This window comes from Scophthalmus maximus, chromosome 18 (assembly GCF_022379125.1).
Source record: "Scophthalmus maximus strain ysfricsl-2021 chromosome 18, ASM2237912v1, whole genome shotgun sequence".
Taxonomy (NCBI): domain Eukaryota; kingdom Metazoa; phylum Chordata; class Actinopteri; order Pleuronectiformes; family Scophthalmidae; genus Scophthalmus; species Scophthalmus maximus.
In genome coordinates, this window is record NC_061532.1 from 8,056,431 (window position 1) to 8,127,352 (window position 70,922).

The 70,922-nt window shown below is 42.4% G+C and overlaps 5 protein-coding genes across 22 annotated transcripts; 2 read left to right on the forward strand and 3 right to left on the reverse strand.

Moving 5' to 3' along the window:
- Positions 1-1,030: 1,030 nt before the first annotated feature.
- Positions 1,031-27,883, reverse strand: LOC118290207 (E3 ubiquitin-protein ligase pellino homolog 2). 15 transcript variants are annotated; one of them, XR_007030038.1, is made up of 14 exons: positions 26,858-27,883; positions 22,474-22,603; positions 22,050-22,151; positions 21,390-21,587; positions 21,066-21,251; positions 20,752-20,957; positions 20,155-20,616; positions 15,641-15,714; positions 15,378-15,552; positions 12,684-14,112; positions 12,453-12,526; positions 11,842-12,004; positions 7,256-7,434; positions 1,031-4,195 (listed from the first exon to the last, which is right to left on the reverse strand). XR_007030038.1 is itself a non-coding variant. In XM_047328401.1 (7 exons), the coding sequence occupies exons 1-7, from the start codon at positions 26,935-26,937 to the stop codon at positions 20,232-20,234; spliced, it is 1,287 nt and encodes a 428-aa protein (XP_047184357.1). In that variant the 5' UTR covers positions 26,938-27,883; the 3' UTR covers positions 16,521-20,231. The 15 variants fall into 15 exon arrangements, 1 of the variants encoding a protein (XP_047184357.1); XR_007030040.1 differs by having other exon boundaries at positions 14,010-14,112; positions 15,641-15,809; XR_007030034.1 differs by having other exon boundaries at positions 15,641-15,809.
- An 8,066-nt stretch (positions 27,884-35,949) lies between these two features.
- arf6a (ADP-ribosylation factor 6a) lies at positions 35,950-38,764 on the reverse strand. Of its 2 annotated transcripts, none has more exons than XM_035617727.2 (2): positions 38,605-38,764; positions 35,950-38,467 (listed from the first exon to the last, which is right to left on the reverse strand). In XM_035617727.2, exon 2 carries the CDS (start codon positions 37,792-37,794, stop codon positions 37,267-37,269), a length of 528 nt encoding a protein of 175 aa, XP_035473620.1. In that variant the 5' UTR covers positions 37,795-38,467; positions 38,605-38,764; the 3' UTR covers positions 35,950-37,266. The 2 variants fall into 2 exon arrangements, with proteins under 2 accessions (XP_035473620.1, XP_035473618.1); XM_035617725.2 differs by having other exon boundaries at positions 38,601-38,760.
- Positions 38,765-40,296: 1,532 nt separating this feature from the next.
- prpf39 (PRP39 pre-mRNA processing factor 39 homolog (yeast)) lies at positions 40,297-47,423 on the forward strand. Of its 3 annotated transcripts, none has more exons than XM_035617703.2 (15): positions 40,297-40,454; positions 41,476-41,904; positions 42,203-42,399; positions 42,534-42,659; positions 42,911-43,029; positions 43,218-43,385; positions 43,670-43,850; positions 44,273-44,380; positions 44,482-44,646; positions 45,090-45,216; positions 45,372-45,640; positions 45,871-46,055; positions 46,135-46,218; positions 46,420-46,537; positions 46,774-47,423. In XM_035617703.2, exons 1-15 carry the CDS (start codon positions 40,442-40,444, stop codon positions 46,858-46,860), a joined length of 2,376 nt encoding a protein of 791 aa, XP_035473596.1. In that variant the 5' UTR covers positions 40,297-40,441; the 3' UTR covers positions 46,861-47,423. The 3 variants fall into 3 exon arrangements, with proteins under 3 accessions (XP_035473596.1, XP_035473597.1, XP_035473598.1); XM_035617704.2 differs by having other exon boundaries at positions 46,135-46,209; XM_035617705.2 differs by lacking the exon at positions 40,297-40,454 and adding an exon at positions 41,121-41,346.
- A 515-nt stretch (positions 47,424-47,938) lies between these two features.
- Positions 47,939-49,566, forward strand: faua (FAU ubiquitin like and ribosomal protein S30 fusion a). Its single transcript, XM_035617728.2, has 5 exons — positions 47,939-48,030; positions 48,500-48,581; positions 48,718-48,862; positions 49,084-49,139; positions 49,345-49,566. Exons 2-5 carry the CDS (start codon positions 48,507-48,509, stop codon positions 49,468-49,470), a joined length of 402 nt encoding a protein of 133 aa, XP_035473621.1. The 5' UTR covers positions 47,939-48,030; positions 48,500-48,506; the 3' UTR covers positions 49,471-49,566.
- Positions 49,567-50,754: 1,188 nt separating this feature from the next.
- On the reverse strand, positions 50,755-52,720 carry fkbp3 (FKBP prolyl isomerase 3). The gene is made up of 7 exons (XM_035617724.2): positions 52,560-52,720; positions 52,134-52,235; positions 51,903-52,004; positions 51,658-51,793; positions 51,484-51,551; positions 51,282-51,379; positions 50,755-51,082 (listed from the first exon to the last, which is right to left on the reverse strand). The coding sequence occupies exons 1-7, from the start codon at positions 52,662-52,664 to the stop codon at positions 51,028-51,030; spliced, it is 666 nt and encodes a 221-aa protein (XP_035473617.1). The 5' UTR covers positions 52,665-52,720; the 3' UTR covers positions 50,755-51,027.
- Between the last annotated feature and the right edge of the window lie 18,202 nt (positions 52,721-70,922).

The following is a 70,922-nucleotide window of genomic DNA, read 5'->3' on the forward strand; positions in this document are numbered from 1 at the left end:
CGCCACTTCACGGCGCGGCCAGGGCTTTGCAGGTGCCCGCCGCCGGCGGAGAGGGAACCGACCCACGCCGGAGGGGCGTCTCGGTCCTGCTCCGCAGCGATAACCCGGACACTCGCGACCCGCAGTATAAGCGGTAGAGTTACAGTAGAATGATGCAGAGAGCTGGTAGAAGTTAAAAAGGTTTGCAAATGAAATGCGTCTCTGATGGGGAATATATTTTTTTGTCATATAAATATAAACCAGCCACATAAGTGTTTAACTGACTGGGCTCAAAATTCAAACAGGTCAAACTGGCTTTACACACATTATAGCGTTCCTATATTTTTTCAAGCTTCTTGTAGCCTAATATGATTATATTGATATAATATTATCTATCTATTCAGATACAGCCTTAATGAGCTTTATGAAGTAATAGTCCATATTTTATTTTATCATTTACTGCAAATATCACAGGGACCGTGAATTTAACCCCCATAGTAACTGTGATTTTTAATTTTAAATAGTATCAGATAGCAATTCACATTTTTGAAACCTGTCACAATACCTGAATCCAACAAAAATATTCCTTACATTGGCTCTTTTCTATGTGGAAATATTTCAAATTGGCTTGGTTATCAACTGAGGAAAAAACATATCCTGCATCCTATGCAACTCCTCTTGAACATTAATGAAAAGTGTTTCTTTTTTTATTTCTTTTTTTAAAGTCAGCCCAATACAAAAGGCCTAATGGGAACAGACCAATATGTCAATTGTTGTCTGGAAAGACGAAAAGCATGAACACATCAACAGATGTTAGTGATGAAGACTTCAGGATCTAAACAAGCCTATCAGGGTTAAATATGGACTATGCTTTTATCAGCTGCAACATGTCACAAACAGGCATATGACTATTTGTTAAGAATGGAGAATTAGTGAAGGTATATGGGCGACAAGGCAACAATCCCTCCGCATTTGAATACAGTGCAACCGTCATTTGGTAAACTGGGATATGGACCACGGCAGCTGCATAAAAGATAATCACAAGATAAACTGTAGAGACTTTCTTTTATGGAGAAGAGAACACGGGAGATATTCGACCAATTTGTCGGTGAGAACATAACCGAAGACCATTGTTATGCATAAGTATGTGTCCTACATTCCCAGAGAGACCTTGTCCATCACATATCAACACATACATAATTCATCTCCAACAACAAGTCATGGAATCTCATTTAAATGGATGAAACAATAGTGTTTCTGTACTCCCGTCAGACTGGCGGTTGAGGGACAACGTTCCACGACCCTCTCTGATGTCATCTCTTGGATTATACAGTTTGATGGGTTTAAACTCAGACGACTGAATGTTGACGTCGTGACGTTTTAATGGGAATTAAAGCAAATTTATCTTTTAATTGCTCCAAATGCGCAACTAGATCGGTCAACATTCAAGTAGATGCACCAGAACTCGGTTTTGAATTTGTTGTCATTTACGCCATATTCTGGTGTACATGCTTTGTTAAATTTTTTTATTGTATTTTAGTGTACTTTAGTAAAAGTTGCTATTGTTTTGATTGAAAAAGCTCCACATGGTGGAAGAAGAAGAAGACTAAGACCGCGCTTAAAGTACAATAAAAAAGTCCAGCATCTAAAATGTTAAGTGACAATGTATTATAAGTAAAAAGTACTTGTTCATATTTTTTGGGGGGTTGATATATTAGGTTGCATTCATGCATAAACAGCATTTAATGATATTAACTTGTCGACATGGAGCTCTGGTTTGACAGCCATATATATTTGTGTGAAACATAATAAGTGTGTTTACTACAAGGTCTATTGGTCTACTGCTACTGAAACTAACTGGACCAGCTGAGTGCTGCTTCAGTAATAGAAGCCGCTTTTACCTTCTGCTGATGCATTTTGTGTTTTGAAAACATGGATCTTTGCCTGTGTTTCTTTTCCCAGAGTCACGTGACTTAATGTGCTCTTTACAGTGTATCAACATAAAAACGGTCGGATTTCTTTGTCATCTTTTTCAATCCTGCAGGCAAAGAAAACCCTCTAAAGATTCCACGATGAGTACAGGCCTCCTTCGAAATCATAGACTTATATCTGATTTAAATCGTTATCCGTGTATTAATCTCATCTATTGTGGTAACTCCCTTTTGGTAGGATTAAATGGTTTTCCAAACTTGAGCCTGTTAGGAATGTAAGCAAACCTCTTATACACTAGGGAAATATTTAACTAAATGAAATGTTCGAGGATTTGAGCCGTGTGTCTCCACCATATGGCCGGAGGTACAGATTTTAGTCAAAATACTAATAATGCTGATATATTGTAATTTGTTGAAATACACTGTTTAAATGCACTCACAGAGACATTAAGCAGAAAGCTGATTACAAGTTTGAAGTAAATCCAGCATATGTAAAAATATGAATTGCCATTAGAGCATTACTGTTTCACATAAATGTAATGCCTAGTTAAGATTTTTTTTCATCAATTTAGCATCAGGACCTTACAACCCTGGATTATGTCAACAGTGGACATTCAGCCAACAAAGCACTCCTGCCCTTATGAGAACAGACCATTAGCAGGAAGAAAAAAAATAATCAGAAATCTCCTTATGAGTGGAAAAGGGAGATGTTGTAATAACAGATTACATGCATTTAATGGCCAAATTTATATCTATAAGCTGAAGCTAAAAGCATTCGACACAAACAGATAACCGAAGGCAGCTTTGTCGAGGAAGCCCCCATATGGAGCGTGTTCATGTCAGTTAGGAATCAGGCCACACGGAGGCTGTAAAATCGCTTTAAAATCCCACCTGCACAGTGGATTCTTACCAGTTTGTTCAACAACGTTTGATTTAAAATAATCAATCTGGTCTGATTGGTTCTAGAATAAAACTATACATCTTCTATCAAAATAACTACTGTACTTTTTGCTGCCTAATAGTCTTCTCCAACACTGGACCACAGTGTAACATGAGCCTGTTGCTGAAATGCAAAAGCAGAAGAATCTAATGCAATATTGTTGCCTCACTTCACTTAAACCCATGAACTTGAACACAGACTGTCTCTGATTCAACACAGCATCTCAAACATGAAAAGTCTGTTCACATCAGAAATGTGTGCTTACTAATCCATAAAAGCATGTTTATAATTTATATAATATACAGCTTAACTCACACCAACAGATTAATACCATATTTTGGCAGGAATATCAGCCTGTTGGACATTAGAGATGTGTATCACGCAGCATTATCTATCTGAGATGTGTGTATGGATCTATGGATAAATCCACTGCAAGAAACAAAACGTGTCAGCAACGGAATTTGTTACTTTTGACATAAATGCTGAATGAGGTTGCTGTTCCCTGTGGAGGATGGAGAAGGATCAACTTTTACTGAAGGAGAGTATTCGATACTAGAATGACACCGTATGTTGGATTTAAAAAAATACACGCTCACAGTCCTAACCCGAACCCCCCAAAACCCAGGCAGATTAAAACAGCAGAAATGTGGTTTTCTGATCAAATTAGAAAGCATTGGGTTATATATAAGGTTTCTTGTTTATATCATACGAGCAAATTATGAGAAGAGCTCTAAATAAGGTCACATCAGTGCCAACAGCTCGCTAAGTGGACAACTTGTTAGACACGCAGAGACCTCAACTGTCAAACCTCCTCCTCCTGTACAGCTGTTACAATGCAGAGATCAAAGGTCACGGGGCCTCCCGTTGCTCGTCAGTCAACTGTACAGTGGAGGAAATCTTATTAAAACCACACACGGGTTCATCTCTGCCACAATTAGAGATAAGTGGGACACGAGTCACGGAGCAGAATGAAGTCGGTGGGCGTCAGGAGAGGCCTCGGGATAAGTCTCCTGATGTCCACTGTTTTACTGACCTTCCTCCTCACTCTGTCTCTCTGGGGCAGATGGAAACGTAGTGCAGGAGAGAGGGATGAATGCAGAGTTTGTTGACAGATGCCTCTCGCCCTGCCCTGCCCCGCCCCGCCCCGCCGCGCCGTGCCCCGGCCCACCTGTTAAGGGCAGCAGTGAGCTCTCTGCTGTGGACGCACACTGGGGGGTGGTGGCCAGGGAGGGTGGACTGGAAAACGCTGGCCTGGGCTTCCCTGTGGAGATCTTTCTCTGGTGACAAGGTCCCAAGACGCGGGAGAATGAGTGCAGGTGTGTGCCTCTGTGTTTCGTCACCCTCTCTGTAACACACAAAATAGCGTTCATAAGTCTGTGGATCAATCATATATGTGAGTGTGTGAGCGCGTTTAAGGGGAGCAGGAGGAGTGTGCCCTCGCTGCACCCCCACAGTCGCCACACGCCTGACCACCTGCTCTGGGATTAGAGAGCATGTGGATTACACGCGTCACAATGGAGATACACAAACACAAATATGCCCTTGGCCAACAAAGGACACACACACACACACACGCACACACGCACACGCATGCATGCACACACACACACACACACACACACACACACACACACACACACACACACACACACACACACACACACACACACACACACACACACGCACGCTGGACAGCCTCATCGCTAATCACTTTTAGCATCTTCAATATTTTCATAGTTTGTGAAATGACGGCCTCAGACGCCATGCGCGATATGGCAGATGACATTTATATTCATGTTGACTGATGATTTAAGGTGCAGGTGGTACAGTTGCAATATTGATGACTGTAGGGCAGTTTTATATTAATCCTTATATTTATCATAGAAGGCTTATCACACCATAGAGGGCACTTGTTGTTTCAGTGGACTTTAATGTGTGTGTGTGTGTGTGTGTGTGTGTGTGCTGGGGAGGTGTTTTGCCTGCTCCACTGTGACCCACAACAGATACGCTGTCCTACTTTTCAGCCATAAAAAACACAGCGACGTCAGCAAGGAGAAACCAACAGACGATCCTGATCAAGGAAGGGCCACAAAACAGAACATCACCATAAGCAACAACAGCATGTATAGACAAAACACACAAACAACTACTGGCAGCTCTTGTGTTGTATTCAAAGGCCACATTTTAAATTATCACAAAGATGTGCCACTAACAGGCAACTCAAAAGACATTATCACGTTTTATAAGACAACTGCATCATTCACTACATGTCAGTGTCAATTTACTACTGACGGGGAGACGTACACCTCTTCAACACCTTTTGTAGCATATAGAGAAGGAATTCAGCATTAACTTGAACATATCTTTTTAAATCTTGATTTACAAATTTATTAAGTAATCAATAATGCCAGTGGAAGTTAATAGAAAAAAATATGCATAATGCAAATACATATAATCAGAGCAGCAACAACAGAATTCAGAGTTGAGTTGAATGCAATAAAAAAAGTACAAATAGTTTTTTGTCCTATTCGGGGATGTGAATTATGTGTGTAATCACAGCTTTTTAAATCTGGTGAGAAGTTTTCTCACAAATGAGACAAGGACATGAATGACAAGTAAAGGGAAACAAATATTGGTTTCTTGCATGTACATTTTGCAGTCATCCCTTTACCGCTGTTTGTTTTTGTGTATCATGTAACTTACTGCCTCAATGTCATCTAAACACATTACAGTGTAAAGTGACGCCAAGATCCTAATGTACAAAGTTCTGAGTGTTCGAAGCAACAAGGGCATTTTAACCGTAAGTTTAACCGTCTCACTACTTGTTCAACTGAAGAGTGGATGAAGACATGGTGAGATGAAGGGCGATGAAGAGAATAAGCAGGGCTAAGAAAGTGTCTGGTGCCTGAGTGTAAATTCATGGTGGGATGTTTGGAGGGAGACCTTCTGGAGGAGGTCCCCGTCTTCCTCGCCTCCTTTTGCCCCACTGGGTCGGTGGGTTTGTTTTGCTAATGACCCCATCCCGTTATGACCTCATTCAGTTTGCGCTCAGTAATTGGTGGCACACAGACACACTGTGGTGTCGGGGGAGGGGCTCACACGCCGAGGGTGGTGTTTCGGGGGGGTCCCATTGTAAAGATTCCTCCCTGACAAATAAGGTATTGTTATTGATGATTAACGGCAATGAGTGGTACTCTGTGCGTGTGTGCGTGTATGTGTGTGTGTGCGCGTGTGAGTGCGTGTGTGGGCAGAGAAAAGGATAATGAGGTTGACGTAGGTGAAAGATGAGGCTGCCTGTCTGAAGATGATGAGAAGTGTTGCCAAAGATTAACCTCAGCTTGGATGGAGAGTTATATATCTGCAAAAGTTTGTGGTCATGCTCTGGCAATGATGATGATGGTGATGGTAATGGTGATGGTGATGATGACGATGATGATGATGATGATGATGATAATAATTCTCTTCCCATCTTTTGATGTGCAAGGAATCCTAAGCAGCTAGGAACATGGATCAGTTTTTTCAGTACACTCCTCGTTTTAATGTTTAATAAGTTTAAGTTTTGAATAGAATCCGGATTAATGTGCTAAAGAGATTATGATTATTATTGGTATTATTATAATAATTATTACTATAAAGTCACTAGAAATATTAGAAACACTTGTTCTTGGCTTGAATCAATTTTTCTGCTCCTTGTTAAACTTTAATTATACTCCACTACATTTCAGTAATGTAGCATTTTTTCCCCTCCGGTTATTTCTGGCGCCTCTAGGTTCTGTTACTTTGAAGATTTATATATTCATCATAAAAATATTTGATCATTTTAGATCAAACCACCTCACAGTTTTGAAAAGTAGTTAACACTAGTTACACCTTCGTGAGGAGTCTTTTTGTGAATCTTGAAATGAATAAATAGGTCAGCCTGTGTTACATGAGGATGAATGCATGGTCCTCTGGGTGCAGAGTCTCTATTTTGTCTTTCTATCTTTATCTTTTGCACCCTGTCACCAATGCTCTTCACAAATTGAAGCTCCTGCCCGAACTCTGTCTCTCCATATTGTGCTGTTTTGAGCTGTGTCCTCACAGTGGGGGACAATTTTTGCAGAGGATCGTGTTGTTATATCCTTATAAATGGTGAATGAACGGTATTTACATTGATCTTTTCTAGTCTTTTTAGCAATTTAGGGTTAAGTGTCTTGACCAAGGACACATCGACATGCGGACTTGGGGAAGCCCAGATGGAACCGCCGGCCTTCTGGTTAGTCGACAACCTTTTTTTTTAATCTCCCCAAAGCCACAGCCGACCTGACATTGTATGTCTTTTCCTGACTTCCAGGTGCTCGCTGGCCTGCTTGTAGTTTGGAGCAGAGGAAGAAAGTCCAATATTCCTACTTACGTACTTACTTACTTCATTGCCAGTCCATCCAAGTCACTGTTAAATGATGGTGGTGGTGGTGGTTGTGGGAGTGAAATCACAGCGGTTTCCAAGCTGGGGTCAGGCATCACAGGGGATTGATGGCAAACTTGCGTCATCCATTATGTCCGGGGCCACTCCATGAAAGCTTGAGCAAAGGCATCACAGGTCCTCTGAAGGTGAAAAAATGGCATTATCATGAGCATAGGAAGGTTCAAGACATATAACAATGTAATAGAATATTTGTTCTCCCAACAATGCACAAAGGGAATGTTTTAAAATGCTGCACTAATGTGGTGATTATAGTTATTATCTATGATAGATGGGAATAAGTACCTCTCTCATCCTCCACCTCTTCCACCAAAACTTTTCATTTGACTCGCAGATGTATGCTTCTCCCGCATGAACGGAAGGCAGTGGTGCACTATTAAACGTGTAATATGGCACAAAATGATACCCTCAAGCTCTCTGTGTGTGTGGGTGTGCGTGCGTGTGTGTGCGTGTGCGCTTAACCGTGAAGTGGTTGCATGTCTTCTGTGAGAAATGCCTGGGGTCATTCATGGTTTTCTAATGTGTGTGTCTACATGCCATTATTCAAATGAATTCAAGGGGAAGCAAGTGTGTGTGTGTGTGTGTGTGTGTGTGTGTGTGTGTGTGTGTGTGTGTGTGTGCGTGTGTAAACATTCCACCGAAGAAATGCAGCATCACATTGCACATCAAAAAGGTCCCATGATAGCTATCAGCATCATCCATGTGTAATGTGTAATTACACGTGACATTATTCCCATTAATTACAGAGCCTTAATAAATTAATTAGCATGTATTTTGTCTTCTGTTGGTGTGTATGTTGCATGTCCTCTTTGCCTGTGGTTTTGTCAAGTTAGCACGTCAACACTGTGTGCGACGTGCAGGTGAGGACCAAAGGCAACAACTACTCCCCAAACAACAAAATAAATTAAATTAGTTATCTTGCTTATGTGTGGTTTTAAAAATAAACAAACATGAACCACATGTACGTGCACCCAAAAATAGACACAAACACTTTCTTGCTCTTTCAGGTTTCCTGTGGGGGGGGGGCACCCCTCCTCCTCACCTCTCCTCATCCCACTATCACATCGGACAGGGTCTGCTTATAGTACCACGCCAGGGAGGAGAGAATGGGAAGAGAAAGGGTATTATGACAGTGAGGAGAGGGAAAAAAGAGAGAGGGAGCGATAGAAAAGAGGGGCAGACAGGGTATTATGGGAGAGAGGGATGAGAGCAGTGAAGGCATTTGGAGTCTTTATTCGCCTTCCTAAGCCACGGGCTCCGCTCCCAATCCGATTGGTCGATATGGCCAGCCATGTAAATGAAATGCAAAGCAGAGAGAGACCCTGATTTCCCTTTGCCAATTTGTGGGGCCCTTTCTCTCCTCCTCTGCCGATGGCTCTGTTTCCTTTATCAGTCTGTCTTCCTCGCAACGTGACGCCTTTCTTCCTCAGTATCACAGTCTGCCGCTTTCAACCTCTGATTCTTGCCCCCCCCCCTCTCTGCCTCTTTCTCTCTGGAAGATAATGATTTGCCTTTTTTCCTGTAAGAGCTGAACTCTGCACTTCTCTAATGTTCAGCTCGAAGGATTTAATCCACCGCTGCTTTTTTTATTTCCTGGGAAACTCCAGTGGTGATTAAGCATATGCTCTTTTGAAAGTGTGTCTGTGTCTCTGTGTGTGTGTGTGTGTGTGTGTGTGTCTGCAGAGGCCTATATGTCCCCTCACTTAGGACGAATTATGTTGGATTGGAGTCCATTAAAGGTTGTTTGCTCTTCACTCGCAGGTCTGACCCTTAATGAACTTCTCTGCACATTATTTGTTTGTGTCAAACTGCTCTAACCCACTCCCTGAGGTGGTATGGACATTCATCTACTGTCAGTGATGGACGCCCTCCTCCGCCCCCCTCCCCAGCAGAAAGGAGGGTCTGTTGGTGCTCAAGTCCTCCCAGGGGGTAGAGTAGCAGTAATGGGGGCTCAGGCTGCGTAAAGCCCTGGCTGTGAGATTTAGGTTGCCGTTTATTTATTTTATTTATTTTAAAGGGTCTAATCAGCTCCAGCAGTGTTTCATGTTTTTTTTTTACAGGATGGGACAGGGTGACAAGCCGAGAGACTGGGGTAGGACTGTTTGATGACAGTAAAACGATGATGACAGTTTTAAGTGCAGACAAATGACACAGTCTGTCCCAGATTAAAGATGGCCCACCACTGCTGTAATCCCTCCAACGCTGCCAAATTGGTATTTCATTCCCTTCCCTGTCCTGAACTGAGCAGCAGTGAATGAGAAGAGATTGGGACAGAAAGGGAAAGAGCATCACATATAAGTGACCTGACTGAACTCTCTGGACCTTCCTCTGCAAAAAAAAACCTCTGCTGTTTATGCCAACAATTATAACCAGAAATTAGATCCAGGAATTTGTTGAGTTGGTGCTGACAAAAGGGAAGATACATGATGTTTAATACCTCTGAGCAGAGATGTGTGAAGAGAAGCTGTGGACGGAAGGATAGGTAAGGTAAAGGTAAGGGGACAGAACATAGTGGATGGTCAGGTAGAAGGAAGTCCAGGCAGGAGAGCAGTGGTCACCAGACTGTTCATCATGCGAACACTGCCACCTGCAGGTGACTGCTAACAGCACAACGGCTTCATAAACCAAATCACAGTTTCATTTTGTTTTCTACTTTCCCTAATATTATGAAATAAGTGATGCTCTATTTTGTAAAATGAAAAAATATATTGATACGTAACGATGTAATGATAAAGATTGAGTTGTGATGACACATGGAACATATACAATTGCCAGCTATCCAGGAACATGCTGGGAGAAAAAGATCCTTATTAAGTCATATTATAGATATATAATATTTTCTGTATGTGAATTTTATCGTTTTGATTTGTCTTTCATATTTTGGAGTGTTTGTCTTCTTCACGTTTTTTTATGTAATACCGGAAGAATATGTACATGTTTGTAAATTAGGGGTGTCTCAAAAAGTATATGTATGTATGTACACAGACATAAAATCTGCATGTCGCTCATTGTCAGGACTCACTAGGACATTTGTTGATATTAATATTAATAGTAAAGCCTGCGCTTCTTCTGCCATGGCAAAATAAAATATCAGTCATGAAAAGGCCTGTTTATGGTAATAAACCCGCAGTGAGGAATCTTTTTTATTATTATGATCCATCTAAATCTCAAGACCTAACTATTCTTGTCAGGATTGTAATTGAATTTTATTTATCTTATTTATTCGTACATATTGTGTTTAGAGAGGTGCTATATAAAAAAGGTAATTATTATTATTGTTGTTGTTAAAATAATTAATACTGTATATTGTGACAACCAATATATTGCCAGTCCAAAGCGTTTCTATCCATCTTTATCCACCATGAAGGCCAAAAAAATGTGTGTTAATGTTTGAAAGAAAGAGTTATTTCATCTTTTGATAAGAATTGTTCTTCAGACTGCAATTTCCAATGTGTGGGATAAACCGTCAAGATTAAGTTCATCGTGAATACAGAAGCTCATCCCATCTTTAATTTTAAGGGTCAGTTGAAAAATAACAGCGCACCTTCATACTTACCTCATGAGAAATTGTTTCTTCTGATGCAATAGTTCCAAAAAGGTTTGGTAAATGTTAAACCTGGAACACTTTAGACTTTAAACCATCTTCAAAGAAAAGATAGACAAAGTGAGAGTATATGTCTTTGTGTGTGTTTGTGTGTAGACATGAACATGCTGTGTGTGCAAATGAGTGGGGCACGACTCTACAGCTTCTTGATAATAAGGAGGAGGCCTACTGAAACACACGTCACACACACACACACACACACACACACCTCCTCATCCTCTCCTTCCTCGTCCTCTCATCAACCCTCTCTTCGTTGGCTCTCTCCCCTCTGCAGTCCTGCCAAGCTGACAGCTCCAAGCTCCATGGAAAATGAGTCTCACTTGCATTACAATCGCGCAGGACAGATTCCATTAACACTATCTGAAATTGAGCACGAGGAGCAGAGAGCGGGAGGCAGCAGCGCGTGCCCTTATCAGAGGGACAGGGTGAGCTCCACCGACGTCACTAATCCACCGAGTGGAATGAGCAGAGACACACGCACGAGCAGACGCATGCGCACACACACGCACGCACACACACACTGAAAGACAACTTGTTGGGGAAGACACAGGATGCACACAGGAATTTTTTTATAGGCCTACTGATGACTACATACACAAATAGTTAGAAACACACACACACACACACACACACACACACACACACACACACACACACACACACACACACACACACACACACACACACACACACACACACACACACACACACACACACACACACACACACACACACACACACACAGTTATATGGATATGGATAAACAAAATATACAAAAAAGCCAACATGTGCAATGCACTGAAAATGACCAAAATTTGCATTTAGCTAAAGGACATGATGAAACTGGTGGAAAACAGGCAACAGATCAACTCTCACAGACTCCCTGCATATCTCTCTCTTTGTGTGTGTGTGTGTCAGTGTTTACCTGACGAGTGCTGGCAGGTTTGTTCAGTGCTGCTGCTGCTGCTGCTGGTGGGATTTGTAACACGTCAGTCGGTTGGTTTGAGATGAAACGGAGCCTCTTGCTGTGTGATCTCTACCTGCCTGCCCGTGTAGTCAGCCCCCCTCTACTCATACACACGCGTATCCTAACAGAAACAAACAAACATAAGCACATTCCTACATTTTGAAGTGAACAGGAAAACTGGTCTCAGACCTTTGGACCTCCCTGTGCATGTACGCACACATTCATGTGCAGGAGCCCCCCCAGTATTGTCATCCTTATAGTTATTAGACCGTGACACATTAATTCAAGGGTATGTGTGTGGGTGTGATATCAGCTGTATGTGTTGGGGGTGTGTGCGTGTGTGTGTGTGTGTGTGTGTGTGGGGGGGTAATCTTTATGTAGTGGGGATCTTTCACACAAGATCACTCAATTTAAGTGGGAACACTTTGATGTTCTCCAGTCCTCCCTCCGTCATTCGCTCTCCGACTCTCATTCACCCCTTCTAATTTGCCTCATGTTGCCCCCCGCCCCCCTCTGTGCCCCGGTGATAAGGTGTAATGAGAAATGTTTTCAAAACGGCTCTCACCTACCATGCAGGGATAATTGAGTGTGTGCCTTGATGCAGCCATAAGAGGAGAGTGCTCATCCCTGACCACTGAAGGTGCTGAGGAGAGGAGAAAAAGAGAAGGGGAGCTCTTCACTTCCTTTTCCAACCGTGAACACATAGCAGAGAGGAACATAAATGTGACACATGCTTGCATCAAACAAGCCCCACTGACGGCCCTGCCCCCTAACAGACACAAAGTAATGAGGGGAAATACCATCTTCATTAGTTGTCATTTACGGGGAATTATGGCAATGCCTCCTCAGGGCTGTTTTTGGTCACGCCGACTGTGAACAGAGAGAGCAACACCAGCGAGGAAAAGAAGGCAATTGGGGAACAGAAGAGTGGCCTACATTCATTCAGCAGCAGAGGGACGTCATTGCAGGAGCACCACCATCATCAACATGAGGATTGTGAAAAGACAAATAGGAAAAGGAAAGTACATGTTCGGTATCAACTTGAAAATTTAACCATAAGGCTCAGGAAAGGTCACTTGATTCCAAAGGGATAAAAAAAAAAATCATTTCAAGCCACATGAGAAAGGATCCTGCCTATAGGATGACAAACCTAGCAACACGATCCCCTCGTAGCAACATTAGTGAGGAATTTCAAATGCACGAGCCATACAGGCTCACATGCATTAAGAATCTGATATTTTAAACACAAAACTCATGGAGGTATATGGACATTAACTCTATGACGATATCCTAAATATTGTTTCCACTCCACTGTCCCTCCAATCGAAAAAAAATCAACCAATCTATCATTATAACTGGAGACTTTATGTATACAGAAGAATTTTTGTTGTAAATTGCAAGTGCGACTGGAAAAAATAGTAGTAGTAGTATTGATGCTGTTTTAGTAGGTAAACTTTCATTTATAGTAAATCACTTTTGACAAAAGCGTCAGTTAAATCATGTAACGTAAAGTAATGTTTTACTATATCCTGATTTCCAAATGAATGATGCCATAACATGATATCAATATAAATAAAAATGACATTTTTATCAAAGGATCAGCTCACCAACATAAAAAAAACTAATATTTTTCTGTATGTCTAGTGATATCTGGCTTTGCAGATATTTTTTTCTATATATATATTCTAATCATTTTTACCATTTAAGTGATCATTGTCTTAAAACTGAATTCTTTACATAAGTGTCTAAATTATGCATTCACCTCTTTACCGATAGTACAATTCTGGCGGAGCAGTACTTTCCTTACTGACCTGTAAGTAGCCAAATTTAAAATCACTGAGCTTAAAAATTATTGGAATGAGTCCACAAAATACCAGATATGTGCAGTTGGGATGTAAAGTCCCATCAGGTTGCGAATTACAAAAACAATTTGCAGACCATGTGACCTCAGTGTCACTCAGCATTACCGCTGCTGCATATGATATCAAATGTTCATTTGCTGAAATAGTGTCCTGTATATATAAAAGTGTTGGGGATTACTGCTTTGATGGGAGACAGAGTGGGTGTATAAACTGACGCCACATCACCAGCAGGCGTCATATGACTTCGACAGGGATGGAAGGTACCGTAGTGTTTTCCTGAAGACTTGAGGGAGTCGTCTATGGCAGATTTCCTCCTCAATCGTATTCCTCGCCAAGTCGCATCCAGGTTGGACCCCCCCTTCGAAAACTGTGGCATGTGACGAAAGCAGAGCGGCGGTAGACGACTTTGTGAAACACAAGACGGTCTGGATTACCAACTCGCTGCCACGACATCACCTCCCTAACAGGATAACACAGTATAATAAACTCCATAAAACAATCAAACTTATTACAACTCTTAACCCCCGTTTAATACATTCTGCTCGGCTTACGTGTGCTGGCATCCGCTGCTCGTGGAGCCACAAAAGAGAATAATGTCATAAGAGCGGAGAACACAGGACAGCAGCTTGAGGTGCTTCAATATTGGCTTTAATTGGATTTGTAAATGATGTGGCTAAATTAACACTTTCTATGGCTCAGTGACTAAAGTCGAATGTGTGTGAGGAAAGAAAAAAAGAAGCGAAAGTCTTGAAGTTAATTAATCGTCTGTGGCCCCCAGCTTAATTAAAGTTTCCCAGTGTTTGTAGTTAATGGCTGGATTGATGGAACAATGGCGGGGAGGCCCCCTGCCACCTTCAGAGGGAGTCCTCAGAGAGGGAAGATTTCAGAGCCATTGATTAACACACACACACATCAACTCAGATGCCTTCACATGGTCCTCACACGCACGCGCACACACGCGCGCGCACACACACGCACGCACACACACACACACACACACACACACACACACACACACACACACACACACACACACACACACACACACACACACACACACACACACACACACACACACACACACACACACACACACACACACACACACACACACACACACACACACACACACACACACACACACACACACACACACACACAGGAGATTCCCCTTCAAACTTCCCAGTCACAGATACCCATTACTCCCATTGAGGGTTTCACATTAATTAGCTGGGATCAAAACCTACAAATCCCTCCAGTGAGAATTCAGCTGCATTGCTGAAACCCTGCCTCCAGCATCTATGCTACGTCCCTTGACACACACACACACACACACACACACAGAGCATGGCCGGATAAAACTACACAGGAGCCTCAGGGCAAGAAAGAGCAGCGTGGCCCCCAATTACATCCCGTTTCTGTCCTCTCTGTTCAAGTGTGTATATTATTCCTAGACTTGGAATATTGCACTGTCCTGACTGAACCTCTGTGCTAATCTGATTTAAGACAAATTAATTTAGCATGCACCATTCAAATACCATATCACCTGAAATGATTAAGTCTTATGACTTGGATTTTTGACAAAAGAGAAGGCCCCACACGTCGCGTTTATCTTTAAATGTGTCGACTCACCAGGACATATCAGCGTCCTATATTTCCCAGCCTCTACAGGTGTGAACCCTTCAGAAACGCTTACGTTTTCATCACACCCCCACCAGCTTATCAGTTACAGCACCATGACTCTTCTGTCTGCGTGTGCTTTGGTGAATGTCGGGGGGAGCGGCTCTGCAACGCAGCCGTTGTGTTGCTGCATGCAAAGTATTGTCATGTCAGCTGATATGTTTTTTTAAAGTTACAACTTATCATATTACCATAAACCAACTGCTTCAGTGAACCTGAGGCTCTTCGGACCAGGCGGGCGGTTTCGGGGGGGCCCGAGGGGTATTCCAGCACCGACATCCTCAATGATCTACACCAGAAATTCATTCCAGTGTTTCTGGGTTCAACCATCCAGTCTCGCTTGCATCAGCTGTCGCCATTTTCTAAACTTTAAACCACTCTTATCTGAAATTAGAAGTTTGTCAAGTGTTACTGAGAGAAAACCAGGTTACAACAACAAGGGCATTACATTTTCAACATTTTTTTACCATAAGCAGTCAACATTCAGGGAAACTGCATCTCCTCAGGGAAAAAATACATGTTTCATCTTAACATTTACCGCAGTTCACCTTGTTTAAAGCCTCCTCTATAGTTACAGCTTTAGTGTGTGCTGTTGTGATGCCCCTGAAATTGGCTTCATAAATGTTGAAAGAGAAAAATCCCTCTCCTAACAAACTTCTGAAAAACACCGCTTTCAGCAGGTCTTTCAGCCAACATCCTGAATTGTTTTGCAAAGGGACAAACTCAAGTCTTTTTAAATTGCTATTTTAAATCGTGCGTTCTGTAATTTCACAGACATTCGCAGCTCCTTATCACATGTGCGTGGTGACGAATGAGACTGCCAAAAGTGCTCATTACAAACGGTTGATTATGTTAAAGAGGTGATGCAACTCTAAGTAACCTCATCCTGGTGTAGAAGGCGCCTGCAGTCACGTCTCGGCGCTGGTAGACAGCGCCATCTGCTGGAACCAGCACATGTACAGGCACTTGGCTTTTTGTTTCATCTAAATACAATGAACTGTATAATATAATAGGTACATAAGTAAGCTCTGTGTAATGAGTATATTCTTGACCTCATGCCACAGAGACGAGGTACAAAAACAGCCGCAGAGCCGATTCAACTTTTTAACAGGTTTATTGACATGTGTATAGCGATTGTCTGTGCACCGGACAATTACAGAAGAATATGATATAAAATAATACAAAATAGCTGTACAAAACACAGATGTATTTAAAGGAATGCATTGTTAATTGTGAGGTTTTATGCTGTAGAATAAGTGTCAGCTACTCAGTTGAAGAGGTTGAGGTTTTGCCATCTGGAATGGAGGTCAATTGACAGATATACTGTATGTATATTAAAAAAAATAAAAGTTAGGGAGGAGCTGATGATGTTACTGGTGGTATTAAATATCCTGATGCCACGCTAATGTGTCTGAGTTTTTCACCAGGACTAAATTCTAAAAATAAACTATAAAATATAAAAAAGGAAATTGCATATGAACGTCTGTGACCCGAAAAGAATAAAGCAAAGGAGAAGTTAAGAAAAGTGATCTAAAAAAAAAGTCAGGTCACAAACAAGAAGCCGGTGAGGGTGCTGCAACGCTTCTTCCATCCACATGCCAATGTTACATTAATTTTTGTATATATTTTTCTTCAAGAGGAGGCTTCACTGGATTTGGCGTGTTTAGTAAAAGGCCAGCTGACCTTAAACTGTAGTAAGACCCGTATGTGACTGAACCTTGACCTGTGGTGATCTTCTCTTACCTGTTCTCTTTTTCTACTCCGCCAAGGAGGTTACGTTTTGTTTTGTTGGTTGGATTTTTTTTGTTAGCAGGATTACGCAAAAAAAACAGAATGTATTTCCATTAAATTTTCCTTTGTTTTACATTGCAAGATTTCTTGACATTTCACCGATTTCCCACAGAATAATGCATGGGTCTTATTGAAGCATATTTCGTTATGTCTATTGGTATGGGACTGTCGGGCCTTGGCGGAGGTATGCACTGACATTCTTGATTATTTTTTATGTATTTTGAAGTTCTAAAACATTTTGACTCAAAGTGTCTTCTACCAGGCTTCCTTTAGGCCTCGCCAGCTGTGAATCGGAAATCACTGATCCTGAGCTACAGTTATTATCAACACCGCGTCAACCGTCCACCGCATTGTATGGAGTTTAAATCTTGTATTCACACTTCAAGTGGAAAATACAGTATCCTGAAAACAGCAGGCCGACTTTAGTTAGCCTGTGTTGTACCACGATCGGTCAAAATACAAAATGCAAACAGGCGATGTGGACATCCTTCTGCAGTGAATTGGTTTGGTGGAAAGTGTTAGCATAGTACAAAGTGGGATTTGATGATTTTCATTCACAAATGTCACACGTTTATCAAGTATGAGGAATTTTCACCCCCGTCTCTTTCTGTCTTCCTTATTTCTTTTGGAGACGTCTTCCAAAAAAACAGAAACTAAATCCTGCAGTTTTGGGAGCAGGGTACTTGGAAGACATATTGGTCTGCAACAAACCCTCTGAGCGTGAATAACAGGTTGGCAATCCACCGTGCAAAGTTTTGGAGTCAAGTGTCTGTGTAGTGTACATACTGTATGTGTACGTTCAGCACATGCAAGCGAGACACGATTTCCACATGAGTGTGTATTATCATTTATACGTCTTCCATACTTGAGGCTATTATTGAGTTCATCCAACTCGTTTGAGCTAGTTCACCGAGCTACACCATAATATTTAGTTACAAAAATAGTATCACAATATAGACCATTCAATATGAGCACCAGGGAAGGCTTAACATAGCCTGAGTATTTGGCTACATTCATTGTCTGGGCAATGTTTTTATGGTAGCAGTGTGTTAAGTGTGTTTGTTGGACACAGTGTTGGCAACGTTTTCTCACTCACAAGCTCTCCTACATCTACCACACGATTATATTCAGAAACATACTGAACTTGCTTACACTGAGTAACAACAATAAACTAAAACCAATTATCTGTTAGAAAAATAGTTTTGTCTTTTAACACTGAACATCTAAAAGAATCCATCCCGCTCCCCCAAATAACCCCACCCCCCCATTCCTAACAAAATAGTTTTCTTTTAAACAAAAAAAAGGAAAGGTCTTCTTTTGAGGTTATGCAAGGTCCAACCATTACGACGCTCTGTCACACCAACGTAGACCCTGCTTAGCATACTTCAGTAACCAGAGGTGTGTTTAAACTAACTGTTGGTTTGTGATGACTCCTGTGTTGTTCTGCAGCCTGAACATGCTGATTTATTGTCAGCATGCGGTGGCTACATGAATTTGAAATGTATTTTTATTCATCCACATATTTAATTTGGCATACTTTTTTTTTTTCTCAAGCCAGACAACCCAACCTGGGTTCTGGAAGAGCCGGGGAAAAAACCTCCAACTCGTAATGCATTTGAAATGAGAATTAAAATAAATGTCAGGTACTGATTCAGTCGTTCCTCTTTTAAATTCTCTGCCTTTGGTTACATCACACTTTCATTCCTGGTCTAAGACCAAATGTGGAAATGATCGTGGAATTGAACACACCTCTGGTTGAGCCCTTAACCCGGAGACCACTTCAGCCTTGTTCTACGTGACCGGCGCTGACACAACACTTGGCTACACATAGTACAACACGTAGCTTATCTATGGGAGTGCTATTATTGCTTGAGGGAGTAATGAAATGGCTGTTGGCCAGTTTTATTCCCAGCCTTTGTTTATCCTTTGTCTGCTTGATAATCTGGATTAGATGTGGCCTTATGTAGTATGTAATGTTCCGTCTGGTGCTAATCAAAGAGTCTGCGGGTTTTAATTCCAAGCTATTAGTACACAGGGGGACTTGTTTATGCTTGTGCAGAGATTTCACAGATTTTCAAAGATATTGGAATACAAAAATAACACAAAGACAACTGTCCCGGGAAAGTCAGAAAGCAAACGAGTGCAAATGTGGTTGGATATCAAATCTAAAACTGGAGAATTCCATGTCAGAATAGATGTTTCACTGAGGAACACACAGACCCACAACCACATAAAAACAACAGTTCTTTCTGCGTTGATTAACACAAAACCCGGCATCTTTGCACCGTCCTGTTAACATGTTCTAATGCACACTATTGGTAACCAATTGATGTATAATATAACACAGTAATATGTACAGTCTTAATATTTTTTAGTTTTTATATTTTCATATATATCTTATATCTTTTCTATGGCGTGTTGTGTGCCTGATACCTCGCTGCTGTATCACAGGACTTTACAAGTTTGGGATCAATAAAGGACATCCATCCTCCCATCTATCTATTATCTATTCTTTCTTATGTGCAAAAAAGCTACTTGTCATTTCAAGTGTTAGAGTCAGAATGTGAAGTGTATAATTACTGGCAGTAAAAATAAATGTTTGAGATGGGACATGGAATAAGCTTTTGTGTAAATCCAGTGTTGCTTCTGAAGACCTTCTCTTGATGGAGATTTGGTAAATCAGCTGATGTAGCAATGGTTTGGAATGAAAACCAGCAGACTCTTGAATGACAGAGAAGTGAAATCCATGTCGCTTAGAGTAAATACTATTCACCAATCCTCCACATCTTATACCAATTAACAAGGACTGAAGGATAAACAAAACTAAGGATTCTTCAGCTCCGAGTTGTGTTCACTGACAATGTAGAATATTGACTGCAGAACACATACGCATTAATAACGTGTAAGCACTCCTACGTAATTACCTTTCCATACTGACCAATGTTTGCAACGTGAATGAAACTTGGGCGTCTATCTGTTGCTGTTGCTGTGATAGTGGTTGCTGTGTCGTAGCGTCTAGTCGATGGGGCCCTGGAAGATGAGCCGCGTCCAGCCGGGGGTGCTGAGGGCAGAGGAGCAGAAGGGGCAGACGGGTCTGAAGGCGTGGGTCCCGTGCGGCAGTGGGGTCTCTGCCCAGTACCTGGCTGTCTTCTCTGAGCAGACGTGACCGCATGGCACAAAACCGTGCGTCGGAGCGCCGGCGTCCACATACACAGCAGGTTCACAGCCCAGCCACAGGGGCACGTAGGGACCAACACTCCTGCATAGGGGACATTCTCGACGGGCCGTGGAGCCATCTCCGTCTCTTGGCTCCTCCTCTCCCTCTGATCTCTGGCCCCAGTCATGGCGTCCATGGACATGGCCGCACGTGAGGTAGACCCAGGGCTGACGTTCTTCAAGGCTGGAGTAACACATCCACATGTTTAACACTGTTTTTAAGAAATTGAGCAGCTTTGATATGAAGTATAAAACACTGAAGAATATAAATATATTTTTGTCAACTGTATGACCAAGCACTTTAGATTGTGGCCCCCACCTGTGGCTGCGTGGCAGGCTGGGGAAGGCCAGCGTGCTGAGGCCTACAGGACACTGGGGCCGTGACGCATTTAACTCCTGGCGAAGTGCCTCCAGGTGGCGTAGGGTGGGGGCACGCATGAGCCCCTCGCCTGTACGCCACAGCAGGGTGGCACCGCACAGGTCAACCAGGGAGCCGTCTCGTAGTGCACTGCTCTCTCCCTCGGCCTGGAAAGTTGACACACACTTTACATTCAAACCAAAAATAAACCTCACAATCTTGATGGGGGTCAAGAGGCAAAATGGACGGGGCAAGCAAAAACAGTGGTGACTCACCAGTTTGCCCCGGCTGGGTCCAGACCGTGTCTCCCGCAGGGCGTAGACATCGCCACAGACAGAAATCTCCCTCCACAGCCCCTGCTTGGGCTCTTCAGGGAACCCCTCTGGGTGCATCACTAGCACCCCATTGGTGGTCAGGCCATCCATGTGCCCATCGGGGTTTTTCCATTTGGTAGCTTTTTCCTGAGGGACCACAGACACAAGGATGTATAAATCCATCCATGATCACATCAGACAATTTTTAAAACTGCTTCAATAATGATTCCAAAAATAGACCTCTTACGAGACACCTTTTATTAGTTGGATTATCAGTGTACTCACTCCGAGGAAGATATTTTTGGAGGAGTCAAAGCCTGCGGCATAAATGCGTGCAGTGTAGGGTGGGTTGCGTTCACACACAACTCTGCAGGCAAAACGTGAGATCGTGCTGGGAGCGATGGAGGGGTCCTCGCCCTCCTTCCCCCCTCCGGAGGTGTCCGTCACCACAAAGTCAATGGGACTTTCTGTGGAGCGTCCGATCTGCAGGGGACACCACAGAGAAACGCTGTTTAGATACCATCTATCAAGATAAATTTAGAATTGATATTGATACACACTGTATCGCCATACTGTTATAATTTTAAACACGATTGTGGCTTTTAATGCTGTAAGTGATTTGAGTAAAAGATACCTAATTATTTTCCTCTGTAAATAAATTGAATATGTGATACTATACTAAGAACAAAACTTGGTGTATAAAAATAGACTTTCTTGGAGATTTTCCACAGCTTTTATTTTTTTTACTAATTTATGGTTCTGAACCAAAATAATCCACTGACAGCAGAAACTACTTTGATGAGATGACATAACTGTGTATTTTGGGAGGAAAAGAGCTTGTGATAACAAATCTGGGAGTAATTCTGCTGTGAAACCATCAACCGTTATTTAAGGAGGTTTTACAGAAAAAAATGTGACCCTGTTTTGATTGCCTTCGTGTGTTACCTGGAACATGTCTGTGTTGTTGTCATGGCAGTACTCCACCACCACTGTCTGGTTGCGGGACAGGGTGAACGAAATGCTGTGCTGCCCCCTGCTGTGTACAGCCTGCAACAACAGGAACAAGAGCAAGAAAAGTTGATGTGCTCATCTCCTGGAACATTCGATTGTCTTTCTTCACATCCGTACTCTTGACTACAAACAAGATATTTCTGAAGGGCAATAAAATGTATCTACATTCAACTCATAACTGTCAAATAATATTGTAGCATGTCACAATGACCACACTGCACGCACACATGCACACACTTAGTCATGCTTAGTCATCCTTCCTCTGGCCCGTTTGGGACAGACAATGGAGGCACAGGAAGGAAACTAATACAACACACTGATAAAACACACACACACACACACACACACACACACGTACCTTGCTGTCCTGTGGGTTGTTGAGGATGTGCACAGCGCTGGGTTTGACACCGTTGGCCTTGGCCCTTCGGTACAGAGCGAAGCGACTTTTTCTGCGCCCCCGGTCTCCACTTGGAAGAGAGCCATTGTACCTGTGGAAATACAAACAAAAAAACAGAACACAGGACAGAAATAAAAACACAGAGCAGTGACATCACACCCAACTTATCTAGAGTTGACAAGAATACAACTCAGAGACAACATGTACACAAGTTCGAACATCCCTTCCTGTTCATATCCCTTTATTGAGAATGCCTCATGATGGGAAAGAAACTGCGATCTTGTTTGCATGCCAAGGGTTCAGGAGCTTGTTCGTAGTCTAACCTCTCTTTATAGTAAATAATTTCAGGACAGGACGGAATTATTTATAATCAATTCCATAGCACATTACATTCACACAAAACCATTAACCGTGCAGCTTTGAGCAAGGAATCTGAAAACTAGTTTTAAGGTTTGTGTTAATTAAGAGGAGAAAGCACGAAAGAGTGGTTTTCTTAAGAGAGGGGTAAAAAATGTATTCTAGACTGAGCCTTTTACACTTTAACATAAAGATGATCTTTCTTTTCAGGTTTAATGACAATAAGTGTAATGTTATGACGTTAACTCCTTTCTGGGTGAAATCCGGATGTTTCCTCATTTTCTCCCACCAAGTCATGCTGATCATAATTTTCAGTTTGGGTTGACACAGAAGGCATATTCCGGATTTCTGGCTTTTCACTAATCAGCAGGGCATGTTCCCTGTTAAAACTATTCAACTATTCAGCGGATACCCCTCGGGCAAGAAGACTTCGGTCTGGACAATAACTGCTTTTACTGGCCTTCAAACTGCACCAGATCAGAGGGCGTCTGGTTTGGCTCTGTTCTCTGACAAAGTCTTTCAGCGTGGGCTGAACACGCCACTGGCTGCTCTGACTCTATTGGACGTAGCTCTGAAACTGTGTTTGATTCATCAAAAAAGTTTTTTGCTGCTGGTCAGATTATATCAGTAGTTTCAAGACGTCACTCTTGGCTCTGGTGTTCATTAAGGACACAAGTATCTGATCTGTGACAACAGAATAAACAGATTCAGTCCTTAGTTCCAGATGAAAAATGGTGTACAAAGAGCATTATTACTCTGAACTAAAACTGAAATGATTCATTAATTTGTGGTTTGACAGAAGATAAATGAGTAAACATTCTCATAATCAGTTGTAATATTTTGGTCAAATTATTAGATCCTGCTTATTAAAGGTATTTATTATTATTATTATTATTCTATGACAGTTAACTGAATGTCTTTGGGTTTGGGGCTGCTGCTCAGACAAAAAACATACACAAATTAAACAGACAGATACTTTTCACACTGACATAACTATGTGTGCCTGAATGTCAAAATCCCCTACATATCAACAAAACATTGAAATCGTGCAAACAATCAATATAAGGAGTTAAGAAGAACATTTATGGATGAGTACAATATGGGGCCATTGACAACAGATAGCGGCTTCACCAACTGCAGTAAACATCCGGTCACAAATCTTTTCTTTTTTCTTTGTTTTCTATTATAAACCTGGAATGAAGCACAAGATGCCGCTTGTGATCTGTTGTTACTTCGGAATTTTCAAGAGCTGCAATGAATAGTTATTTGTTCAATAGTACATTAAAGCAACAAATATTCTGATTATCGTGTAATTGTCGTTTCCAACTTCTAAGTTTTTCTTGTCTTGTTTTATAGTACCAGAAATATAAAAGGCAGATTAACTGACAGTAAAAAATAATCGTCGGTTGTAGTTTAAGTTGTAGCAGCTGGAGCAAAACCAAAGGGACAAAATTTTAGCCTAGATCAAGCTTCCGTACAATAACGTGACACACATTTTATTAATTTCAGTGATAGCAGTTAATTTTGTTAGTAAAAACCTGTAAATTGTTTTGGGTGGTTAAATCTACCAGTGTGTAAGAGAAGTTTATTGACATTATGCATTTGTAATGAGCTAAACTTCCATGAATCGCATGGCCAAAATTCATCGACCGTGGCCAGAGCAGGGCAGGCAGTCAGCAGGATTCTGGTGAGAGCCTCCAATCAAAGAGGGTGACTCAGTGCTACCTGCTCCCTCCATGGCCCTGCCTGTTAATTCAGACTGATGGCCGCCTGACAGGTAGAGGAGCGGGTCAGTAAAAGAAGACATATGAGGACAGAGCTCTGAGGGCTCTGGTTAAAAAGATAGATATGAAAGGGAGCAGGGGATAAGAGGGCACAGGGGAGACAGAGAAAGAAAAGCAGTCAGAAGGCGTCTTGAGTATTAGCAACAAAAAACTTAAGCTAGATGAATGAACTGAAGCTAAGGGCAGGGAAAGGAGAGAAAGGGTAGAGATACAACGCGAAGCAGAGGGTCGAGGGAAAGGGCCACAGGAAGAGCGGCTTCAAAAAGTAATGATTTGCTGGGCAGCCATGGCCTGCATCATGCATGTGTGCACATCATAAAGCACAATATGAAATATTCACTCCTTCTGCCCCCCGACACAGGGTTTATTTTCGTTGAGGGCCAGGCGCTGACGCGGGCTGCTGCTGTGAAAGTCAGCACTCAGCAAAACACTGAGGCTGGCAGGGAGAGGACTGGGTGTAAGGCAGATAATGCGACAGAGACAGCGTTAAGAGGGGTTACAGCTGAGATAAACTGGTGTGGGGCAGATAAACAGAGAAGACGAGAGGGTGTTTGCATGGCGACAAGAGCGGGTCATGGGTTAGAGGTGAATTGAGCGACGCTGGGCCGCTGGGACAGTGCAGCGCAGCGCTATTACATGGTGTCCAGGCTAACTAAGGTAATGAGCGATGGCAGACAGCCACTGCGAAGATCACACGGGCCGCAGTGAAGCGGCAGTCGACCACACGGGGCAATGCCATCATCAAGGCTGACAGTTGCAGAGTCAGACCTCACTTTGCACAAAACATTACCAGGAAAATGTGATATCTGACAGGAAGCACATGAAGAACAGCCTGTACTGATGCTGGGTCCGCTGTCAAAGGTACCTGACCTGCTGTGAGTATAGCGGACAGATTATGGATGTGGGTCTGAATCATAATAAATCCTACATATACACATATATGATAAGTTATGGAACAATATTAATATTGTCACCAACACTGTATCGTCTACAACTGTAATAAGATTGTGACAGTCTTTCTGGTCCAAACCCACACAGAGGACACCTAACAGTGGCCATAACTCCTGCAGGGCAAGACCAAATGGAAACATTTAAAAAAGAGAGCTTATACAAACGCATTTCCTCCCCTCAAAGAGGCAAATGAAGTGTTGTGCCGCTTCTCTGTAAAGATGAAAAAAAACAACCCAATTTGCATGAAACCATCATTTCCTCAGTCTCCTCGGAGGATGCAAAGGACGGCTCTGTTCTAAGAGTCAAATGACGAGGAGGGCGACTAATCAGTATTCTCATGCAGGCGGCCCACAGCCTCCGAACTCCACGTCCAGCCGGAGGGGAAGGCAATAGGCCATCGGGTCAGTTATCTTTGGCATACACAGGAAGCGCTGCGTGACTGTGTGTGTGTGTGTGTGTGTGTGTGTGTGTGTGTGTGTGTGTGTGTGTGTGTGTTGTGTGGCATTTCTGCTCCCTGCAGACCATGCACATTGTGGAGTGGAGCTGTAGGGGTGGAAATGCTGTGGTGTGTGTGTGTGTGTGTGTGTGTGTGTGTGTGAGTGCTGGTGATGTAGAGGGGCTTTATTCCTCCTCCTCACTCATCCTTCCTCCTTGGCATGGGTGGTCATCTGGATGCAACGTGCCATCAATTGATAGTACCAGACTATGCAGGCTTTTGAGACGTCATGATATTCGCAGGGATGCACGTTCCTTCAGAAATCGTCAATCCTCAGCCTCACTTTTTTTTTTTTTTAAAGCAATCGCAGATCCAGCATAGTATGACATCATTGGGATTTTCAGCCAGAGCCATCCAGCCCCCCCCCCCCCCCTTTCATCCCCCCACAACCATTGATGAAAAAAAGAAAAGGAAAAGCGGCTACATCCGTGTAGCCTCGTGTACTATGAGCCACATGAGATGTGTAAAACCCTTCACACGGACACGGGAGAGGATGAGCGCTGCCCTGGAGTATAAAGTTACTCTGTCGCGTTACTACGCACCCGTGCGCCGCGGGTCAGACGAGCTAAACCATGACGTTCACTTCAAAGGAAACACTGGACGTGTGTGTGTGTGTGTGTGTGTGTGTGTGACAAGAGCAGTGGGCTCCGCCGGAACGAACACGTCGTCCGCGGGTGTGTTGTGCGGCTACACGTTCCAGCTCCATTCGCCCGGAGGGGCTCTTTTTACCACCGCCTTCAGCTTTCGAAAGACTCACCCCAGAATGACCAGCTCGCCATATTTCACCGGGTCTTTGACGGGCACATCATCGTCTGCGTCTCTTTTCGGTGAATTCATCAGAACCGGACTGCTCCAGGAGAAGACGACGAAGAAGAAGGAGGCGGAGGAGGAGGAGACGAAGAAGAAGAAGAAACCCCCGCGTCCAGCGGCGATAGTGGCGAGATAAAACAATGCTCCCACTCGACAACTGCAGGAGAAGTGGCTCGGCTCGTGTTCTATCGAAGTTTGGGCACAGTTCGGTAAAGTTTCGCCGGACTTCCTGTCGCGTGTTTCGTCGTTTTAATCCGGTGCGGGCGCATCTTTTCGCGGCTTTTGTGCCCAGAGTGTTGCTAGTTCGTATCGCGACAGATCCGTTGGGTGGCGGTGGATCCAACGACGGCTAGCGGCAGGGAGTGGACCGTACCATGTTTCCGCAGGGGTGGCCGTGGGAACGACGCCGCAAAATAGTTTACAAAATGAACCTCGCGAGGATTAATGCGTGCCCGTCGGGCTTATAATAATGGATAAATACTGCACTAATTGTTGGGAAAGAACCAGATATTAAAAAGAAAAAATCCATATGCAAATGAACGTCAGCGCGCGCACCCCTACGGAACAAGAAATGGACGCGTCCTTGACGGGACGCTGGCTTCCACTACTCCAGTAAAACGAAGCATTTCGAAATCCAGAGGAAGTGTCCACATCCTCTGTGTCCCACAGGCGTCTGTGGGACATTCAGACAAAGGCACGTTTGGTTTTAATGTATGGAAACCGTACAGCTCTGATCTCGTGGGTGCTTATGGAGTCTGACGTAAAGAGATGCTTCGGGGGGTGTGGTGTAGCCAGGATGTGGGTCACCATCGCGCCCCAGACGAGACACCTTCTCTCTTCTTCCTGTCTGCATTTCATGTGGGAGATTTGGGAGACAGATATAGGCCACACACACACACACACACACACACACACACACACACACACACACACACACACTAACTGATAGTGCTGTGACCACATGAGGGCAGTGCACTTCAGCTACAAAGTACAACTTTCCAGTTTTAGGATGAAGTTAGTCGGGTGTAGCTATTGACACTAATTTGTGTCTAAATGTCAGCTCCACCTGCACATTGGACTATTACACACAGCCCAGTTACAGTCAACAGTTTGCTTCAGATACAGTTATCTAGTTGACACATTTTCCTCCTTCATCCTTGTGGCTGTTCATTGTTATTTGATGAGACAGAGAGCAAAGCCTTCACTGCAGGCTTTTTGGACAGGACCCAGATCTGCGGTGTCAGTTACAGATTCTGTTACTCCACTGTGGCACGGCTGCATTCATCTGGAATAGTAGTCTATTTTGTTTTGTTCTGGGGTGGTGGTGGTGGTGGTGTAACATGTAGTGACTTGTGTGCAGGCTAAGGCACAGAGACACCATGCAGTAATCTGCATGACTGCAGTGTGTGGCAATGGTGGGCCTTGCTTACAAGTGTGCCAGTTGTCATTGCAAAATTTGCCTGTGCAAATTCACATACTGATATGATGACAACTTCAAAATGGAAATGACCATGCCCTCACTCGCACATTAGCTAAAGTGCTGCGACTGCTGTACAAGACTGTTGATGACCCTGAAAGACGTGATGACTCATCAATGGGCTTCAGTATGAACCAAACCAAACAACCACACCCGTATTCTGTGAATGAAAGCCCACTGCAGTCACAGAGAAACGAATCAACCAACTACAGCGCTGACTCAGAAGTTTCGCTGAATGTATCACAAGTTTAACCTCCAGCATACATTCCATTTCTTCTAAGATACAAAGTAGGAACTGGATGAACCAGATGTGCGTGCGCGCGCACGCATGTGTATGCTTGTTTCTTTCTCACTGCGGGATTAAGGTCACACCCTCCTCATTCTCTCTTCCTCCATCCCTCCCGTTCTTTTCTTCCTATCCTGCTCTGTTTTTTCTTTCTGGCTGTCCCTGTCCTTGTTCGGCTGAATTTCAGCATTAATAGAAAATATGTTTGGCCTGCATCTTGTGGTATGAATCCTCAGCGCTCCCCTTAATTTACATCATTATGGCCCTAATCAATCAGCAGGGTAATGGTCCAGTTTGGACTGTTGGGGTTATTTACTTGTGTCAGCTAACCAGGAATTCAAAGAATGATCTGAATGAAGAAAAAGAAAGAAAAAGAAAAGCCAATCCATGTCATTAATCCCCAAAAGAGAACTTCTCTTTTAGCTTTTCACTGAGGTCATAGCACTGCAGTTTCAGCTGTAGAACAGTAGGAGGGTTTCATCAACCTTCCTACAGATACTTAGCAGAACATATTCTTGTTGTCATAGAGCTGAAGTTAATAAACTGTCTTGCCCATCACATCACCCCACTGGCACAAATAGACAAGGAAGCCTATTCATATACATGTCTTTCTATTGTGTCATCTACATCATCTCACAGTTAAAGCAAGAAAGACGAACTGATGTGATTAATTTAAAAAAAGATTGGACGTGGCATTTTTGATTGACAGACAATTTGTTCCACAATGGCCTCATCAGCCGGTTATGTTTGCTTTTACAATTCACAAAACATACAACAGTAAATTATTTCCCATTAGTTCAACCCAGTACGTTGGCAGTATAGAATCACTCTGTATGTTTTGACATTTACTATATGTCACTGGCATGAATAAAAGCCACCTTAGCAGCCAAACTGCAAAGGAATGTGCACCCTGTCTGTCTGTAGTTCAGTGTGTAATAGTGGTGGATGACCTTGATGCGTCACACAAGTTGTCTGAAAACCATATTTGGTGAGCACACCACAGATCAGATTGTGTGCCTAATTGTGTACATGCGGAAAACATTACCACTGCTATAATTATGCAGCCTTTCTCAGGCTGTTGTTCAAGTCAAGCAAAACCTTGGAGAAGTGGAGAGGTGCATGTTCGTGGAGAATATACACATATATGGGCCATTTTGGAGTCATTATTCTCTTGCATGTTTGAAATATCAGTGCATAATCTGTATATTCTCAAATGATAAGTATATATATATATATATATATATATATATATAAATAAAATAACGATATGCAGAAAAGGGTTAGAGCACAAGAATAAATCACATTATTAAAAGCAGAGGCGAATGGATTTGATAAACTCTTATATTGCATGGTACTGTTAACACTCAGGTGCTCTGTCTTAGGATCCGTTTCCCTACTATACACCATTAGACACATGTCATGATGAATGTGTATTTTTCCACAATTTATTTGCAAAAACAGCCTGTGACGTTAAGTTGCCTCTGAGCCCACCTCCGTCGTGATTATTCAAAAGATGAAACCTGATATTTGGTAGAGGAATGGTAAGCAAGAGGCAGGAGTCAAGATAGTCAATCTAGAACACTTAGATGTGCTACAGCCATCTGCTGCTGCGTCTTTGTCAGCGTTGCCGTGGAGATATGAGCAAACAAAGACAAGGTTTTTCTGTCATTTAGAAACTCCATCTCCTCTGTTTTGAAGTTAAGGCTCAGATAAACTGCTGAAGCAGAAGCTTTTGGATATGATGCACAACAAAGAGGGTAACAGCAATTATTAAACCACTATGAAAGAAAGAATAGTCATGATGTGATGTGTTCCCATCGTTGTATTCAAGCATTACATGTGCAAGAACATGTGGCCATGCTTGTAACAAAAAAACCCCTACCTGTCCCACCAGTCATACATGAGTGCAAACATGCCTGCTGGATGTAGGTCCGTGTGTGTGTGTGTGTGTGTGTGTGTGTGTGTGTACGGGACCCCACACTGTCGACTTGATGAGGACGCCGTCTCCTGCATGGAAGCAGACATGATGCTGCAGATGGCTCAGCATATTACAATCCTCTGTGGGCACACGGACAGGCTCCACCAGTGATTTTTTTTTGGCGTCCTACAGGGAGGGCTAATTGCATACACAAGCAGGTTTGTTGCAAAACACTGAAAATGAATGGACCATAAACAGTGGCAATTGATTGTATGTACTGTACATAGTATCGTTAACACACTGGTGCATACAGTCACATATGTGTAGCTGGTTTTGAAATATGTGCACATTTTGTGAGATCACACGAGAAGCAGAAGATAAGGCTGTCGTGATGACCTCACAGAAACAACGGACCAAATGACCTGATGCACGTGTGACTGACATGATTAACCTTTGTCGTCTTTTGGTAAGGAAATGCACAATGTATTGCAGTATTTCAGTTTTTGTTAATTGTTGATTGTGTTCCAACACAATCTGCTGCAAGAACTGAGTAGAGCACTGTGGGACATTCATAAAGCTCGATCTTCAAGGAAACAGGAGACATTGTCCCAGAGTGAAATATGAAGCAGTGTTTATAGATCATGAGGCCTTTTAGTAGGACCACTGCAGCTCAGCTTGAACAATGACTAGTGATCTGAGACAATTGCTTCAAGCACACTGAGTCCTTTCACAAATCACTGAGCTCCGAGGAGCACCTGCCAGCAACCTGCCATACATGTACATGACCAGAGCGTGCACACACTGCTGAGCTATGCCGACAAGAAAGCAGATGGCTCCTCAGACGGGTCATTAATAAGAGCCTGTGGGGAGGTTGTGTGTGGTGGGTTATTTTTGGATTGAGTGTAATTGTGTGTTATTTATGGATGAAAGTTGTTGTATCGATGACTGCTTCTTGCATTTGCGTAAGTGGGAGGTTGCCAACAGGCAAGAAAGAGAGCGGCATTTAGAATAATTGGCTCCCTGTTCGGTCTGACAGAATTCCACATCAGACCTATTAATAATTACTCTAATGTGTGAGCAGCGACCTTTAACCTGGGTTCAATAAGGTTTATTACAACAGGGCGAGCTGAGGCACTGTCGCACCTGTTAACTCTTTTATCAATGCTCAAATTGAGTGAGCAGCAGGGAATTTACTGAGAAACAAAGTGAGATGTTAATTGTTGATTTCACTCTTCACGCTCTCAAGATCCTTTCTTTTTCTCTCTTTCACTTTCACAGCAGAAAATCAGTCTGTAATTACAGAGCTGTTTAACAGACATATAATTTGTTTCAGAATAACAATACTTAAACCCCGTCATAACTGTTTTATTTCAGGCCCAGGGAGCCAGTATTTGTACTTTTCTCCATTACATTATTCTGTTAATCACATTTTTCTTTTATCTCATTTTGTCCATCTGTTGCTGTGGTTTGTCATGTGTCATGTGTCAGTGTCACACAGGAAGGTTGCAGCATATGTCACTTCCTGTCACAAATGAAAGCACAGCTCAACCAGTTTAGGTCTTTATCTGTAAAAGAAAAAAGGCGTTTTGTCAAAGAAAAACATCATTTAGCTTCAGGTTATCTGCTGAAGCAACAAGGCTAATTTTTCACTATCAGTGTACCCACGATTCTTCTGCTAAATCTCTATGTATAGTTTACTGTATCAAACATCCGATTACAGATATTTTAGCCCACACAAGCACATCAACGAAATGACATTGGCTTTGAATTCAAGCAAGACATCACGAACAGGGAATTTTATAATCTGTGCCTTTGGTAAACAGTATATCCAGCATTTCATCTGTTTTTCATGCAAGTATAATGTTTATTTACCTGCTCTGATTTACATATTTCATGGCAAAGGTACAGTTGTTGTTTTTTTCCGATGTACGTGAAAATGCACCACTTTCCATGTGCACCCTCAATTAATTACATCTCTGAGCCTGAATTATTGCTGCAGCACACATCCCTCCCACTGCACAACTTCCCCGCCAAATGCAAACACAGGCCTCGGGCTCACTATAATTATTAGCACATTGTCCGAGGCGGAGGGAAATGCAAAGTGCGACAGATTCTGAGGAGCTCACAACTGCCTGGAAGCTGAATGTCACTGTGCATGCTGCTTTTACAACACTGTTTAAACAGCCCCATGACAACCAAGACTTTCTGAGCCCCTCCACCCAGTCCTTAAGTCCCTTTGTGTGTCTCAATAGTGGATGTTGCTGACAGGAAACGCCTGTAAGGACAACGGTGGATAGTACAAGACAGACGTTTTGAAAAACATTATACAAAGAACAGAAGAAGGGGGTGAATCTTATTATGGTGAACTGAACAATAATTGGTTGATAAAGATTAGGCAGCAAGGTGTGTCAGATAATTTTATGATCCTGTTGCCCATGGCAATTAGAGGATGTACTGTCCTGGGTTTCCATACTCATACTGAAAATCAGGTTTCTATGTGATGAGGAGCAGCTTGTTTGATATAACTATTTCTATTTGAAAGAGACATATCATGGGTGTGGACTTTAATTACAAACCACAGTTAACGATAACCATTAAGAGCTTTCAAAGACTAGAGATCAGGCTTTTCCCCCCCTAATTAATCCTGTTTAGTCTCGACTTATTAAAAATTAAATGTCTTTTGCTGTACAAATGACAATACTTGGACTTTGACAACAGCCATCACTGCAGTGTAGTACTTAGATCGCTCACTTAAGTACAAGTAGCAACACCATGATGTAAACACCGTCTATTACAAGTAAAAGTAATGCATTTCAAAAAAGTTAGTTCATGCTAAATTTACATGACTGAGTACACGTGTGTCATAAACACTGTCAGTGCTCTGGACTGCATTTAGTAAGATTTACACTGACATGGCAGACTCATCATCAACAGCTGGTTTTCCCAGGAAGCACATGTTGGAGGTTTTTACTGATCAAATATGAGTTCATGTGCTGTAGACTCATCTCTGTTGAAATGTACATTGCCTGTACTTGACTGTTTGCTCAACTAATGTGAGATTAAAGTCAAAGAGGAACGCCCGAGCAAACAAAGGACAGAGGAACTGCCAATGAGCTCTGTTTAAAAGTATTGTTTGAAATCACCCCGTTCAAAAGGCGTACAATGGTCCAGTTCACCCCCACCCGGTCAAAACACAATGGCAACGCTCTGGGCTAAAACTGAACGCGAAAAGAAAACGAACGCCGCTCTGCTTCGGAGCTTTCATTCGAATCCAGCACCTATGGGGGCGGCTTTCACTTGGCGAGTGGTCACAGGAAACACAAGTGAATTACATCTGAAGTCCTGATGTGACTGCTGATGATGGTGATGATGCAGAGGAAGGAACTGAACGAAGCTGCATCAATGAAGGTTTCAGGGTCATTGTGTAGGATTGGACCAGTATTGCACCTCAGGAACAGATGAGTTTTCTCTGTAGCTACTGTACTCACTCAGGAACATGTTTCTTGGGGGGAGGGGGGGCAGTCTAATTCAAAGATTCTACCTGGTTAAGTATGAGAAACTATGCAAACTGTTAACCCCTTTAAGTGAGGGCCACAGGTGAGCCTTGCAGTATTTGACACCAGCCAATGTGTGCAGTGCATCTGCTGCTGAGTGCAGTGACAGCTATACAAGGGGCCTGTGACGTGTGCAGCATGATTCAGTGGCTCAGTGCTGATGTAACACCAGGAGCCATTTCAAAGTGCCCCCCCCCCCTTTCCATGTTTACCCTCGATTTTTTTGAGAAAGGCGCTTATAGATTTCACTTTTACAATGGAAAACCATAAGTAAACAAGATCACACTACCGAGGCCCTGCCCTAAACTGTTCAAATAAGAGTGGTTTCAGTACAATAGGAGACTCTGAAAATGCAGGAAATTCCAGTAACTGGCGCCCTGGACTCCAAAGAAATTGAGTTGAAAGTGACAGCCAGGTTCGAAAGAGATAATAGGCTGTTGAATATGTGTGTCTGAGTTTATCTGCCTTTACCCGTCCTTCATGCCGGACGCAGCTTTCAGCGCAGCAACAGGTCAAACTTCAAATCAACAGCCACTGAACAAACACCACATGGGCAAACGGAGCAAATACAGAGATAGAACATTCCTGCACAGGCATTCCTGGACTGAGACTCTCCTGAAAAAATCAGCAGTCGGGAAAATGTCATACGACTAAAATGTAAGCTTTTCATGGAATTGAGAGGATAATTATTACAGGACTTCTTAGCGCATAAAGACAGATTATGGAATTTGGGTTTCACCTGTGTGTATCTGTTTATCTGTGGTTAGGACACAACCTGACACTTACTGATACTTACTGTGCTCATGCACCAAGAGGCGAGTCACTCCTAAACCGCTAACTTCCATGACATCTACAGTCTTTCAAGCGTTTCCTGACTACACAGTGATGTCACTACCTACAGTTCACACCCTCCTCTTTCGATGTGTGACCTCACACACACACACACACTCACAGAGCGCTTCTGCTTTTTCTAATGGCTCGAAAACACTTTTATACCAGTACTACAGTGAAGCAAGCAAAGAAAAAAAATGAAATGAAAAGTTGGCCTGATCTCAGACCTGCGCCTCAGGGTGACTCGCATACCCAGGGCAAATTGCCAGGCTGTCACCCCTAAGCTCAGTGGTTACACAAGCATGAAGCAAGACACTGGTCTTGTCGGGTTCTCAGTTAACCAACATTTAGTTTGCTCCTGAACAAATTCAAAAACCAGAATGTACAATTTTTATCAGCAAGTTAAACGATGACAATATAAGTCTCGTGTGTGGAAAATGTGTCATTTCCTGCTTCTGAAAGTTAACTTTTACTACTTCACTTTTGACAGCACACTTGTTAAAACAGAAATGAGACGTTACCCCCCTCCCCTCCCGAAATGAAGAGATTTGTTGCGTTTTCACCCTTCACGTCACAAGAACTGTGGGCCAACTCCCGCCTGTCACCTTTTAATTTGCCTCCTGTTTCAAAATGTCAGAGTCCACGCTTGAGCCAGTGCCCTGACGTACAAAGTGATACTTTAAGATAGCACGGGTTACCTGACAATCACTACCCTGAAACCAGAGATCTCATCATTTATTCAGAGCCCTGTCACTTACACATACACACAAACATACAAGTGCAGAGGAAATGGGCCCAGGATCACTTCACTTCACAGCTCGCTTCGACTAGACCTTGTTTTAACCATCATAACGCCCTGAACTCTCACTTCCTCTTTCATCAGCTCAACTGTCTTTTTTGAAAACGTAAAATATGACTTCTGTTATTCCTCCAATGGTTGCAGCTGCTCATTGAAAAGGCGTCACTTCTGTTCTGATCTGGATATATTTTTTTATTATTTCAATAGCAGAGAAAAAAAAAAGCGAACAACAACAACAAACAAAGCAGCATCTATGAACAATCAACAGAAGGCTGGTGTGTGTCTGCAGGACCTTACGTGTACAGGCAGGTGATGATGGGTGTTTTTAGTTGTTTTTTTTTAAGAAGAGGAAGAGGAGGAGGGTAGCAGTCACTGAGGCACCTACATTGGAGGTGGTGGGGGAGTTGGGAATGTCGTAAACACTCGCCGGGGTCCAAAAGTCAGTCGCAGAAAATGAAAATGTGCACAGCCAGCTAGTCCGTACACCCCCCCCCACACACACACATACACCCACCCCCTCCAAAAGTGCAAGCTCGGCGTTTGAGAACACCTTCTGCTGTAGTAACTGTCTTGATTTTGGGGCATCTGTAACGCGTCCGAAGGCAGCTGAATCTACAAATACTCAAGAGTAATGGAAGCTCTGCGAGGGAAAATAAGAGGCAATAAGAATAAGAATAATGATAAGACTGGTGGTAACAGGTTCAGGTTCCCTGAAACAACAAAAATATATATCCATATCACAGTGTGTGTGTGAATATCCAGCGTCCACATAGTGTCTTTCAAACAAACTGCCACGGTAGACATTATGGATGCAATCACTGCACAGTACGAACACATTTCCTCATTCATCCCAGTACAATCAATTATGAAAATTGTTTTTTTTGAGGTCCTAACATATCCGTAATACACATTCTTACACATTGCGGAGGCAGTTTGAGCCACGTAAAGTGATATGCTGATGCTATAGGCGATGGTTTCTGGACTTTTCCCATCCTTTGGATATGTAGCTGGGTCATGAGAAGACTGAATGAGAGCCAAGCAAGGGGCCAAACTATAAGTGTGTGTGTGTGTGTGTGTGTGTGTGTGTCTGTGTGTGTGTGTCCCAAAAGTCCCATAAACGCAATAATACGAGAGGAGGAAAACAAAAGAATTTGCAGTAAGAGCTCAAAGTAAAGCATGTTGTATATTTAAACAGTATTGATTATACAGAATGTGAACCAAAGCAAACTAAAAAGGAAAAACAAAAAGAAAGCCAGGCATAAAACAATTGTCATTTGTTTAAGTGAAATCTGGGGTTATAGTGAAGTCATCAAAAAAAAAAGGAAAAGAAAAGAAAATATAATTGCTACTCTCTTTGAAATATACTCAGCAGAGAGGTTGTGGTATTAATTGCTTCAGATTGCATTTTTTTTTACTCATGTTTTCATTCTCAGCTACTTTTTTTTTTTTTTTTTACCTCCAAGTGTCCAGGCTGGTGTTCGGGGAAAAACATTAAGATTTATAATTTGAGGTAAGCCAGGTCAGGCCCTCGTATAGTCCATCCCCTGTTGTCGCACACGCGGGCTGAACGTACCAATTCCTATCTCTGATCCGGGTCAGGCCCAGCTTCTCCTGGATCTCGTGGGGCTTCATGGCATCTGGGAGGTCCTGTTTGTTGGCGAAGATCAGGATGATGGCGTCCCTCATCTCCCGGTCGTTGATGATCCGGTGGAGCTCCTGCCTCGCCTCGTCGATCCTGTCCCTGTCGGCACAGTCCACCACGAAAATGAGGCCCTGGGTGCCAGTGTAGTAATGTCTCCAAAGTGGCCTGATCTTGTCCTGCCCCCCCACGTCCCACACGTTGAACTTCACATTCTTATAGGTGACAGTCTCCACGTTGAACCCGACCGTGGGGATGGTGGTGACCGACTGTCCCAGCTTCAGCTTGTACAAGATGGTCGTTTTACCAGCAGCATCAAGTCCAAGCATCAATATTCTCATCTCCTTGTTGCCAAAGATCTTTGACAGCACTTTCCCCATTGTGTTTGCTGTGCATAAATACTTTGTTAGAAGATTATTTTAAAAATACTTCTCTGACGAGGGAGAGAAAGGAGTTGTTTTCAATAGAACCGTGAGAGGTCACAGCTCCTTCCACGTGACGGCAGCTGACACAAGTGTCAATGTTCAAAAAAGGCGGTGACTTTCAAGTCTGGACAGTTGAATAACGGAGTGGTACAATTCTCTGGGATCCGACCTGAGATGGTGCCCGGGAGCGCTCAGTGGGAGCAGTGTGTGTGGAGCCCTCGCAGAATTGGGCGGGGATGTGTTTTCATGATCCGCTGCCCTCCAATGTAAGGAGAAAAAATGACATCCCCCTCGATTCAGAGCAGCCGTCGAGCACAGGCGTGATTCAAACGCCACATTTCAAGTCGTAATTTCTGCTTTGGAATCCAGCCGCCCTCCGCCGGGCCGGTGGTGTAGCTGCCTACAAACAGCCGTCTGTGCGAATCGGGCCCAGTCCGAGCCCCGGGTTCCCACTTCCTCCTTCGGCAGCCGGCGCTCCACACTTGCCCGTAGCCAGCTCCGGTCGGCGAATTTCACAGCGCGGTGCTTTTGTTATTGCGAAGCAGCAGCACACACGAGCTCTGCGCCGGGACATCCAGAGCAGGAGCGCTCAAAAGGTCATTGATTCATCCGACTTTCTTCTCTTCCCCTGTGTGACACAAGAGCGGTCCGGAGAAGGGAGGGGTGTTAGTACAGAGAGCAACTTTGGATCGGAAAAAATAGCCGCCGTGCGCACAGAAAAGCCCAAGGAAAGCGGCGAACACAGAGGGCGGGTTGACTACCTACGTCTGCGGCGATCTCCCCCCAGTCCCCGGGCCGTTTCTCCCCGCTCTTGCCGCTCTCCGTCTCGCTTCCTCCCTCTCTCTCTCTGCGGCCGTTCAGTCGAGCTGTGGCGGTGCTGTGTTACCGGAAAAGGTGCGGACCCAGATCAGCCGCCACTTCCTCTACACTGCTCACACACACTCCGGTGCTGCGTTCAGGGGCTCGTTATGAGCTCCGATATTTGATGACATGAAAGCGTCCAACTGAAACAACACGTCTTTCAAAAAACAGGAACTTCTTATATTACAATGAGTTCACAAAGATATACTTTCAAAAAGCTTTATAAATATTAATTTAGTTTTTTCAACGTTACGCATTCTTCCCTGGCAAAGTTAGAACTTAGTCTACCGCTAACACCAAGTCGAAGCAGTCAACCTGTGCTCTCTGAAAATTTCAAGTCTGTTGCACCTGAGACTACACCCAGACTACACCAAGCAGGATTGGCCAGGGTTAGGGTTGTACTGGTAATGGTAGTTGCTAATGCAGCGAAGTGAAAAGTCCTATTAGATGCTATATAAAGATGTTATACTCCCTAAAATGACCTACACATCAATTCACAGAGCTTCAGCAAGATCACTGTCTGGCCCGACCCCAGAAATGACAGCTGGCTCATAGGTAAATTATGAATTTGTTATGTAGGCCATTTTATACTTTTAGAAATATATCATTTGTTATTAAAAATATAACATTCAACGTTAACATTATTGAACCAATCCAAAGCAGGTGAACGTACTTCACCCAAGTCAATGCACGAACAAATGCACTCTTCACTGAAATTATAAGAATTCCCATTGTACACAAAGGCACCATACGCCATTTCGCATGCGCGCTGCAGAAAAGGCGAAGTGGGGACCGGCCCCATTAGCTGCCGTTGACGCCATTTGAGCTTCAAGCGTGTATTTAATCACCTCTGGCATTACGTGTGGCACAGGTATTACACTCAAATCTGTTCACATGAAACAATCGTAAGGGTTTGGCGAGACCAGTGACCTCAGGAGGGGTTTACCGTCGGTCTTGCCGCCATGTCCTATCACTCATTCATAACGGTTCCCGTATGAATTAGTCTATGACGTGGAGGCTGTGTATGAGTAGGGCGGTGGGGTGAGGGAAGCTCTCCTGCTTGTTAACAGGGAATACACACCACTAACATAACACAGGGCTCACCACCCTTTTTAAAATTGGGTTTCTTATAAATTATCTACTGAATATATTTAGAACATATATATTTAGACCTTATGTATTTTGGGGGATTTTCTGTATAAAAGTAACAGCATGGTGTATAAATACATTATGACAAAGATGTGTGACAATTAACTCGTTATTGTTTTATGAACAAATGGGAAACTACAAGCAATAACAAAAAAAATATTGAATAGATTACCTTTGGTTAGGGAGGAATAACATTTCTTTCTTTGCATCAATAACCTTTCAGCTATGTGGACAATGTTAAATGTTGCTATCCACTGCAGTCTTCGGTCTGTATAAAGTAGAATGTATATATATATATATATATATATATATATATATATATATATATATATATATATATATATATATATATATATATATATATATATATTTATAGAAAATAAATATACCTGAAATTTAAACTTGTGCAGTCTACACACGCACACGCACACAGGTTGGCGGGCGGCGTGCGGCGCTCGGCGCATGCGTAGACTCTACCTCAGCGCTTCCTTCAAGTGGACGAGAATGGTAGCCGAAGCGTGCCTGGTCGTTGTAGGTTAGATAAAGTGACTTCGGAAGCCGCTCTTAAGTTTTCAAGGTTGGACAAAAATTCATGGAAGATACTGGTAAGATCCCAAAACGCATCTTTATTTTCCTCGTGAAGTCGTCGTAGCGTGATTACAAAATGTGGTGATTCGACAGAATTACCAACGGTTAGCCGGCTAGCGAACGTGGAGGAGCCGTTGGTGCCGTCTATTAACTGGATATGTAGGCAAATGCCGAGCACGTTGTTCCACTTATGTTAGGTTAGTGAAACTTTGGGTTGACTTGGCTTTGTTAATATCACATCTTTTAGCCAAAGCAAGTTGGAAATAGTAGTAAACTCAATTAAATGCCCGCGATTTTCTTTATATTCGACCGTTACTAAACGAAGGCTAGTGTGCGGCTAATGTCTGGTCACTGAAGTGCTGCGCGAGGTATCAGGAAATAGATAGGACAGGAGTTGAGGCCCAACTTCTGATCGGACTTTGATCACGAAAACAACCTCCCGGGTGAAACATGGTCTCAAGCTAACGCTAAAGCTAACACCGGTAGACGGAAAGCGCAGTGAGCCTTTGCTTCTAAGTTTAGGAGTTACGCACAGTGTTATTTAAGTAAACCGACCACGCGGGTGCACTACTTTTAGTAGCTAAATCGGGATTTAAGCTAAAGCTGGCTTCCGTTTTAATTTTGAACAAGGAAGTATCGTGTTGCACCGACAGCTGCTCTGCTACCGGGGTGACCTCTTTTGGTGCGTAGCTTGTAAACTTAAAGTCGATGCTCGATGTTGATAATACGGGCGTCTGCAACTAACATATGTCACCTGTCGTAATATACACGTACAGCTGAACGGACAAATATGAAGTGACAAACTGGAAACTGAAATCGGATGGCAGTTTTTTTTCTTCGAGGAATTTAAACACGTTGCTTTCACACACAAGTTCTGGGAAATTCTAGAGTGCAGTCGCTGGATACTCGGTAAATGAATGCCTTTGTCGTCTTATTTGTCTGATAAGAAAATCAAAAAAAGGAATATGCGCATTTGCAATGAGACAATTCTTGACTTTCATTCTGCTAAACCTGTCGTGATAATCTTCTTTTCAACAGGCCTGCACCTCTCAAAAGACACCATTACTGGAATGCTGGACACTGAGTCCAGTGCCATGGAGAGCAACGGCGATGCTTTTCTTCCTGAATTTCCTGTTCTAGGCCAAACCGCTGACTGGTCCCTGGACCAGGTTGCTCCAGAGCCTCTCACCAACATCTTGCCCGAGGACTCTGATGCGTCCCAGGACAGTGAGGGGCAACAGCAGCAACCACCTCATGAGATGAATTCCACAGAGCTGGGATCTGTGGAGAAGGCTGTTGAGCAGTTTCAGATTGCCAGCGCTCAGCTTTTCCAAGAGGAGCAGCCACCACAGCCCACAGAAGAAGCAGAACAGCCATCAGAAGACAAAGGACAGTCTGCGAACTCTGAGGAACCCAGCCAGGACATGAGTGTAGAGCCAAGTGCTACAGAACAAGATGGCAGTCAAGGTAATACAAATATTTGGTGTTTAGTTTTTTAACAAAGTTGACTTTTTTGACCTTAAAACATTAAAACCCAGTAGCCTATCTTCGGTTGATAAGTCCAGTAGTTCCTCAAAATCCCAGCCTTACAACTCTCAATGATGCCACTGGTTATATGACATAAGCATACACATGATACAACATTTATTCACATTTAGTCTTAAAACATTAATTGACAGTTCTTAAAAAAAGCAGAGCATCAAAATGAAATTGTTGCAGCACCTCAACTAAAATTAACTGTTTGATTGCTTGTTAATTTCTCCAGATGGGACTGAAGCACCACAGGTTACAGAGGATGGCATGGAGCTGGAGGAACCATCCAAAGAGGCAACAGAAGAATTGACTACAGAGCCCACCGAGTCAGAGCTGCCCAATGAGTTTGACAAACTCTTCAAAGGCTGTGAGGAGAACCCAGAAGACTTCAATGGTTGGGTCTACCTGCTGCAGTATGTGGAGCAAGAGGTAAGAGAAAACTTGCAGATTATTAGGTTATGTTCATTTAGAATGGTTCTAAAACTGAACAGAAGGAATTTTAATTCATATTTTTTACATTCTATAATTCATTGAATCTGTTTACTGTTCCCTCCTTGTTGCAGAATGTCCTTGCAGCTGTGCAAAAGGCATTTGATGTCTTCTTCCTTCGCTATCCATACTGCTACGGCTACTGGAAGAAGTATGCTGATATAGAGAAAAAGCACGGCAACGTACAGGTTGCAGAAGAGGTAAATGTATTTATCATTTGGACATGCACTAATGTATTGCTGTTTTCTACCATTACGACTATTTTGATCTTACCTAAATACTTTTTTCTGTTCTGGCATTATCCTGTTATATATTTACAGTAGTTGGTCAGTGATAAAAAAAATCTCAACAATTGTTCCAGGCATTAAGGTAGAGGGGAAGAGAGAGATTTGAAGTTAAGCAAAATTTTCCCAGTCATTGACAGTTTTTTTTGTGTTTCATCCCTCCCAAGGTGTACAGAAGAGGTTTGCAGGCCATCCCTCTCAGTGTGGACCTGTGGCTGCACTACCTGACCTACATCAAAGAGAACTCAGACCCTAGTGACCCAGACACTGAGGGGCACATTAGAGCGTGAGTCAAAGACTTTTCTGACTCTTCTGATCATCATGTTATGGGGCAAGAAACTGTCTACAGCTAAAATCAAAGCAAAAAAACTATTGAACATAACCACATATTAGTGGCCTTTGAGCAGGTTTTGGGTTGGTAAAACAGCATATTTGCATAAGATTAACAATCTTTCCTTTATTTTCTACCATTAGAGCTTATGAACAGTCGGTTCTTGCGGCAGGCACAGACTTTCGCTCAGACCGTCTGTGGGAGTCTTTCATCAACTGGGAGACTGAGCAGCAGCAGCTGGCAAACGTCACCGCCATCTATGATCGCGTCTTGGGCATCCCAACCCAGCTATACTCTCAGCACTTTCAGAGGTAAGGGGAAAGAACAAAATAAGACATGTTGCAGTCATGTGTCTGATTTTTATGAGCAATTCAGTTATACTCCAGTGTCACAGGATCTGTGTAGTTGAAGGATATTTTGTTTTTAAATGTGTCATTGACCAGGGTAGGGCACTCTTTGGAGCACTCTGCTCCATACAACACAAACCTGTGTTGTTTTTTCTTAAACCCGTTTAGACTAAAATAAGACCTACATGTAACACTATTTAAAATGTTTCTTTAAGTTGAATCTTATTTACACTTGATAAACTTTCCAGGTTCAGAGATCATGTGCAGAACAACAACCCCAAACACTTCCTGTCAGAGAAGGAGTTCGTGGAGCTGAGGCTCGAGCTCTCTAAAGCAAGCCTTCTAGCGATGATCAGCAACGATGGAGATACACCTGCTGCTGACGAGGAGATTCCACCTGGGGTAGAGGATCTTACGGATCCTGCCAAGGTAGAAATCCAACTTCCAATCCATCTGGGATGAGGCATTTATTACAATTACTGCTTGCAGGGACTAGCAGGAGCTTGCCTGTTCTCCATGATGAAATGGAAAGAAAACAATGTTCAGGTTTGAAGGGTGTTTTTATGTCAGCAGCCAAGCCAATGAATGCCAGGGGGGGATTCAAGTTGGCTTCCAGTCAGGGACTCGTCTTAAAACTAAATGGATCACCTGAGGCCCATTGACCCCAGCACCTGCACCCAGAGGCTGATATGCAGGGTGCATACATACTCTCCCCTCTGCAGGCTTCTTGTCTCTGGCAAGCTCATGGTGATGTAAATCCTTGGCTGCAGGACTAGCAGTTTCTACATCAAGTGGAGAATCTGAAGCACACATGACTGTGTTGACCTTTTTCTTTTTGTGTTTTTATGTAGAGAGTGACGGAGATCGAGAATATGCGCCACAAAGTGATCGAGGTTCGGCAGGAAGTATTCAACCACAATGAACACGAAGTCAGCAAGCGCTGGGCCTTTGAGGAAGGGGTACGTGTCTTGTTTTCTCCAAATCAGTGTTAATTGTTGCAAGTATGTTTTCTTTTTATTCCTTGACTCTGTATAACAAGCTTTTTCTTGTGTCCTTATAGATTAAGAGACCATACTTCCATGTCAAAGCCTTAGAGAAGACCCAGCTGAACAACTGGAAGGAGTACCTGGACTTTGAGATTGAAAATGGGACTCCAGAGCGCGTGGTCGTTCTGTTTGAACGATGCCTCATTGCCTGTGCTCTCTACGAAGAGTTCTGGACCAAGGTAATGTCACCACTAACCTCTCCTTCACTCCCGCTACCTCCCTGCACTTCCCCCATCAACGATGATAATCACATCGACACAGTAAATCGTCCTGCACTCTCTTTGCGTGTAACGTTGATATGTGACTGTATCTGTTGTATTAGGGGATGGCCAGCTTGCCACACAAGAATTGACTGCCGCATTTGCCAACTACTACGTTGCATCTTCTTCGTCTCCCACTACCTTACAGAAACTTATCTAATTGGTTCCATGAAGGTGCTGATGGGTTTACACAGAAAATTTCTAAAAACGATCTTGTCAATGAAGAAATTCAGTGTTTCTGTCCACCAAAAATGTAGGTTTAAAATGTCTTGTCTCTTTTGCCTCCCTCTTTCTCCTCTGCTCTTTTTTCTATGTCCCCTCCTGCATTTCTTCCAACTCGCTTTCTCTTTTTCACTCTGAAGTATGCAAAATATCTAGAGAGCTACAGCAGTGAATGTGTGCGACATGTCTACAAGAAGGCGTGTACCATCCATCTGCCCAAGAAACCAGCCTTCCACCTGCTGTGGGCCGCCTTTGAGGAGCAGCAAGGTGAGTGACACATTCAAACCAGCATGCAAATTGGACACAATAGTCAAATTGACCAAGGAGTCAATGAGGAACTAAACAAGTGCATAGTGACATGTGGTCCAAAAGACAAAGTGGCTGTAATTTGACACAAGGTCGGCCATGTTCACTTTTCCCAGGCAACGTAGAGGAGGCTCGTGACATCCTGAAGTCCCTGGAGTTGGCAGTCCCAGGTCTGGCAATGGTGCGCCTTCGGAGGGTCAGTCTGGAGCGTCGCCATGGTAATTTGGATGAAGCAGAGGTGCTGTTAAGGGAAGCCATGGATTCTGCGGTGAATGTTACGGAGACATCCTTCTATGCTGTGAAGCTGGCGAGGCAGCTGATGAAGGTGCAGAGAAGTCAGAGCAAAGCCAGGAAGGTGCTGCTGGATGCTATTGAAAAAGACCAGGTGAGGAACTAGTTGGTCAACTTCGCATACTTAACAAGAAAAACAAAAGACAGCCATGTTGACTTGATGGGGTTTGCTTTGCCTCTTGGTGGATTTTGTGATTTTTCAATAAAAATCCACATGATTTTTTTTTTAGATGATACACTGCCTGACCTGAATAAAAGGGGATTCCCCGGCTGCTGCACTGCAGGTGTCGAGAAATGGATGCTAACATTTTGTTTGCTTTACAGACGAGTCCAAAGCTGTATCTAAACCTGCTTGAGCTGGAATACAGTGGGGATGTGACGCAGAACGAGGCGGAGATCTTGGCTTGTTTTGACAGAGCCCTGAATAGCCAGATGCCCCTTGAATCCCGCCTCCTCTTCTCCCAGCGCAAGGTCGAGTTCCTTGAGGACTTTGGCAGCGACATCAATGTGTGAGTTTTTTGTTACATTTTTTGTTACAGAGTTGTTGCATATTTGAACACTTCTCACTCTTTTTTTAAAATCTTTTAGGCTTGTTGCTGCATATGATGAACAGCAGAAACTTCAGAAAGAAAGCGAACCAACAAAGAGGAAAGCTGAGAACGGGTATGACAGGTGGATAATGGAACAGGGCGTGGGTCACATCAACATTTTACACAAGTTTAGCAAGTCACTAGATATGGATACGATTTGTTGCAGTTTGACCAATTTTTTCTGTAGTTAACGGTTGTGTCAGAGTATCTGAAATACGTAAGGACATTTTGTAGTGAACGTCTTTACATGTGAACTCACCAGGGTGAACCTATTTGTCTACAGTTCTCAAGAACCTGATGCCAAGAGACAGCGAGTGGATGACAGTTCCGCGGGTGACGCAAACGCAGCGACAGACATGCAGGCAAACAATTCTGCATATAACTACAACAACTGGTATCAGGTATGTTTCACACCTGAGTCATTAGTGAGATTGATACAGTTTCCTTACTTTCAGTTCTTCTTACACTGAGCATATGTGGTGTTTTACATTATTTGTTATGTGTATTATCTTGGAAGATCTTATAGACCGACAAAACCACAGACAAGCTAATGTTATAGCAAAATTTGTTGAAAAAATAATGCCAGTGTTCAAGGTTACTTTCTAAACTCTTCACTTTTTCTTTTACCTTTCGCCAGCAATACCCGGGTTGGGGACAAAACTCCTGGGGGCAGTATAACCAATATGCCCAGTATAACCAATACTACCCTCCTCCTCCTACATGATGGATAAAAGCTGACGTGAAAATGGAGACTCAGAGGAAATCATCCTTTTTGACCTGCCTACATCTCTGAACAGGGCTTCTTTAACTGGATGTCATGGATGTTTCAATCAACCACAGACTACAGAAGCTAATTTGATCCTTCTTTCTGGTTTAGTGTGTGCTTATCAGTTAAATTACACTGTGTAGCTATTGTTTGGAGTATAATAGACTTGGCCCTCCATGACCGTCATGTTGACCAGAAATAATATTAATTACTACTTTCATCACCTCCAACACTGGCTTTTTTGGGTTCCTAATGCATGTTATTTGTGGCAGAAATATTTTCCCATGTCAAAGGCTTTTTAATTTTTTTAGATTGGGATGACGTAGCTTGGTCTCTTTGTGTTGACGATTTAAACCTGTAAAGCAGGCATTCTTGGATGTACCTCTGAGTCGTGTTCCTCTTTCCCAAAGTGAAAGATTTTTAATATTTCATGGTTAAGTTTCCATAAAAAGAAATGAAGAGTTCCTTGTTTTGTTTTTTATTTTGACTTGATTTCCTAATAAAGAGAACAATATCCTAAAGTGTCTCTTGTTGATTCAATTTGTCTTGTGATTAATAAGTAGGGCAAATAATTGCTGAAGAGTTATTGAGGAGACTGTACACAATACTATGAAATATTTTTAAAGAATAATAAGAAGAATACATTTGATTTATAGAGCACTTTTCTTTGCTAAAAGAAAAGTACTACTTAGATCCAAGCCATGTGCAAATTAGCAGAACGAAGAGTAGTTAAAGTTAAAGAGAAAATTTGCCTGCATGAGGCAGTTTTATTGATTGAAAGTGACAGTGCAGAGTCACAGGAAGGAATTGCCCCATGGTTTTTAAATGAAAATGTCCATCTAGACCTGATCAAACGTATTACTCTTGCAGTAAATTAGACTGCAACCCGCTGTTTAACATCTCTGTATACTTACTGATTGTGTGATAACCTTTTATGCACAGTATCAATGCAATATAATTAATTAATGCCGGTTTTTACAGTGCAAAATCAAATTATTTATCCACATAACCCTCCAAAGTTCGATGGGCGTGGCTACAGAGGCGGATGTACGTAAGTCCGCACATGCGCGGTGTCGGCCCTTACACTTCCTTTTTATGCCTAGCGTTGAGCGACTAGCATCAAGCGAGGTACGGCCTGTGAAATTTTAGTGAAAAGTCGCGATAATATGAAATTTCGAAGTGTTCTGCTAAACGAGTATAGCACGTATGTAATTAATTATCACGCCACACATCAATTTGAATAGTTACGTGATATTTAGCGTGTTTTTATGCGACTTGATGAAACGCGTGCCCCATGTGGCTAGTCAAGCTAACATAGCATTAGCAAGAGACCGAGAGAGGCGAGTGTGTCTGAGCTCCCCGCACGTTGCTCTGCTTATCTTACATCTTGTAGCTGCAAGTCTTTTGATTGCGAGTATTTTGTGGTTGTAGTTCCACTCTGAAGTGACTTATTTCTATACACAAAGAAAATCTGTCGAGTTTGGTAGCCTGTGTGTTTGCCGTCACACATGACGTCAATGCCACAGGATGACTTGTGCGTTTATAATATTGACGATGTCTTGTCGTGGCCCTTTGGCCCTTTCTTGTTTTCTCCCAGCATCAAGATGCAGCTGTTTTTGCGTGCCCAGAACACTCACACCCTTGAGGTGACCGGAGAGGAAACAGTCGGACAGATCAAGGTAAAGTTGTAAAAAGTTCGATAGTGTATGTCAGTCTTTTAGATCTCCTCTTTTTAAGAAGAAGGCCTACTTGCATCCTAATAAAATGTCAATGTGGAAAATCTAATGAATATGTCTGTCCTCTGGTGTCTCTCAGGCCCATGTCCAGGCTCTGGAGGGTCTCCTGGTCGAGGATCAGGTGCTGTTGCTTGCTGGGTGCCCACTGGAGAACGATGCCTGCCTGGCATCCTGTGGAGTCCTCGAGCACTGCACCCTGGAGGTAGCTGGCAGGCTGCTGGGAGGTGAGTGTACAGATACATCACACAGCACTGCAAGTTCGTGCACAGGATACAGTTCAAAAGCTGGCCTGCATAGACTGTCAGATGCCAGTGCTTCTAATTGCTCTTAAAATCTTTGTATAATAATTAAACTATTACCACTGTAGCAGAAGCCAGAACAACTAGTCATTAATGTGACTTGGAAGTGCCCTGATTATAATCATCCACGTTTCCCCTTTCTACAGGTAAGGTCCACGGCTCTCTGGCCCGTGCCGGAAAAGTGAGGGGACAGACACCCAAGGTAAGGAGATATTATTTCCCCCTGCCTGTCATGTTCTAGTGTGATAGAAATGTAAATGCATTTACTTGTAGTACTTGAGTATAATTGACTTGTACGTGAAATTGGCTTTTACATTTTCTGTTTTGGGCAACCTAGTTTTTAAGAAATGCATTAAATACAAGCTGAGAGAAATAACACAATGTCTCCTTGCTGTCACGTCGTCCAGGTTGACAAGCAGGAGAAAAAGAAGAAGAAGACTGGCCGTGCCAAGCGTCGCATCCAGTACAACAGGCGCTTCGTGAACGTTGTGCCCACCTTCGGAAAGAAGAAGGGACCCAACGCCAACTCCTAAATGCTTCAATGCACCAGAGGAGAAGCATGACTGTCTGTCAGTTTTTAGCAAGTTAAATGTTATCCTGTACAGAATAAAATTTGGCTTGGACAGAAATGGATGCCGTGTGATGTTTTTTGCATTGAAAGTCTTCCTCCAATCCAGTAACTTTTAGCAGAGTATTTTGAAAAAAAAAAATTGTATTAGAAATACTTGTCTGTTATAATTTTTATGCAATTTTCAAATCAATTTAATATTTATGGAAGCATGGTTGTCATGTCAAATGAAAGTTTGATCTGCCAATACCGTTCTGTATATTTGTTATTCTCGACAGCTTACACATTATTCCTAGATTCCTTAACTAAACATCCCAAACCATAATGCCATCTACCAAAATCCAAACACATTTCCAAAAACTCAACATAAATCCCTTCATTTATCATTGGTTACACTATGTGCTCATTCAGAAAGCACTGCATTCAATATCATTAACTCAAGTCATCACAACTTAAACACAATTGGCACACAATTCCTCAGCAGGAAACAAAAGTCAAAATTGTTCACACCAATCTGAACTTCATGATAGATAAAAAGGCCATGGGGTAGTTTACTAGTTTTCAAACAATGATTCCACATGAGGAAGGGGACATAGTTTCAGATGAAATCCGTGCAACTCTTGTTGACCATGTTCTTGTCCATGGGATGTGGAAAGAATGCAGACAAATTTTATATTTACTACAATAAGTGTTAAGTAATTTACATACTGCTCTCTATTGTAACTTAATATTGTTCATTACAGTATTAAGTTATTTTTTGTTGTTGGCCAGGAACATACTGAATTCTACAGTACACTACTGGAAGGAATAAAAAAGTTGAAAATGTATACATTTGTTTTCTTTATATTGTGTTCATTTAGAGGCGATTTGTTGTTCCAAGTGTTAAACCCTTGGCGTCATTCATTGCAGTAACAGTGTAGTGTTTTGAATTGATCTCACCAGTGTTTAATGTCTGTTTGTAGTGTGTGAATTTGCTGGCTTTTGTGTGATGTCTGTTGGCAAAGTTTGGTTTTCATGTAAGAGTACATGGTTTTGAGTGTTTGGTTTTGACATGGAAGTCTGTGAAAATGAGTGCAGTTATGCAACTGTGTTTAGCGTTTTTGGAAATGGAGCATTATTTCAATTAATGTGTCTTATCAATCAAGATAAAATACTGTAATTGGCAAAAACCATACACAAATTCATATACTTAAACACTCACTGGTTGTAAATGGGGTGATGATGAGAAAACAATTGTCATTCTGTAGTATTAAGTCCATTAAACAGGTTTATTTATCAATTACATTGTACATGTAAAAAAACAACAAACTCAGGATATGTACATTATTGACAAGCCATCCAATTTTGACCAAACAAATTTAACAGTGATAACTGGTCATATTTTCTTCTTTAAATCTGCCTGTTGTACATAATGTGTTGATAAGTGAGACCAGGCACAGAGGAGCTGAGCACAGTATAGTCGAGATTCACATGTGTGTTGTCCATCCTGGAAACGTGATGCATGCAGGCCAACATTGGTCAGTTAATCCACAGCCACAAGCTCCACCTCAAAGATCAGCTTGGCATTGGGTGGAATTCTGGTAGAGCTGGAGTTAAGGATAAGATGGCAGTTAATGCAAAATGAAAAAGAATTGCATCAGATCAAATTAAAACAAAAAAATCAACCTGCTTATGACCTTCAGTGTTGGCAATTGTAAAAGTTTGCATTTCCCTGCAAATACATAAATATATTGACATATGACATGCACGAAGTGAATGAGTCAAAGTAAAGGATACTTGGAGTCGGGGAGACCCTTCTTTCCATAGGCCCACTCTGGTTCGATCTCAACTCGGGCTGTTTCACCCTTGCTCATTGTTAGAATGGCCTCATCCCACTGTGAAAGGTAAAGGAATACGGGTGATGACATGCTGTGGAGGGAGGCGTCACACTGAGAAACAAGAGATGTTTGGATGCACAGCTCAAAAAAGATTGACTTACTCCTCTGATGACTTTTCCCAAGCCAACCTTGAAGCTCAGTGGCTTAGTCTGCTTTTTCTTCCTGGCTACTGCATTGACAGAAGCACAGTGATGATTTTAAAAACACTTAAAACTTGACGATGAAAAGACATCACTTTGGGTGGAACATCACTTTAAGGGTCATGCGTGTCATACATAGGGGAATATTGGTGTCAAACACGGTTCCATCTTCCAGACTGCCAGTGTACCAGCAGCTCACAGTTTCGCCTTTCTTTGGGAAGTTTGTCTTGTCGCCTTTCTTCAGCACCGACTTGAAGTACTTGGGTGGGCCCTGAGAAAAGCAACGCAGGAGCGGTTTGTTATTGTTTTTCAATGTGTGTAAAGCAAAAAAAAAAATGCACTTCTATATTTCTAACAGTTCAAACATTCTGGACCAGTACCTCATCGACAACCTCTGTTTTGACTTCTTTGGGTTTTTCGTCAATTTTCACCGCTTTCACCTGCTCGGTCACTTCTTGTACTGGATCTGTGCCTATAAACCTCTGCAAACACACACACACACACACACACACACACACACACACACACACACACACACAGTTTGGATGAAGTCGTACATCATCCCCAGTGTACATCATCCCCAGTCATGCTGCTGTAACTATGTCACTTACTTTGCTCTCAAAGAGCTCATTGTAGGCAGTGATCAGTTGTTCTTTCTTTGCAGTTTTGGCAACATTTTTGATGTTTCCCAGCAGCTTGTGCTCATTAAGAAACTGCAAGAGAAACATGTAATTAGACAGAGGAAGTTATTAACAGGTGAATACTTGTATTTAACCATCGTCTGTTTTGTATGCCCGTTCACATCACTGACACGTTTTGGTTACGACTACAATAAATCACGTCAAGCTCAATGTGTGTGCTCCAGGTCAGGTGTAACGGTGATGTTCCGTCTTGCTCGATGCTACAACGCAGCGGGTTTCCTGATGCGGCTCCGTTTAGCTAACAACGCAGCATGCTGCAATTTCACCTGCGCACTGACACTGTAACCTAGACGTATTCAAACTGAAATCACAAGCACACTCCGGAGGCGAACATACCGAGTGGGCCGCATTGTCCTGAATGAATTTTATAAGGTCTTTTTTGGGCAAATCGTCATTCTTTAGCTGCTCCTCGCTCCACTCCCGTGCTGGTTCAGTCGCCATTTTGAAAGGCGAACTGTTCAACTTTGACCCCTCGTGGCGTATGTGAAGCACTGCAACGACTTCCGTACTTTATCAGTGTCTACCATTTATCACTGTAGGCTTTGATGTGGCTCATGACACACACACACACACACACACACACACACACACACACACACACACACACACACACACACACACACTATAAGTGCACACTAGGGTTAAATGAGGGAGACGTTATTTTTTGGTTACCACTGTGTGAAGTGTGTGTCCTGCCACCTGGTGGACACTGACTGTAACTTTTCAACAGGCGAGAGAAAAGTGCCTGTGTGCCTTCACTAAACTTAAGCCAGTACTTTCCATACTTTTCATATATTTAATTTTACTGTATAGTTTTTCCACTTATTTCTCTAATAGTCTCTATCGTTCTCTTTGTACTTGTGCTCTCCTGCATTTCAATTTCTTTTGTCATGCACTGAAAAACCAAAGCAAATTCCTTGTATGTGAAAAAACCTTTCTTGGCAATAAACACGATTTTGATTCCTATAGTTCGAAACGGAAAAGTAACCCCATTAAAAGGAAACATCTATGTATTTAAAACAAAATAAATCTTCCAGAGAACCTGCTCTTTTATTAAGTTCTCTGCTATGTAAATAAATCCCATTCATTAAAAAAAAGCTTTGTTATACATACTAACCCCTGCTAAATACTCAGGTGACAATCTGTGAAAAATACTTATTCTGTATTAATAACTGAGACATTTCTCTGTGGAGAGGACACGTGCCTGATGTGAGCACAATGCTGCAGTAACGGAATATGTAAACAGTGACCTGGTTTGTTTTATGTAAATAAATAGATAGCCTATATGCAGCTTATTATAGAACAAGTGAATCAATTCTCAGTATGTTTGACAGAAGACAACGCTTTTCACTTGAGTATCCTCCACTTCCATCTCTCCCCCTTCATTCCTGAACTTGTTCAAACTTCCACAGTATTTCTCATTTGTTCACAATGATGGTCAACCTACAGTATGTACTGTAGCTTGATTCTTTAGCAAGAGCCTCATGTGTTGTGTCCGTTTTCCGCCTCTTGCTGCCTTTCTCAGATAACATGTCAGTTTCACCAAGCCTTCCTGTTTGCTCCCTGCTGCTCAACTGGAAATCTTAGATTCATCTACTGTGAACATTGATCCAGTAGAGAAAAAGCCTGCATACCTGACTTTGCTCATATCAGTTCATCAATAACCATGAAAACCTTGATGATGATGATGATGATGATGATGATGATGATGATGATGATGATGATACTTAGCTGTAGAACTGGGTTTTCCCCCCTGGTTTGTTACTAGGCAACAACAGTGACACTGGGTGAGAAGCTCATGAGGAAGAGGAGAGGGCTAATTATCTCTTTGGAAGAAATCGCCGGGGTCACATCTCCTTTACTTTCCCCGGGAAGGAAAGATTGTCACAACAGCACAAACTGTGGAGGTGAGTTGGCTTCAGGAGAAATTACATTATTTTTTTCAACTCTGTACTCAATCATACAAGGGGGATAAAAAAAGAAGCAAATAGGCCTCCATTTCCTCTCGATTTTGTGAAGTGATGTTTTCTTGATGATGACGACAACCATTTTATACACTTATGTATGGTACAAGAAGCTTTGAGTTGTCACCTGGCCAGGGGGCTTTCTTAAAATGTCTTTGCCTCTTTCCTTCATTCTCATGCCACCAGTGTAATGTTTGCGTTTTGCATTTTGAAGTGATGAGCATCTCTCTCTCTCCCTCTCTTTATGAGTGTGTGAATGAAACTTGCATCACAGGAAGTATCAGGAGAAAATGTAACTGAGGAGCCTGCCTGGTGTATTATGTTGTGATCTAGTATTTCTTAAAGAATGCAAAGCCGAGGAACTTAAATGAGCTCACATATTAAGTGGCGGATTGAAATCTAAATTGATGCTGCTCCTGAGAGCTCTTCACAACCGCAGGTTACACAAAGAACTGATGCACAGTCTCGGAGATGTGCCTCTGCACAGAGATCACAAACTATATAAACATAAATGTTTGCAGAACTATGCCCTTAGTTACCACTAAATCAAGCCTGTCAGTCAAATTTTGTAGAAAACGCTGAGTTTTAGAAATTTGTGCTTGAAGCTCAGGCAATGTATTACATGCATTATACATTATATGCATGATAAAATATGCATTATGAGTATGAGACCTCAAAATAAGACACTATGAGTGATACATGTGTGAATTTATAATTGAAAATATTTTACTAACAGTAATCCTATCTATATATCTATCTATCTATCTATCTATCTATCTATCTATCTATCTATCTATCCATCCATCCATCCATCCATCTGCAGTCACTTCAGTCCAGTCTTGCTGCAGTTACAACTTTAAACCTCAGGGAGGCAGTACGTACACATTGTAATGAAGTGTGACGTAGGTTTTGTTCCACATTTACAAAAGATTGAGCTTTTCAATATATTGGTTTTACAATGAGGCCTGACAGGAAGGATAATGGCCCAGATCCATCCAGTTGAAGACCACAACAATAATAAAAACCATAAACAGTGTGAATAAATAACAAGTGCATGGTGAGGGAGGAAAAAGGTTTGCAATGCTGCTACGCAACAGAGTCTACAATTCACTGTCTAGGTAGATGGTGCTAATTTAGAGTTTATGGAAAACATACTCAGTCAGCATCAGTTTTTTCCCCTGTATGTGCAGAAACAATAAGAGGTAGTCAGTTTTCTGTGAGAGACCAAAACAAAACCTTGTGTCTGTGTCTTTCTTCCCTCTCTCTTTTACATAGATATAGTATGGATTAGATTAATAAACTTTTTACCGGTGACATCAATATACATTTTTTATTTCAAACAAAGCTTTTCAAATCTGTTCATTTATCAACCTTCCCTCTTATCTGTTTGCAACAAACACCCTGAGGGTAATTTTGATGAATTTTACAAGTTAAAACCAAAGAGAGCAACAGACAGACAGACAGGAAGAGAGATAGAGAGAGAGAGAAAAAGAAGGTAGACAGCAGTCTGTGAGGTCAGTTCTTTGTATTGTTAATAATGCGATTACTGTGTTCACGTAAGAAATCACATTTTTCTTTCAATGCCAGTCAGAAGCAGGCAGGACTTGACGATATCATCTGCCCCAGCACGAGCCAAGCAGCCAGCGTGCAGCTCGTCTCCCGATGCTTTCAAATTTCTCCCCACTCATAGGAGTGGAATTAAAGTCTTTCATAATGGAAATCATCCCTTGGTGGCCTTAGTCCTCTGTGGATAATGTGTTTTCAGCTCGGAGCCTAATAAGATCCCTGTAAGCCATATGGGAAGCTGGGTTCACCTGCCTCTGCCCAGGGCTGTGAGAACACATCTTTAGCTTCATATGTGATATGATTCACATCCTGCTGCAGCTGAAACCAACAGCTTACCCCTCATATAATGTAGGCAGTGCACCACCGCCGCGCTACGACAGAGGAGAAGGTGGAATAGGTCAACATTCTAGAACTCCGCCAACATGGTGGTGAGAAAATTGGAACTGGTACCATCTTCCATAAACTTCCACCTATAGCCATGTATCCTGGGAGGAGAGCAAAGGTTGGATTAACGTGCAGCATAGCCAACGGGCTGTTGTACAGGTAGCGTGGAATTTCTCACATACACACGCTCTTGGTATCAACATGCAGCGACCATCCAACAAGCTGCACCAGGCTTTGGAACATTTCCAATCCACAGCTTAGCCTGCAGATCTGTAGACTCAGTCCTGGCCCACGCCCGCCCTGTCAGATCTAATCTCTTGGCTGCATGCCGTGAAATAGGGCTTATTAAGAGTTTAGCTGAGATCAGCCCGACCCTGATCTGAGGCGTGCAGAGGAAAAAGGGAAATCACTCACCTGAAAAATCTCAAAATCACAAGGAACTGGGTGGCATAAGGGGTTGATATCAGTTACCAGAACGCCACAGCGTGTGCTCTTTGCCTCCTGGCTGTGGGATGTATCATCTGCTAATGAGAAACCAAAGAGAAAAGATGGATTTGAAGTTTGAATTGGACGTGGTCCCAGTATGATACCCCAAAGGGCTACAAGGGACAAACTTCTGAGCCACATGCCCCCCAAACTCTTGTCTCCTCATATTACTCTCATGCTGTCTGTTTGCATTTGAAGAATGAGATTCCCGACTTCATCCCCAGCGCAAATTATATATTTAAATCCAGCATTATAGATTCGTCCACAGCTCTGTCTGTCTGTGTCAACAGCTCACACATTGACTTGTTCTTATTCCTAAAAATACTACAACTTATAGTATTTTATAACTGGAGCTGTGAATTATTGGCCTGCTATGACTTCACTTAGTCTGTCTCCAGACTTTATATTTATCCTCAACGCTCTGTATCCTCGAAATTACATTTATACCTTCACAGAAAAGTAGTTTTTCCTGATTTGTATTTTTTGTTGCGTGCAAGTGGCATGACTCTAGGAATGGCAATATCTGCCATTGTATCAGCCTGTCGGTCGGTCCCCACTTTGGTCCGTACGGAGATATCTCAACAACTCTTGGATGAAATTTTGTATGACACTCATGCTTCCTTGACGCTAAACCCTACTGACTTTTGTGATCCCCTCACATTTCCTCTTCCACCAACTCCAGGCGTACATTTGTGATTTTAGTCTCAACTACTATTGGAAGGATTACCTTGCAATTTGGTTCACACATTCACGTCCCCATCAGAATTTATGAAGGTGATAACTAACTATATATCTGATTAGGTTTATGTCCATATACGTGATTCGGTTTATGAGCTGTTTTCTCAGGTTAATTTTGGATGTGATATCAGCACAGCATGATGGAAAGCCAGAGAAAGGATGAGGAGAACTCTGACACTTTATTACTGCGACTCACAACATCATTTCAAAATATGCTAATTTTTGGGGCCTTATGTTTCTTAAACAGCTCAGATTTGTGGCTGAGTATATTTCATGGTGGTGCAGACTGACCTAAACATATTGGCAATATCCAGTCTCATCTGGTGGTGTGACTACAAAAGTGATCCACTGCCTGTAGCCTCCATTAAATCCACACCAGGATACCCAGTGAGGCCTGACACGAACCTCCTGTTGCACTCATAAAACATTCAAACCTTCAGATAGCATTCAAGCAAAGTATTTTTTTTACCTGGCCTTATCAGGATGTCAAGTAAAACACTAAGCAATTTGCTCTACCTGCACACAGCAAAAAGTGTTTTCAAGAAGAAGACAAACACACACCTGGCCATATGCACTTGTTAGTGCTAACACGCGTGCGCATGCGCCCAGAAGCATTTTTGTGTAATTGAAAAGGGGTTCGCTTTCAGTAGATGGTATTTCATCTTTCTCCATTCAATTCCATCACCGGGATGAAGCAGGTCTCACTGTGGCTGCCATGTAAAATACATCATGACTGCGGAGAGAAGATGACTTATTAATAACAGAACATGTTTCCTCTATTCAGTATTTATGAAACACCTCCTAAAGGTCACGTTCGAAGGCAGGATGTCTGAAGTAAACAAGAAAGATGGGCGAACATGTGACAGAGAGTCATGAACCCATTATGTTTATGTTTGCAAATAAAATTGTAGTCCATGAGCAGCTCAGACCCTGGGAAGTCGCTCTTTCTTTTTTCTTTTCCCTCGGTGTACATGCGTGTGCTTCGATGCACTTTGGAGAAAGATGAGACAGAGTACTGTGTGTTAAATCCTCTGCATGCTCAGGGTTCGCACCTGGTGCAAAACAATGACACAGCACAACAGCCATGAATGAGGTGACCAGTCTTTTTTTTTAATGTGCAACTTTCCTCACACAGATTCAGATTTTGATCAGTAGTTGAAGCCTGACACTGACAATGCACCACGCGATGAACATGAAAAGCTCATCAAAAGGCCCAGGCACTGCATGACACACATGCACGTGGTGAGCGTTTTTTGACCAACCACGTCCCATTCAACTCTTAGCGAGAAGTGCCAGACTGTGGCATCTCTACCACCTTGCGAAGAGGGGTAATGTTTGAATAATAATAATCTGTGCAGTGAAATGAACTGCATCACCGGCTTCAGTCTGAGGTATTGCAAATTTTCTTCAGGTGGTTGAGGCAGTGACCACAGGTTCAATGTCTGTCTGGGACGCCTGAGGAAAGACAGTCCGAACAAGTGCTCAAACAGTGAGCGAGGGAGTCAGGGTAAAAACAAAAACTAAACCGCAACGCATCACAAGATTCATTACAGTATGCCTTCCAAAAGCCTTACATGCATGCCAAGAAAAATGGAGACACAGAGACATGGTGATGATGATGATGTTATATTGTTATATCATAGCATTGTTCACTGAGTATTAGCAGAAGGTCAGACTCTGTCCTGACAAAAAAAAGCCATTATCTGGAAGGTGAGCCGGTCCACTGGGGCTGAGCGCTCATCAGTGTAAAGGACAGTAGGCAGACTGAGGCGTCCCAGGATGGCAATAACAAGCCATACAGGTGGAGACAGGTGTCAAAAGGAATGGGCAGGGCTCTCTGCCATTCGCTCCTCTGGCACAGACACAATACAATTAATTTTGTTCCGGGTCATAGCGTTTTTGTTTTACCTTGAAATCTTGAATTGAAGCTGCAGTGAAGTGAAAAGTCTGCTTTCCCTGAATTTATGGACAGATAACGCGGCCTTACGAACAATTTGAAACTGTACATCCTTTTGTAGAACTCACTCTTAAGTAGTCACAATTATTGCAGCAATTGAAACATAATGCTACACCCACTGTGCGATTTAAATGCCATGCTGGTGTTCCAAAATCAGAGGCAGGACGTGTAACAGTGTCTGCTTCCTGTCCCGCAATGATGTCATTTCAGCTCTACCGAGGGACTGTCTCTGCAACACTGCCCCCCGTGCCCTGTGTTTGTACCTTTTATACAGAACGTAGAGGTGTAATAAGGGCGCAACATTCCCACCCTGAACTCAGGGTCTAATGAGTCACGATGGTCTCATGGCGTGCTTAATTATTTACAATAACAATATATTGGGGTTTAATAAACAGCACACCCTGGAGATGAAAATGGATTTAATCAGCAGAAATTTAGTGGTGGCCTCCAGTGGACATGAGCATCTGCTGAAGAATACGATTCTCTACATGATGATGAATGAAAATATTGGCACAAACAAGAGAAAACTGCATATGTGATGATGCCTTCAGGCCCAGGCCAGGATATCAGGGTATCAGTTACACAATGACAGGCGTTATGTATCGTGTGCATTATCTGTCTTGGTGCAAAGTTAGATCAAGCTGAGGCAGGTGGAAAAAGAAGAGCTTACAATGTGCTGTCCACGCACACAGTTTTCCATGAAGCAGCAGGTGAAGTCATCAGCTTTTAAACTTTAACTGCTTGTCTTTGCATGATCCCGCACAAAGGTGCCGGGTTAATAAAGTGGAATGATGCAATTTCATGCGAAACCCACCCTGTAGGAATATAAAGTGGAGGCAGGATGGAGTTCTGGTTTTAAGGCTTGACCCTGCTCCCTGGTGCTACTGCATTCAGCAAGACAAGACTTCAGCTCATCCTAATTATTTCTAACTGATGGGCCAATCCATCAAGAGAGACAGTCTGAAAGGGAAGGGAGGAGGAGGAGGAGGGAAACAGGAAAGGATGGCAAGAACTCATGCTGAGGCTCAACCACTCCTCCGTTGAAGGATCTCTCCTTTCTGTTTTTTCAGTCTTGTTCTCTCCATTCTTTCCCTCTTCTCCTCTTGCCTCTCCTTTCTCACTTTATTCAGTCCCCTTAAAAGCACGCTTTCCTTTGTGATACTATACAATATATTTGGCGAGGTGCCGGCAAAGTCGATAACACAAATGCATGGGGTTGTCACTGTGATAGTTTATAAAGCACGAGAGCATTACTTTGTAATGTCCGTTTGAGTCAATGTGAATTCAGAAAACCTATTTAGTTTTACGCCTCATATGAGGATTCTAAGACAAATATCCACAGCCCAGGCACACTGTGTCATTAAATTCAGATTAATAAGATTGATATCAATACTTATCAAAACACTAACGCCCCCTTACGCCATCAGAGGCCCCAGGCACCTCTTCTCCCCTCATGAAGGGAGAGATGGATAGACTCACTGAACGGACAAGACCGAGGAGAAGAAGAAGGGATAGGTAGAGAGCACAGCAACTAAGTGCGATTCACCATTGCGGCATTAGCCGACGCCTCCTGATAACAATGGTAAAGGATTAATCAGTATTCTCTGCACTAGTCCGTTATCACAGCAGCAACTGTGGCCTTCCTCTTAAGGTAAGGTTAAAATGGAGATTACGCTTTGTTCCCGCGCACCTCCACTAATGAACCTTATCTCCCCTCACTACCCATCCCTTCATTCTGCCTCGCTCACACAGAATTACACAGCCTCTGCCCTCCTTTCCCCTCTCTGGAGGAAAACAGAGAAAGGCTCTCTGCGTCTCTTGTTTAAGAGCGATGGGGCAGTCTCCCTGTTGTCTCCTTCATTTCCACTTTGAGTCATTTACACTTCGCTGCTGTCCTGTCCAATGTCTGAACGGTGTGTTCAAATTCTTAACCGTGCTCAGAGTGCATCATTATCGTAACCAATTACCTCTTTCATGCAAAAACTAAATACACTTTTGCAATCCAGTAAACACTAATGTCTACGCAAAAAAATTAATTTTCTTTTACTTGTTTAAAAATGGTGGTTTGAGTCCAATGCCATCAGTCACAGATGCATTTAATAAGCCAGTTCATATATATGTACTAAAATTCTTAGATATAGAAACTTATACCACGCCTGAAGGCAAAGACATCATCTGCTCACATTTGAAAACAGAGCTATTGAATAAACATCAATATTAGATTGCTTTTTCAAAATAGTACCATTATTCTCCTTACCTAGATTCATGAAGCAAACCTCATGGACACTGCAAAGACCTGATTTTCATTCATTAGTGTAGTTATGAATGTCAGTGGAGTTTTGGATGAGGCTTCTTCTTCTGAAGCAGAACCTGAAAGGTCAGTTTTCACTCTGAGTCTCTATTATTGTTTACTTTAAATTAATGTTTTGTTTAAAAAGGGTAATCAGAAATATCTCTGACATATCTGACATGACAAGTGGTCATATTGCTGTTTGACTGATTCAAAATCGGATTATTTTGATTTACAAAAAATAACATTGGATGACATAGTGTTGATAGGTTTGCATACTCATATATTTACAACTTAAACCATCTAACGAATCTCATATTTCTCCTTATGAACTAAACTTATTCATATCTACCTTAACAAATTGAGTTTAACAAACAACTTGTTGGCAGTTATGCTACTATTCATGATGATACATTTACCTCCTGCTTACATGTTTGATTGTACAACACTTGCGATGTTTTCATTGCAACCAAGCAACACATTATTGAAATTTTCAACAGGTAGCTACCTAATTCAATTCAATTCAATTCAACTCAAGGCAAAGTCGCGACCTTACAATATAACTGAGAAACCCAACAGTTCCCACAATGATTTATATATTAAATCACCAAAACAAGAGTCATCAGATGGCATATCCCAATCTGGCAAACCCAGCTATTAAAATACACCACTTTACTTTCAAATTAACATAATGGTGAAGTTTAACGGAAAAAACCCCAAATGGTTTGTGTTCTGCTCCGGTAACAAAATAAATAGAAATTTGTGGAAGCACAAATTTACTGATGGCTATTTGTGGTGCAAACCGATCCGCTTCTCGTATGTTTTCATACAGGTTAAAGGTAAATATGTCAAGCAACACTTCAAAGGGCCATTGAGCATATTTATTGGGGACCATCTTGGTCACACAAAAAACAATTTAAAATGTGTGATAGTCACCTTTGCTCATTTCTTCTGTCTCGCTTTCATTTACAGAGCTGAACCGCACAGCAGCAGCCTTTATACATGTGCAGGAGGCAGAAACGTGTTACACAGAGATGGCATATCATGCCAATCAACTTGAAGAGCCTCCGCGTCTTGTTTGTACATGAAAGTGGCATCTCGTAGCACATCGACGCTGTGATCCATCAACAGGCTGCTGAAGAGGAGATGTGAGGAATCACACTGAAGCAGATTTTTTTTTAGGGCTCCCTTTGAGAGGAAGAACAAAGTGAAGAAGCAGAGACATCTACATATATACAGAGAGAATACATTGTTGTATGTTAATGTGTTGCTGTATTCTTAGATGTGCCCACTTTCAGAATACAAAATACATTTTAAATGTTATATGCAGCAATTGTAATTATATGATTAGAGCCGTTTTAAAAACATATTTGTAGTTCTGCAGATTGATACATCTGGAGAAAATGAATGAAGGTAAATATGGTGCTTGCAGAACAAAAATATGAACTGGACGTAGTCACATGGTTAACTTTCGCCAAGTTTGAGACAGTTTGATAAATTGTATTGTATGTAGTGTGCTCAGGTACAAGTAACATTTCACAGCCTCCCTTCCTAATAAAGCAGGTTTGTGAACTGCCATTTTGAAGCCTCAGTTTTTGCATTTTGACCAGCGCCATCTTGGTTTGCAACCGGACGTAGAACTAAGGGGTTGAGAGCTTGTCTACTGCGCGCGGTGGGGTAACCGTGTTATTTTGATGCAGCAGAATTAAGGCTGGCAGAATGAGAGATGTAAGGGGTGTAATTCGACAAAGTAACCTTCAATATTAGAAAAATGCTGTAATATCCCAAATTTTTATCATTGGACTCTTCACAACCTTTCTATTTCTCAAAATGACAGTGCTGGTAAGGGCAGACTCAAAGGTGCATGTGGTTATTTAAGCTTTTACCTGTCTGCTCTCGAAAGGCAGTTTCCCTTTTGCAAGGGCTCATCTTCATGTATTTATTGTTTCTCCATCATTTTTGATGAATTTCTCCTGCTATCTGCAGAGCCATGCATCACAAACAACAATATCAGGTGTGATGTGAATAAAATGTTGTAGCTAAAAAAGAGTGGAGAAGCTGGAAGAGTACGGAATACCCAAGATTATACTGCATTTCTTTTTAATTTGCATGAAATTACCAGCCTCTGATGTTATATTTCCTGAACTATAACTGCAAAAACACCTTTATGTTATGTTGTCATCATTTTTGAAAATGCATTTGTTTTATATTTCCAAGACCATTTAACCCTAACTCATAAACAGGGTGGCTGCATGTTAAAATCCATCTTTACCAAGACATTCTACTTCTACTAGTGTGCTCCTGGGCTGCTATCGTCATATTTATATTCTTATACTCATATTCTTAAGAGCTGACAAAGTTGAAGAATTTAAAGGACATTTTTCCGGTTGTTGTGCTGTTCACTTGCATTTTTAAGGATGTAAACAGAGCCTGATGAATCACATTGGATTTATTAACTCTGTTATAACTCTATGTCAGATACCATATTCTAAATATACAGCAAGCAAGTAAGAAGCAAGTTTTTTGGCCACTTGGGAGCAACAGAGTGAGCCAGTTAGAACAAATTTGCAGACGGAGCAAAACAAACCTCAAAATGCTGCATTGAAGAAATTCTTCTTGAACATTGAGAGTTGCTAATTCTTTAGAGAATTATAGACAAAATGTGATGAATCAAATCTCTTTACTTGAAGTCTCTCAATGGACTTCAGAATGTCTCGCCTCATGTGCCATCAGGTCAACAAAAGAGAAACAGCTGTTGACCTCAAGAGGTTGATTCCTTTTACGATGCTTTCATACAAAACGCAAAGCGAATATTCGCTTGATGAGTTTGCGTCGAGATCGTCCCAACATCAGTGAGGTTTGTGTCTGAAAGAGAAAAGGGCAGATATTAACAGCTTGTGTTTAATCGCATTACTTGCACGAGTAAACACAAAAGATCCTGTGGCCAAACTAACACGAGTATCGCGATGTGGAAATTTGCTTTGCGTTTGCTGTGAACGCAGCTTTAGTCATGCAGTCATGTGTAAATCGTGCTCTCCTCAGTACAGTGCCCCTTTAATGTTAACTGTAAGTTGACAGCCTCCTCTGGCTACCTAACAACTTCAGACACAGACAATCAGAGGCATCATCATCAGCACAACTAAATGCTAACAGTCAGCTTTCATCTGTGTTCGACCTTCCCCTAAATCCTGATGCAAATATTTGTCAATTTAGCTTGTAAATTCCCAGTATTCACCAGCGAGTTGGGAACTCTTTCTCGACGATTAGAGCGGTGAGAGTGTAAACAGTAAGGCTGCAGGCTGTAAAACCAAAACAGTGAGCTGAAAGACGCTGAAACGGATCGTAGAACCGAGGGGAACTGCAGAGTGGGTGCTAATTCTCTGTTGTCACCATGGGCGACTCCTTTCCGGGCAATGTTGTTGTAAAAATATAATACAAATATGAATTAATGTATCTTTAAGAATGGCACTTACCAATATGTCAGAAGAAAGTAAGAAAGTTGCCTTTAAAGGGGAACGCCACCAATTTACATATAAAAATTATTCCATTTTTTGGGGGAAAACTATTATGAATATGGAAAAAGTTGTAAAGGCTTTTGTCTCCGAGAAGAAGCTGATTTAAGCTGTGTCTATTAGACCGACTGCCTGACAGTGTACTGCTAAATCTGTGAAGTTCTCTTTTAATTAATTAAGTTATTAAAGGCTTGTTTGCAGCTAAAGCAACTAAACATCCTGTTTGGAAATCTGTAGGCTAGTAAATTGTTTTAGACTTTTCTCTTCTGCTCCTACTGTACTATTGTTGCAGTCTCCATTTTTGCTGCCATCATAAATGACCTATGTGATGTTTCAGGTTCTAAGCTCTCCTTTTCATATATATATTTGCTGGCTATCAACATACTTTCACCTTTAGTGCAGCCCAAATGTGTCTGCTCTCAGGATGCAATTTGCATATATATATATATATATATTTTTTTTTATGTGAAAATTTGTTGCTTCTGCTTCATGGGCCATATCTTTCCGTACATGCACTATCGTTCACACTGAATCTCTGCAAAAACACTAAAGCAAATTCTCTGCATGAAGGCCCTTTCTAAACCAACAGGCTTTAGATGAATTCTCAATCACTCAATGTGCTTCATTCTCCACTTTCTCTCTCAAACCACTCATATCCAGAGCTGGCATGATAAATCTGTATGCACATCTGCCAGACCATCCCTGTCTTCCCCCACCTCTCCCCCCTCCCTGTTAACACCCCCCCCCCCCATCTCTCAGTCCCAGACTCATTTGATTTGGGGCGTAATCACGGGTGCAGATCTGTGGCAGGGTGTGGAGAGGAGCGATTGCTGTGCTTCACTGAGTGCTGAGGATGAGATAGAAGAGAACAGTGCCCAGGAGACTTAGTAGCTGCTGTAGCTGGTTACCTAGACTCATACCTAGCTCCAAGTGCACTCTAGTGCCAACGGGAAGCCGATGCCAGTTTAAGTCTCTGTGTCTTTCTTCTCTCTCTACATTCGACTCTCTCCCTTGTAGGGAGCATCTTGTCCTCTTTTCACCAGTTTCTGTTATAATGTGTCCTACATATCTATATATCTATACACTTTTTCAATTTGATGTGGACTAGGGCACGAGGTTCTCCGCCAGATAGATGCCTTCACACAAACCCACTGCAGACGAACAGTGGGAAGATTCTTTTAATCAAGTAATCAAGTCCCTCAAACTGCATAATTAAACTGTAAAAACCCACAAGCCTCCTGTGGTTCCCCCGCAACGTACTAAAGAGAGGTATAGTCTGTAATTATGGTGAAGACACATAGTATAAAGTCAAGTGCCTATGGACAGAGGCAAATATTAAGCTAACTCCCCTGGGAGTGGAGACCCTAACAATCAAGTCCCAACATGCTACATTACAGAGCAATCAGATATGGCAGTTCATAAGGCGTAATAGCATGACATTGACATGCAAATCTTTTCCCAAATTGGCTCCCATAACAAATTAGCAGTACGCTGTGTGATAAATATTCTAAGTGAGTCTCTCTTGGTGAGGTGAATCTTCAGACTCAGCTCCCTGCTCCCTGCCGTGGCCTTGAGATCCACACAGGAGAGATTCAGGAGGGAAATTTTTTTTGAGTCTGGGAGCACTTTTCTCCATAGGACACTCCAGACCTTCAAAGGAAATGATTTATTCAGGAAGTAAGTGTAGCAGTGGGGCCATGAGGCCTCCTCTGCCATCATTTAGGTGCATGCGCCTGCTTCATTTATCCTCCCCCTTTTATTGATTAATTCATGGCCTTGATTAAATTTTCACAAGTTGCCAATTGTCCTTCACAACGTCTGACTCCCCTGTCGATGTGGAGCCTGTGGGGACGGCCGCCCTCCTGGTAACAGGAGAAAGCTCTGAAACGTTTCCTCCCTCATCAGAGACCGAGCTGGTCTGAAAGATCCCTTCTCTGAATATTGTACAAATTGCAGTCCATTATAATCTTTCCTTTTTTGGTTGCCCAGTAAGTTATTATTTAAATATTGATGATATGGTAATTCATCCATAATTGTGGGCTGCTGGGATAACTGCCTACATATGGGCAAAGTAGAGTATCAATTAAGCAGTCAGTCTTCTCTCTCTTACAGGGTGCAGTGATTCTGCATTAGTTAAAGGTGTTGTGCTTTCTTTTTTTCCAGATGGGCATCAAGCAAACTGCTGTATAGGCCTTTTTCAAGAGCACAGGTTTTATTGATAATGTAGACAGTAGCTGTGTCCTAAATCAGGCACCGCATCCTTCAGAGGCTGCACTTGAAGACTGATGTGTCTCAGCCACAAGACTAGGCTGTCCCATTTTGAAGGCTCCTTCATACTGGGCAGATAAATGCGTCCTTCCATGGCTGAGCAACGGAGGATCCAAAGGATGGATCCTTCTCCGGCCAACCTATCCCAGGATTCATTGTGCGCCAATGACGATGCTAACGGGCGAGCCACTATGCAGGTGGCTGGGCTGCAGTAAGAGCAGCTGCTCAAACTATCTAATGATGCAATGGGATGGGCGGGACAAGCTTACAAATTCCCCTGTAGACCAGACCGACTCATTTTTGTTTGGCTTTTCGCAGTCAACCCGGCCTAAGAAGGCGTGTGTAGCCCCGAGTAGATCTGGTCCTCTGAAGGATGCAGCCCATGAATTGGAACACAACTAGTGTGACAGTGAGCCACCATGCAAAATACCAGGAGCCTGAAACTTAAGCAGCAAAATGGAATTCAGCCACAATTCATTTGATCATCTATGCTTGTACATTTTTACAACTGGGACTTGTCAGAATGTCCTCAGTGAAAAAGGCCTTTGGTAAAACGTCCAGAACCCAAATAGCACTGAGATTCATATAATTATTCATAAGGCCTTGAAGAAGCTCAGGCAGGAAAAATAATTTAAAGGTAGACGCAAATGACAGGATTTCTTAAAATAATTATACAGCTAGAAGCCATTTTTAGATGAAGACAGTGCAGGAACCCTCGAAGAAAAGCTTAGATGTAAATTAGATTGGGATGTGAGAGTCACCTTAATAAGTTTAATGACCATGTTCAGAGAGATATATATAAGCCTTACAAGTTGACAAAGTTTCCCCAAAGTAACAGCAGAATTACATTCCATGCTTTGGCTCTGTCTCGCGAATTCTGGATTTTCCACCTCTCCTCATCCACTTTTCTCAACGCTATGACACATAAAGCAACGCCTATGAGAAATCACTTTCATTTCTTTTCAATAATGGAGTCAAAAACTACAATTATTCTCGTACCTATCCACCTGATCGCCTGACACGCACGCACACACACACACACACACACACACACACACATACACACACACACACACACACACACACACACACACACGTGTGAGGGTGTGAGCAAGCAATGCTTGTCAACAAAAATCAATTTGGCAAAACGTTATAATCCGCAGCTTTGATCACAATATGTTTGAATTAAAAACACACTTAATGATTACAACACTAACCCTTACCGGCGTGAGTAATGACTTAACGATGCTCAGCTACAACATGTACGGATTATCTCCACTGGTAGAAGGCCATGAGATGATAATTATCAATGGGGCTGTTTAACTTGAATAAAAACATGTGAGAATGGTAATATTGTACAAGAAATTAATGATGAGAGAAAATTCTCGATAGAGGTGAAAAAGAAAATTCTCATTACAAAGTCAAATCAATAGGTGTTTCGGAGCTTTTGAAGGCAACGTTTCATCTTCCTGAGGTGATGAGTTGCCAAGTTGGCATGGAAATGTAAGTATTCAAGTTTTGACCTCATCCTTTGGGGGGGGGGCAGCATGATGTAAACACAACAATGATGTGCTCTCACCCGGTAAAGATGATATAGTAGACATGCTAGCAAACAACTCCTATTTGTTTTGCTGGCCTCTATTTACTCAGGAGGAAAATTACCTCTTTCGCAGCTGAATGCTACAATATGCTCACTCCGTAGTTGCTATCTGTGTTTTGTGCAGGTGTCATGAGCTGTTTTTAGACATGAACTGTGGAAAGTGTCTAGGAAAATTGGGTCCAGACATTTCACGGAGTTTGTCGTATATGAAGAAGGCAGCAGGAGAAGGGGGTGCCTGAGTAGAGTCCCCACTCGCTCGTCATGAATCTTCCTAAGATCTTCCTGCTGTATTCTCACAAGGGAGGAAAAGTTCCGGAAAAAGTCTGGAGCAACATTTGCAGACATCTGCGGTCTCACATACAGCCCCTTTGGGAAAATGTCTGGTCTTCAGTGGATGTGTGAAAGCAGCTAAACAGTGGCCAAAACAGAAAAAACAAAACAATGATCCAAAATACAACAAGATCCCTTTCAGATTATACAAGGTCCACTATATAAATGAAAAATGTTGATTCTGCAGCATTAACGTTTTTGTCTTGTGTTATATGTCAAACCCCAGGATGCTTGATGAATCAAAAAAAGAAATTGTGCAAACTATATCTACTGTGCAGTTTGCAAGGCAGGGGAATCCTGCATAAAACCTTTAGGCTGAGTAATGCAAGACAACACCTCTCCTGTTCAGAGACAGGCCCGCTATGGAAGCTGTCCGACGGGCATTTAATAACTGAAGCGTTATCCAAACCACAACCCTAAAATTAGTCACCACATTCAGTTGCCATGGAGAGTATCAGACAGGGCTTTGTCTGCGTGTCAGGGAGAGGCATAAATCCCACAGCCCTGCGATAAAAGCCGCTAGATTAGAAACAACGGAATGTGCTGGATACATCTTTCTATCTCGCCTTTGTTGCCTGCTCACTTTGTTGTTATGTCCTTTCTCGCTCCCCTCATTCCAATTTATTTCTCCTTACTACCTGCCTAAAGGAAAAATGGACTCTTTGCCGTTCTGATACGAGACTGCAACTCAGGTTTCCCTGTGTCGTAGTGTCCTCCAGTGTGAGCCTTATTTCTACACACTCCTCCGCCCCTCATTTTCTCTGCTACATTGGCACATTTTCATTTCTTTTTCTATCTTTCTTTATTTCTCTCTTTCTTTCTTTCTTTCTCTCCCTTCATCCCTCTCAGAGTAAAGGTTGCATGCCATTGCCCCTCGTGAAGGCACCATCCCACTGTAAACGAATGAGCCTGTCACACTGCAAACAATCTGCATTCATCATGTCTTATCTGCCTGGGCCTCCACAGCAGCAGCCATGATACCAGGGCAGAGCGAGAGTGTTTGTGCCCGTGGCGGGGTCAAGGTCTGCAGCTCAGGGAAATAGCACGCGGGCTCAAGGCTTATTTGGGGAGCTGGTGTTGGATTTAAGCATCCGGCTGTGGAGGAGGCGGACAGGCGCTTTGACTTATCCTTGATCCAGGCAAACGCTCTCTCTCTCTCTCCCTCTTATTCACTTGTCCAGGGATGGTTTTGCTGACCAAGCAGGCTCTTTCCCAGCAATCCCAGGCTTCAGATTCCTACAGCTACAGTGTGTACATATTAACATCTGGCAGGATAATAAGATAACCAGAGTCTTAAACTTAAACATAAACAGCTTTAAGTGCCTTGCTTGAGGGCTTATCATAATTAATTGTTGGGATGAGCGAGGAAAGAAAGAGCACTGCTTAATCACTTCTTCTCCAGCCTGAATTTCTCCTCCATTTGCATGATTCACACGAGCATCTTCACTCATGTCTATTTAAAAATCAGGCTGCATTGAGGTTAAAGATAAAAACACCACGGCAAAAAAAGTTATTCTGAATGGTTTGGACTCACTATGCGAAACAGTATGTGTGAAATGAATGTTTGCTGCCGCCATCCCGGCAATTCACCAGGTTCCAGCAAG

Bases quoted from the DNA above. Each gene is read 5' to 3' on its own strand.
- LOC118290207 (XM_047328401.1), bottom strand. From the start codon at position 26,937: ATGAATTCACCGAAAAGAGACGCAGACGATGATGTGCCCGTCAAAGAC. The intron at 21,588-22,049 runs GTAACACACGAA...TGTCCCCTGCAG, and splicing joins ACAACACAGACATGTTCCAG to ATCGGACGCTCCACAGAAAG. The intron at 20,958-21,065 runs GTGAGTCACCAC...TCAACTTTCCAG, and splicing joins GACCCAGCCGGGGCAAACTG to GCCGAGGGAGAGAGCAGTGC.
- arf6a (XM_035617727.2), bottom strand. From the start codon at position 37,794: ATGGGGAAAGTGCTGTCAAAGATCTTTGGCAACAAGGAGATGAGAATA.
- prpf39 (XM_035617703.2), top strand. The intron at 42,400-42,533 runs GTAAGAGAAAAC...TCCTTGTTGCAG, and splicing joins TGCAGTATGTGGAGCAAGAG to AATGTCCTTGCAGCTGTGCA. The intron at 42,660-42,910 runs GTAAATGTATTT...ATCCCTCCCAAG, and splicing joins ACGTACAGGTTGCAGAAGAG to GTGTACAGAAGAGGTTTGCA.
- faua (XM_035617728.2), top strand. From the start codon at position 48,507: ATGCAGCTGTTTTTGCGTGCCCAGAACACTCACACCCTTGAGGTGACC. The intron at 48,582-48,717 runs GTAAAGTTGTAA...GGTGTCTCTCAG, and splicing joins AAACAGTCGGACAGATCAAG to GCCCATGTCCAGGCTCTGGA. The intron at 49,140-49,344 runs GTAAGGAGATAT...CACGTCGTCCAG, and splicing joins TGAGGGGACAGACACCCAAG to GTTGACAAGCAGGAGAAAAA.
- fkbp3 (XM_035617724.2), bottom strand. From the start codon at position 52,664: ATGGCGACTGAACCAGCACGGGAGTGGAGCGAGGAGCAGCTAAAGAAT. The intron at 52,236-52,559 runs GTATGTTCGCCT...TTTCTCTTGCAG, and splicing joins AGGACAATGCGGCCCACTCG to TTTCTTAATGAGCACAAGCT. The intron at 51,794-51,902 runs GTACTGGTCCAG...TGCTTTTCTCAG, and splicing joins AAACAGAGGTTGTCGATGAG to GGCCCACCCAAGTACTTCAA.